Genomic DNA, 72,089 nt, shown 5'->3' on the forward strand with positions numbered 1-72,089 from the left:
AGAATGGTGACCTTAAAATCACCCGGTGGGGGTTTTACTTTGGAGGTTTTCCCTATTCGAAAACAAATCACCTTGTTAACTTTATTTTTCGCTACATTTTATTTTAGTTGGTGATTTGTTTGTCCTGCCACATATATTGCATATTAATTTGATTAATTAATAAACTTGGCTACTTAATCAATTAATTCATCACAAGGGGTCAATACATTCTTGGCCTATCATGTATTTACTGAACATTCATATGTCTAAAATAATCTTTATGAACTATTCCTCAGAAAACTCCATTCTAGCAATAAAAGTTTACTTAGTTGAGGTGACATGGACAACTAGTTTTTAGTTTTCCTATGGAACATATTTAATCGTCATATTCAAGCAAAATTGTGATAAAGAGTTTGATTATGTATAGGGTAGAGTGGCAAAGAAAAATACATGTGGTTGAACCCAATTGGTATTTTGAGAATCTATAGTCGTCCCCAAAAGTTGGGGATTAAGGTGCTTTTGTTCTATTCAAAAAAATTGATTTGTGATCATCCCTTGGACTGCATTGTGCACCTTAGAAGTTTAATCTTGCATGAAAGTCTCCATCAGATTTAACCTCCTTCACATATGTCTAACCATCTTGGAAAATATTTTTGGTAGTTGGGGCTCCAAACATGACCAATGTCCTTGTTTTTATTGAATGTTTTATGCATCTATATCTGCGAGTAAAATTCTTGAGGAAGAGATGTTTAAAATGACTGTCCAAACCAAAGAATGGTAATGCACAACATTTGCGAGTTGTTTCCGTTATGCCATTTAGAACAGGTTTTCAGCCTACAGTTGAGACATTAAGAATTATTTGGAAAACAAGTTGGTTATTAATTAATTTTTTTCGTTTATTATTCCTATCACTATGATAAAGTTTCTCGCTAAACTAGTTTGGAGAAAAATCATTGAAAATTTTCCTATATCTTTATATTAGATATGAATTTTAAAAATTTAACAGTTGGATACATGGTCTTTATGTTCTTTATTATATCTATCACCGGGATAAGGTTTCTCTCTAAACAATCTGGAGAGAATCCTTCAAAGATATTAGATGTGAGTTATAAAAATTTAACTGTTGGATTGAATATTTTTTATGTTCTGAACATGCAGTCAAATATTGTTTAAATCATATGTCATTCAAAACTTTCTTATATCTTTATATTAGATGTGAATTTAAAAAATTTAACTGTTGGATTGCATTTTCTTTATATTCTTAACACACAATTAAATATTGTTTGAATAGGATGTTATTTATTATACAATCAATAAATTTTTATTTTATGCATAATTTAATACCATAAAAACTTGAAATTTAAACATTTGATTGACAACATAACTATTGATCTTTGATCTTTTTGAAATTTTGGAAGCATGAAAGATATAATAAAAAATGCAACTGTTAGATTTTCAAAATTTATATCCAATATAATGATATAAGAAGAGCTTGTAGGGTTTCTCCCCAAATTAAACTAGTATGGAGAGAAACATTTCCCCTCTCACTAGGACTTCTATGTTACCTAAGGTTGAAGGATTCTTTCATTTCTTCTTATACTTGGGAGGACTGGTTTAGATGCCTTGTCTCAGTGTTAGAGGGATTTAAGAAAAACAAATGCTAAAAAAGAAGAAGCAAGATAACAAAGTTTCTCTCCAAACTTTTTTTGAGAGAAACTCTTTAAACTTCTCATATATCTTATTTTTGGGTATGAAATTTGAAACTCTAATTATTAAATTTCATGTTTCTTATATGCTTAACATGTATATCAAATTTCACTCAAATTGGATGTTATTTACTATTTGATTAATAAACTTATTTTTATACATAATTTTAGATCACAAAAATTTAAAATTTTAACATTTGTTTGATGAGCAATTGATCTTTGATCTTCTTGAAACTTTGTGAGCATGAATGATATAATAAAATCATATAATTTAACGGTTAGATTTTCAAAATTTACATTCAATATAAAAATATATGAAAAGTTTGAAAGGTTTTCTCCAACTAGTTTGGAGAGAAACTTTGTTCAAGCAAGATTTACTCGATGGCTATTTCTCACAGGATTCTAGACTGGGATTGTTGATGAGTTTGTAATCAAATTTATTTCTAATGTATGAGACCTCATCTTTGGGATGTAAATCATAACGAGATACAAATATATATGATAAAACTACAATTTTCTCTCCTCTAATGAAATCTAGTCTTTGTACAAATTAAAATCAAAGACCATAATTCATATTCAATTGAGAACTTGTAAAAATTGAGAACTTGCATTTTTTATAAGGCAAAAATGTCTTATTCTTTTTGTTCCTCCGATCTTATTATTGTGACCAATGTTTTGTGTTAATTTTCTGCATTTGTTTTAATTGTGTTAAATTTCTGGTTTTGTATTCTTTGGGTTTTGAAAATTTGGGTGCTTCTTGTTTCGGTTGCAAAGTTTTTTGTTCAAAATACCGATCTGGAATCAAGGGCTTTCTCTTGGCATTATCTATTATTTGTCTAATAATTTTGATCAATTGTGACTGAACTTCTGCTATAATGTTACAGACTCTCTGTGTCTTCCAATAACACCAGAATTTCCAAGCTTTTATTTTATAGCCACGTAATGATCTCACAAATCAATCAATCGTTCTTGTTGAGGATGACAGTTATCAATGTTGTGCAAACTGCGCCCATTATGTCATAACTCATAACTATGAAATATGAATACAACAGTATCTATAGCACAAATTAATGCATTATTTATAGTATATGATGATTAACGTGTGTATTAAAGATACTTAGTATTCTAAAAAAAATGCAAAATAATCTTTATGCTCCATTCTAGCAATAAAATGTTTTGAGGAGTTGAAAACAAAAACCTTGAAGTCACAGGACGACAAACATATCATGACTAGTCCTCCCCTGACACCATTCTTGAAATCCATAAATATAGGTACATGCTCAAAGAGAGTATGCCAGGTTCATTTTTTATTTTATAAATTTTATATGTAGTGTAAGGATTTTTATTAAGAAAAAAGCCAACCAAACACATTGGAAACGTGTTACAGTAGCATAAATCAAGAACCCAGATTACAACGATCAATAAGATCGGGTACAAGAACAAGAGGGCATAACTAAACTCTAATTAAGGAGAGAACAGAAAAAGAAAGACTTAGGGTAGGTTTGACATAAGCTTTTAGCTTTTATTTGTAACTTTTTAAAAACTTTATTTTTTCCCGCCATTTCTCACATTACTATCCTTTGCCTCAGACTTGGTTAATTTCCCTTTCATCCACCTTCTCAGCATCTGTAGTGAAACGTTAGGCTGATCCGCTGGAACCAAATGACCAGCATCATGGACCTATGTGTTGTGACATGGAACCAAGTTTGGCAAATCAGGACACAAAGTCAGAGAGAGAGAGAGAGAGAGAGAGAGAGAGAGACCTTGAGGAAATTGAGAGGCCCATGGCTCTTTAGCAATCCTGCTACTGCACCATCAACTACAAATGGAACAGTTGGGGATGCCCCATACTGTTTCTGTCCTGACCATTCCATGGCTTGAACCCACCTTGAATTCCCTGCCGAGAGAGAAAGGAATCAATAAGATATACTAAGAAAAAAAAACTCTAAATTCTTTGAGGTGTTTAATTCAAGTTCCAACTTCTGTTGAGCCAAAGAGGCTTACCCAGCCAATTGCATATGGGGTCATACTCCCCAGCATACACAAGCACCTTGATTCCATCCTCCAGAAGAGCAGGAATACCTACTTCAAGATTCCTCATCCAGTCATTCTGCGTGGCATCATATACCTCACTACTACATGAAACGAATTCTCTGTCCCCAACCCCTAGCGCATCCCTAACTGACTCCTTGTTCAGGAATGTCTCAATGTTCGATAAATCATAACACAGGTCTCCAATGCATTTCTTTCTAATGTCATAGTACCGCAAATCAAATTTATAACAAGTTTTTCATCAAAGTCGAAACTACCATTTTTCTTCATAATGTAATGCCTTCATAATAACTACAAAATGATAGTTGTTTTAATTTCTTACATTTATACCAGGGTTCAGTGTTACAATCTGATCGAGTATCGCTGTGCAAGTGTAAAATGAAGTATTACAAGCATTTCCGCCGTTAGTGCCTGACAATGCAGTTCCGTATGATTGATCAATTGGATAATGATAGAGTAGTTGCAAACTAATTAATCTGCTTCTAGATCTTAAAAGTTGCAGAAATCAGTAATCTTTGAGAATCATATGATTGTATCTATAAGGCAATAAGAATGAAAAGTAATTTGAAATTAAGAATTAGAAAAATTACCACACTTTTTTGCTTCCTGTTCACATTGTGTAACGTTCAAGTTAAGATTATTGTAATCAGTATAATTAATTAAATTCATTTCCAGAGCATAGTCAGTGTATGCATTGTACTGGATTTCAGGATTGGTTAGCCCATTTCCAATAGCAAATCCCTGTTGAGGCATATGAGTTAATTAAATATCTGATAAAGTGGGACTAAAGCAAATAACTCTGATTAAATCTAAGAGCTACCTTCAATTTTATATGAATGCCTTCCTTTGCTTTGTTTCCTTGGTTAATGCGGGTAGCAAATGCGGGAATGTGGTGCCCAGCATACGATTCCCCTGTTATGTAGAAGTCATTTATAGCAAATTGAGGATGCTCCTTGAAAAATGCCTGAAATAATTTAGAAAAGTTTGTGAATCTTAACCTCAGAATCCTATCCTGACAAATTCCAATCACATGTAACCAAGCAAGAATGCATGATTCCTATTTCTTTTTTCATGGAAACACACAAATGCACATGGGAAAGAAAGCATACCTGCAAAAAGTCATACAAGTCATTGCTAACACCTTCTTCATCATGGCAAATATCACTCTCATCAGTAGTGTAGCTGAATCCCGTTCCAACAGGCTGGTCCACGTACAGAAGGTTTGATGCCTGACAAAAGACAGTAAAGGTTTTATTGATTAGTAGGTGGTAAAAAGATATCGTGTAGCTTGAAAAGTTTGTAAATCAGGAAAGGTTTAACACAACGTTCTGCCATGTACAAAGTTGACTGTATAGATGTTCAGCATGTTCATTATTTTTATCATAGTTCTGCTATTAACATGTAGTATCAACTAGCAATTGCTAATGGCCTCTACCTAGGCTAATTTGCATGTGATCCTCTCTCTTTAATCTATACTATTATTTAAGGGGCTTCCCTTGTTTGGATTCTTAATTTTCATAGTTCTAAAATACCCCTATATCATATACTTACAAGTTTTTAACTAACAAAGATAAATATGTAAAATATAATTTTTTTACTTTAATAACCCACAAACTCACGTACACTTTGGCAGTTTACAACCCAATAACATCTACTCTTATTCTTCAAATTAAACAAATTCAATCTCAATGGTAAGTCCTCTTCTTTCTTCTTCTTCTATTTTCAGATTTGGGTTCTAAACAATTCAACATAATTTACACAATTTAAATGGCTTTTCAAGTTCTATCTTCTGCATCTCTAATCTAAATTGCAAGTTGTTCTTTCTTTTCTTCATCATTGACTATTGTTTGAGTTCTTACCTTCCATGGCTACCAATGATTTAGAATTTGAGTTGTACTTACTTGTGGGTGAATGAGATTTTTATAGGGATTCAATGGTATTTGACTATTGCTTATTACCGTGATTGACTTCAATATCACATGCCTCAAAATCTTTTTTTTTCCCCTTATATTTTCCTTCTTCATTTTTGTTCCTTTGCACCAACGTGCATCTGTTTTTCTTTTTCTTTTCTTTTTTCCTTATCTTTTCCTTCTTCTTTTTTTTTTTTTTTTTTTGTGTGGATATTTTCAAACTTTTCAATTTTAAGTTTTAATTGACACAAACTCTTTTTTTTTTTTTTTGAAGTTGTCTATACGTATAATAAAGCCCAAAAGGAATCACTTTGGCATAAAACTCTATTTGAGTGTTTGTTGTATACCTTTGTCATTTGTATCTACGTGTATTAGTTTTTTTTTTTTTTTGCTTATCTTTTCCTTTTGTATGTGGATATTTTCAAACTTTTCAGTCAAACACAAACTCTTTTTAAAGATTTTGAATCTAGAAGTTTATCAATAACGAATTGATGTTTATCACTTTGTTTTAAATTCAATTATTTTTGTTTGCTTGCAAAAAAAATTTTCAATTGTTTTTGTTTGAGATTTTTTTTTTATTTAAAAATCGTGATTTTGAGAGGAGAATTTTTTCTTTCTTTCTTTTCTTCAAAGTAACCCAACATACTTATCTAAATTTTTTTTTAAAAAAAAAGAGTAATCGAACAATTAAGAGTATTTGAGTTTAAAAATAAATAAATAAATAAATAAATAAAGAAGGACCAAGAAGTAACCGAATTCAAATAGAAAATATACTTATCTATGTGTATCAGATTTTTTTTTTTTTTTTGACTTATATTTTCCTTTTGTGTGTGGATATTTTCAAACTTTTCACTCAAACACAAACTCTTTTTAAAGGATTTGAATTTGAGAAGTTTATCAATAACAAATTGATGTTTATCACTTTGTTTAAATTCAATTATTTTTGTTTGAGATTTAAAAAAATCGAGATTTTGAGAGGAGAATTTTTTTTTGACATTTTTTTCTTTCTTTTCTTTAAAGTAACCCAACATACTTCCCTAAATGGTTCAAAAAAAAAAAAACGTACTTCCCCAAAAAAAAAGTAACCAAACAATTAAGAGTATTTGAGTTTAACAAAATAAAAAACAAAATAAAATGAAAAATAAAAGAAAGGAAGGACCAAGAAGTAACCGAATTCAAATAGAAAATATACTTTTCAAATAGGGAAGAAGAGATTTAGAAGAAGAAAAAAAATGTGAGAATTGAAATTTTAAAGGAATAGCAATTTCAAAAAAAAACAGCAATTTTTAAAAAAATAGAGGGAGAGATAAAAGAGGTTGAAATTTAGGATTTGATGAAAAAAAGAATAGTTTAGTTTTATGTGGGAGTTAATGATATATTTTTACTGAATTATTCTCAAGTTTTGTTTGTGTTTGAATTTCTATATAAAAATAAAAAGGGAAAACTTTTGAAAATATGTTAGTGAGAGTTTGTGTTTGAATTGCTATTAGAAAAAGCACAAAATTTAAGTATCAAATTTTGTGATGGGAAAATATAGTAATCCAAAATTATAATGGATGCAAATTATTAACATATTTCCAAAAAAATAGAAGAGCCTCTGAGCACGCGCGTGAGCGCGTGCTTAGAGGCAAGTATATATATATAAAAAAATTCTTGTGGAGGCCAAGGAGATTTAGAGCAAGTTGGGCCTAGGCCGGAATTTAAAAGGGTCCACCCAGATGTTCAAATGGATTATGTGGGCTCAAATAGATAGAGGGAAAAGGTCATCTGAAGACGCATTTGGTTTGAGGAGGAAATCGAGGAAAGAATAGACCAACGCGGTTGAAGAGCAGTTATACCAAGTCTAACGTGTTGGTCCAAGAAAGGTAACAATAATTAGCCCGAACAAGAATTAGAGGAAGCTTCCTGATGAAGCAACTGTCCCTTCCATATTAAATCCTTTGCAACAACTAAGCATGTTGCATTAATGGCTGAATGACACCTGAACAGTGCCACAAAAACCTATTACCTGGTTATGACAATCTCAAAAGAATGAGAGGAAAGGGATGGGACAAGTATCTTGCATGAAGAATCATCCACCCCAAGGTGGACGGCCATGGTTGACTCATTAGAACTGTCAATAGGAAGAGATCTCCCTTGTACAGGGATCAGGAAAAAAAAAAGAACACTTTTAGTATTGAGAATGAGAATATCCTAATCCTATATTTTCATCTAAGTGTAAACATTCCATGGGGTAATTCCGAGGAAGAAGTAATAAGATCCAAGTCTTAACATATTTTACAAATTTTACTTATGGTACTATATCTTCAATTCTCTGTGGGGAAATACTGACTTAGACTCAACTATTGGCTCTATAAACCTATCTCTACAAATTAATTGTTTCGGATATAAACCCAACCCATCAACCAAGGTCTTCGGATTTTAGCCCCCCCGACCCCCAACACACACATATATAATTGGCCTATAATTTCTTTTTTAAAAGAGGAACAATTCAATTTTTTTTAGAATAATCCTTTTGGGATAGTTTTTCTTCACCATAGTACATGTTGACTTATAAAACTATTCACGTATATTATTTAAATAAGTCATATGACTCATTAATTAAGTCATGTGACAAAAAGTACACATGTATGATTTTATCAATTATCATACTTTCACCTGATTTGTTGGGAGGTAAACTTTTTTTCTATCCTTTTGCTGCTTGGAATTTGTTTTAACTAAAATAATAGTGTTAGGTACTTAATACTTTAGAGTTAGAGATCATTTCTTTCTTTTTTCCTCCCACTATGGCCTGAATTCTTAAAAAACATTTCAATAATATTGTAGTTTACTTCCGAAAAATCTATCAAGGAACATTTCAGGGTATGAGTCTAAGAGATTTTTGTAACTTGTAAGGAGATTATGCAAAATGCAGATACTATTTTACGCTGCAATAGAAAATACTAGCTGCTTTTCTAGCTTAATGAATTATATGGTCAATGTATACCATGTCCCAGCCATAGTCATTCCATACTAGAGACAAGTTGCTTGCAATGTGGAAAGGACCATTTTCATAGAACAGTGCCAATTCACTGCTACACCCTGGCCCTCCAGTCAACCATATGACAACAGGGTCTTTCTTGTTGTTCCTTGATTCGAAGAACAAATAAAACAACCTACATATATTAAACACGTAAATAACTCTACGAAATCATTAAAAAAATTACAAATCGCAGTATAATAACAATCAAACCACTTAAAAGCCAAGGAATTGATTTATATGGTCAACATTTTGAGGCCTACCTTGCTGCTTTGGAATGTGGAAGACTACAATAACCAGCATGGTGACCAAGATCTTCAACAGAAAGGCCAGAATAATTCAGAGAAGGAAAACTAAACGATTTTTCTACAATCTTTGGGGCAACAAATGAAGGGTCATGTGTGGCAATGTTAATGGAGTCTTTAGGGAATAAGTTGAGGCTTTTTATGAGCTTTTCTGCTTGCTGTCTTGGAGAGAAGTGAAGGTGGCTGTTTGCATATGTTGCACATGAGAATGGTGAAGTGAGAAGAAGCAAGAGAAAAGAGAGAGAGATTTGAATGAAAGTTGGTGCCATTGTATTTTGTAATGTATCAAAAGAAAGAAAGGTGGGGATTTATAGTGTTTAATATGAACAAACGTGGCGGAGAAGGCCATGTTAAGCAAATCATAATAAATGTTTAATACTATATATAGTGTACAACCAGCAACAGATGTATCTTAGTGAGAACCTCATGGAGTGTCTTTTCCTATGGGCAAAGATAATAAATTTATACTAGAGTAGAATATATATATATATATATATATATATATATATATATATATATAGGGTTGAGTTCAAATTATACTTGGTGTAACTTTAAGCAATGTTACACCATCCAATAACTTGTTAATGAATTTATATTTTAAAAATTCCACTGTTAGATTTCATATTCTATATGTTCTAAACATGCACGACAATTTTCATACCAATTAGATATTATTTATCATTCGATTCATAAACTCATATTTTCTACATTATTTTAAACTACGAAAACTCGAATTTATGCAATTGATAGATGGCATGACTATTGATTTTTGATCACCTTAAAATTTTGCAAGCATGGAGAATATACAAAGATAATGTAATCTAACGGTAGATTTATCAAAATTTGCATCCAATTAAAAAATATTGAATGGTGTAACGTTACTTAAAGTTACACTAAGTGTAACTTGAACCCAACTCTCTCTCTCTCTCTCTCTCTCTCTCTCTCTCTCTCTCTCTCTATATATATATATATATATACACAATATTATTGTGAGCAAATGCCATAGGTTGAAACTTTCTAAAGAAAGTTCTACGTACAAACTTAATAATAATAAATTTAACCACCACGCAACCTTGGTGCAATAGTTATTCCACAAGTATAAATGCTTCTGGGGTGTGGTGGTCAAAAGCCGGATTTCAAGTTTTCAAAAGGGAGGCTAGAGTAGAAATTCTATCTTGTATAATAATAATAATAATAATAATAATAATAATAATAAATTTATATATATCTAAAAACTGAAGCGAAGTATTTATTGTTTCTATGCTCATATTGCGCTACCTCATTCACCATATCATTGCCTGTAGAATCAATATTCTTTTTCTTATTTAAATTTTATTCCTAAATTTTGTTGACAATATTAGAATATATAAATATTTTTTTGAAAATATATTAAATATATAAATAGATTGACTTTACACATTCATCTTGAACAGTTTTAACTTTATATATAACTTTGCATTTATAAATTCATCTACTTTAAAGATGTTTATAACTAAGCAATAAAGTCAATGAAGAGTTTAAAACCAAAAACAATGTCTATACATATCTATCCCTACAATTATGGTGGCCACTATCCTCATATGAGTAAGACTCACTATGGGGAGTTCTTGACCTTCGCCTATAGCTATCCTCCTCATTCTCATTCTCACCAAAAGAAGAGTCAGAGATGGACTAAATCTGCCTTCGTCGTTCGTGACGTAACTGTCTCCTCAAATTGTCAAATTCCAGCTACATGGCCCTAGCATTCTCTTCATGGGAGATTCTGCTTCCACCTCGTGATTGACTCTTGGTCGTTTGGGTGGTATGTGCACTTCCCTCCCGATATCCACATTGTTCAATAGTATGAACATCATCCTGACGCTGAGACCCCTCTAGACTCTACTTAGTGTGGACCTGAATTTGCCATAAACAGACTTTAGACTCACTAAAAATCCAAAACTTCCCACAGACGGCGCCAATTGTAAGGACGTAATTCGAGTCTCTGCCCAACAAGAAGAAGGACGTTGGCCCAAGGAACCCAATGCAATGAATTTATAGAGTGTGGGCTAATAATCTTGATTCTAATGAGCTTAAACGGTAATGGCAATGGCCCAAGATCACAAAATAATATACATGAACAAGTTTATAAGATGAAATTTATCATCGGACTCAAGCCGAGAATCAAGTGTTTATATTTCTTCTTTCTTAAAGATCTTTTACCAAAATTCCCTCCCTTTTGTTACAGGCTCTCTCTCTCTCTTATAGTCCCTTCTCCTTTCCTCTAGATTCAGATTGCTCCCCTTGATACTTGTCCCATATGCCTCTTTTGGAAGTCCTTAGGTAATAGCTGTAAGGCTAAAAATCACTGTTCATGTATCACTTCTTCATAAATGCGGCCAAAAACTTAAGTATAGAACATTCAATGCAGTGGTAGCAGCTTTCTCTAAGATCTTTTCTTTACCCCTCTTGCCCTCTGTGCCCCTTTTAAACATATGTCTATACCCAAGGCCTTCTAAAATATAATTCTAGTTAACATGACATACCACTTGATCCTCACTGCACCCAGCCGAGGAGGTAGTCTTCCTCGGATTATTTACATTCACCTCATTTGCCACATTTGCTTCTGGGGCTGTAAGTTTGATATCGTTATTACCATTAACCCGTCCTCGAACAAGCAAACGTCCTTGGCTCAAGCCTATGGCCCAAAAACGTATCTTGGGCCTTTTGTCCCTACAATATATATATATATATATATATATATATATATATATATATATATATATATATATATCTGTGTGTGTATTATTTATATAGTCAAATTCAAATCACAATCTATATATGTTTAAACTCTCAATAAGATTTGTTTCCTAAACATTAGATTAGAAAAATCAAAAATATTTTTGCTACAATTAATATAAAAGACCATTAAAAAGTACCATAATTACCTATTAAAAACTATCATATTAAATTTCATAAAGAAAAAAATTACCTACCATAATTTTCAAATTTCATACGTAGAAAACTAAAAAAAATAAAAACAAATTTTTTTAAATTTTGGCGTGGTTAACCACAAGCTTACTTAAAAGGTGAGATAAAAAAAGTGACTATAATCAAGTAATCTAATTTGGGAAAAAAAAAAAAAAAAGAAGTCAGCTTGTTTGATTAAAGTCACTTTCTATCTCCCTTAAGGAAATAAGCTAGAAAATACAATAAATTACACATTGTTAAAGAAAGATTCCAATTGATAAAGGATAATACTGTTTGCTTCAAACTCGTAGGAAGTCAAAATCCAAAATATACACATTGTATCTGTTTCAAACTCTCACGAGTCACCACCGCACACCCTTGGTGCGATGGTCACTCCACAAATATAAGTGCTTGTGGGGTGTAGGGGGCAAAAGCCAGGGTTCAAGTCTTCAGGAGGAAGTTTCAAACACATATACACTTAGATTATGCTAGAGTAGAATTCTATCTTGTATAAAAAAAATATAAAAAAAAAAAAAAATTTCTCACGAGTCTTGATTCCACTGTGTGATAATTAAGTTTAGATTATATCCTATATTTAAATGCCCTATTAGATTATTTCCACAATTAAAATAATAGACCATTAATTACTACCACAATTTCCTATTAATTTACTACCATTTTAAATTTAATATTAGACAAAATATAAAATATTATTAATAACTATCATAATTATTGAATTCAATATTTGAATATATTTAAAACTAAATACATTTTACTTTTGGTTGATTTTATAATATTTTTCCCCATAAACATGTTCTCACAATATTGTGTCATTATTATATATATATATATATATATATATATATATATATATATATATATATATATATATATATATATATATATATATATATATTATTTATATAGTCAAATTCAAATCACATTCTATGTTTAAACTCTCCATAAGATTTGTTTGCTAAAAATTAGATTAAAAAAACTCAAAAATATTCTTGCCACAGTTAACATAAAAGACCATTAAAAAGTACCATATATAATTACCTATTAAAAATTATCATATTAAATTTCATATAAAAAAATATTTATAACTACCATAATTATCTTTTTTATATATATAATAACTACCATAATTATCACATTTCATATGTAGAAATCCGAAAAAAAAAATCATATTTTTTAAAACTTTGTCAAGGTCAACTACTAGTGTATTTAAAAGGTGATATAAAAAAGGTAACTTTAATCAAGTAATCTAATTTAAAAATAATAATAATAATAAGTCAACTTGTTTGATTAAATTCACTTTCTATCTCCCTTAAGGAAATAAGCTAGCAAATACAATAAATTACAAATTTTTAAATAAAGATTTCAATTGATAAAGGATAACACTGTTTGCTTCAAACTTTTTTTTTTTTTTTTTTTTGAGAAACTTGTTTGCTTCAAACTAATTAATAGGGAAGTCAACATCTAAAATATACACACTGTATCCGCTTCAAACTCTCATGAGTCATGATTCGACCATGTGATAATTTTGTTTAAATTATATGCTATGTTTAAACACTATTAGATTATTACCACAATTAAAATAATAAACTGTTAATAACTACCATAATTACCTATTAATGACTAGCGTATCGAATTTAATATTAGACAAAAAAAAATTATTATTGACTATGGCAATAATAGAATTCAATATTTGGGTATATATAAAACCAAAGACATTTGACTTTTGGTTAATCTTAAAATATTTTGCCACATAAATTTTCAGGTCTCCCAATATAAGTGATGATACAGTCACAAATGTAAGATCGCAATTTGTACATAAGCCCAACAAGAGAAAGGGTATAGGCTCAAAGAGTCCAATACAATAAATTTATAGAGAGTGGGTTAGAAATCTTGTTTCTAATGAGCTTACACGGTAATAACAATGGCCCAAGATAATAAAATGACAAGGATGAATGAATTTATATGATGAAACTTATCCTCGAACTCAAGCCGAGGACTAGGTTCTTATCTTTCTCCTCTCTTAAAGATTAATTACAAATATCTAGTCTACAGTGTTTTCTCTTTCTATCTTTCGATCCCTCCCTTCTCCGGGACCTCCCTCCTTCTTATACTTCCTCTTTTCCTCATTTCTTACTCTCCACGTGTAGATTTAGATTGCTTCCCTTGATACTTGTCCCATCAACCTCTTCGTAAAGTCTTTAGATAATAGTTGTAAGAGTGAAAATCACTATTTAGGTATCACTTCCTCATTAATGCGGCCAGAGACTTAGGCGTAGAGCATTCAATGCGGCGGTAACAGCTTTCTCTGAGATATTTCCCAACTGTCCCTGCTCTCTGTGCCCCCATGAAACATATCTTCACCCACAAGACCTCCTAAAAGATCCTTCTAGTCAATATGACGTACCACCTGACCCTTACCCGACTTATCCGAGGAGATACCCCTCCTCGGATTACTTCCATTAACCTCTTTTGCAACAGCTTGCTCATGGGCCTTTAAGTTTAACGTCACTATTACTATCAATCCGTCCTCGGACAGGTTAACATCCTCGAACACAACCCATGGCCCAAAAACGTAAATTGGGCCTTTTATCTCCCCAATAGCCCCTCAAAACTCCATTTTTCTCTCCCATCCGAGGAGAGAATTTGGGTTTTGATCTAACGTAACAACTTCCACACACGTCTCCAATTTCTACACGTGAGAATGTCGTTTTCCCCTATAACTGTTTTTGACGCTTTGAAGCCTGTGATAGCCCATTAAATGCTCCAGGCAACACCTGTCCTCCATGTTCAACGGTGTGATACAAATCAAACGGTCAGAATTTCTCCTTGAATTTTGAGCGGGATAACTCCCACTCAATCCCACCTCTCATATAAAACGTCTAGGAGATCACAATTCTCCCATTATTTCACAAACCAACTAGCCCTTAAGAATCCCTAACTTTCCTAAATCTCAAGAAGTTTCTGAAGAGTCATCTGTTCTTTCTCTCGTAAGTTTTCACGCTACTAGGTTCTTTTTCTCCTCGACCTCTTAATCTTTTCCCCCTTTTTCAAAATCTTCATTTTTATTTTGTTTAAATGGGTAAATTTAAAGACCTAGTAGACACTCCTATTGGTATGGAGGGCTTTCGAGCCAAATACTACATCCCCTCGGGAGATGGCTTGAGGTATTGTGCCCCAGATCAGATACTTACCCATAGAAAGGAAGGGGAAGTCGTCATTCCCATAATCACATTCATAGAGGGAGGAATGATGTTTCCCATGGGAAGCGTAACCCAAGACTACTTGTATAACCATAGGTTGTGTCTGCACCAATGTGCACCTAATGTATTTAGAATCTTAGGTAGTGTCGACGCTCTAAATGAGCAGATGGGTTTGAGACTCACATGGCACGATATTGTCCATATGTATGAGTGTCACTCACTTGCTGACTCGGGGTATTACCTCAAGTTTAGGTCTAGCGTCGTTAGGCTTGTATCATGTCTTCCCAAATCTAACAAAGGCATGAAGGACAACTGCCTAATCACCTCAGGGGAGTGGCACGACAGTCTTCACTGCTCAGTCAAGGAGGGAGCACCAAGTGTGACTCCATAGGGTTAAGCCCCTTGGCACGGGGTTTAGTTCTTTTAGCTTTATCATTCATACTTTTGTTGTATATTAGTTTCCTTTTGGTGGAGGATTTTATTAGTCTGACCATGATTTGCTTCTCGGATGTTTTTGCAAACAAGCAACATGTAGCACCCCGCTTAAGCTTAACCAACATCCAAGACCTCAACAGAGTTCTAAGGTCCGAGGTGTTTGTAAGTGAAAACGGGCAGCTGAAGGCAATCCATCTCATCTTGGGCTTTGAACCATTATCAACCACCTTCCAAGTCGTAGGCAATGCAATCATAGCGGGTGACCATTAGCGCTGAAGAATAGACATCTCTAAAGCAGGATTTCTTGCCTCATAAGATTTGTCTAAAGAACCTCCTCTCCTCCTTCTCACACGCCCAATAACAGCAGTCCCCCCTCTTGTACATCCCGAAGTAGCAGCTTCCAGGGAGGAATCTACCTCCTTACGCTTGTCTCTCTAGGAAGAAATAGACCAATTCCAACTCGAGAAAGAAAAAGAGGAGCAAATCAATCCAATCGACCTCTCAAACTCCAAAAATGAACCAAATAGATCAAGAGCCCATTTTCCTCCTTTGATAATCATCGAGGTAGATAATGAGACTGAGGAAGAATAAATGGCTTTGAATCCAAGGAAGGGTTTGAAGGATTTGATGGCTGCTAGGCAGAAAGGGTCATCATCCAAAGAGGCCCATAAATCCCAATTGTCCCCCACTCTTCCTCCTCACCCTTCTCCTCCTACAACCACCACTAGCCGACTTCCCATGGTAGATTTAAAGAAGAATAGGAAGGAGCAAGGCGTAGAGGAAAGTGAGCTGGTCCTTCAAAAAGGGGCCAAGCAACAAAAGATAGCCAAGGACAAGCAGGTTGTTCCTGCAAATAATAGGGAAGAGACAATTGCACCCGAGGGACGTCAACAACACATTTAGGCCCCCCAGCTGGAATTGGATGGGGCTACTATCCCATTGAATGCATCAATAAGGGAATTCCAGAGAGGGCATTCGGCCTACCTCGTCGAAGCTCTAGAGCAACCCCTCCTCTTACCTAAAGACATGGACGCCCTGAAGCGTATGAGGCAGTCAGACCTCTTCATGTCGCTGAAGAGGGACCTTGCTATGGATAGTTTGTTCCATCATATTAAGTATATAAATGCTAAGACACACACACACACACACACACACACACATATATATGGAAGCTCTACTATTCTTATGCAGGTCGTTTAGGAAGTTTTTATTACTGAGGAGTGGATCAAGGACGCTAGGAAAGAGACCAATGCTCAGATCTAAGCCCACATTGAGACCGTCAAAGCCCTGAGGGCCGCGAAGGAAGAAAAACAAGAATTGGCTGATAAACTTGTTGCCGAGGAGAGGGCACGAAAGAGCGCTGAATCTGGTATAGAGGGTGCTCAGAGACATACTAAAGATCAACGTAAATAGCTGCATCTTAAAGAGATAGATCTGGCCACTCAAAAGCAGCTAGTTCTGGACCTCCAAGCCAATCTAAAGAAGGCCAAAGCCACCGCTCAGGTAGCTGAGGAAGCTACTGAGGCCGCTCAGCAAGCATCCTACAACCGCAAAGTAGAAGAAACCGAGGTTCAGTTAGCTAAGGAGCTGGCCGAGGTATGCAAAGATTACTGCAAGGAAACTTGGGAGAAAGCCCTTGACCTTGCAGGGGTCCCTGCTTCTTCGGAGTGGAGGTAGCCTAGGAGTGTATACGACCCTCCCAACATCCGTGAAATCCCAATTGTCTCTACAATTTCCCCTGCACTTACTCAAGAATCCTCTAAACAACTTTCTGTTGCACAAGGCCTTCCTCCTCCCCCTAAGCTTTCCAAAGAATCTAGCCAAGCTGGCATTCAAGGCCAAAAGGAGGGAGAGGATAATGATAAGAGTAAGGGCAAGGGGGTCAAGCCTCCCTTAAAAACCAAGGAGGCTACCAAGGCCAAAGATGCAGCGGCCAAAGTGAAGGAGGTAGAGGCCAAATCCAAAGAGGTTGGGTCCCAGGGCAAGGATGTTGTTACCTCTCAGCCAAGCAAAAAAGAAGACCTTCCTCCTCCAACCAAAGCCTAGCTCCTAGGGTTTTATTTCTTTCGCGGCCATTTTTCCCTTTCTTTTGTAATTTTATCTTTATACCTTTTCCTTGAGGATGGCATTTTGCCCCTGTATGTAATGGGATTTTTTGTAAGCAAATTGCTCCTCCACGAGGCTTAAATTAATGAGAATTGCAAGTACTTTGTTCATGGTGTTTGTTTATGCTTGTACTATTCCCTTGTGTAATTTTTGTTTTCCTTAGCATTCATTTAGTAGGATAGTGAGACACGCCCCATGTTAATATCTACATAAAAAAATAATAGTAAAACAAACATCTCTAAATCCATAATTTCAATAAAACACACTTTCAACTCAATGATCCATACATCATCCACATCATTTCCTCTAAGCCTAAAGACTTTGAGGATGTAATCAAATATTGACTAGACAACATATATATATATATATATATATATATATATATATATATATATATATATATATATATATAAAGTGCTTACAAATGCTTTAAATGATGCTCATGAACTCCAGATTACCCAAATCAGTATGGTCCGAGAAGCAAAATGTAACCAAAATCAATTTCCACACTTAGAAAAATAATAGAATATATCAATTTTTCTCAAGGCATGTATTTTTAGGATCCAGGAAAAGCCAAAGTTCTGTTTGATTCTTAGATATATAATTAAAGATATCAATTTTTCAAGGTATGTGGTCTGAGGAGCCAGGCATAGCCAAGGTTCTGTTTGATTCTTAGAGAAATAATGGAAGATATCAATTTTCCCAAGGTATGTGGTCTGAGGAGTCAGGCATAACCAAGGTTCTGTTTGATTCTTAGAGAAATAGTGGAAGATATCAATTTTTCCAAGATATGTGGTCCGAGGAGCTAGGCATAGCTAAGGTTTTGTTTGATTCTTAAAGAAAATAAATATAACGCGTAAAGTAATAGGCTATATATAACTGGAAAAACTTTCATTAATAATAATACCTTCGTAGGTTATTTACATTCCAAGGATGTGGTACAATAATTTCATCCAGATCTTCAAGATAATAAGCCCATATTCTAGCTACTAAGGTGATGCAATATGACCCTTTCCAGTTTGGCCCTAATTTTCCCCAAGCTGGATTTTTTGCAGTACCCAAAACTTTTCTCAACACCAAATCCCCTGGCGCCAGTGGTCTTCGCTTCACGTTCGAGTCATAACCCTGTGTAAGCTTGTGCTGATAGTATGCTAGCTGAATCATAGCATTTTCCCTTTATTCTTCAACCAAGTCTAGACTTTTCTCTAACAATTCGTCATTGTTGCTCAGACTAAAGAGCTCGTCCTCAACGTTGGGAAACCTGTCTCGAGAGAAATTACTGCCTCGGCCCCATAAGTCATTGAAAAAGGGGTCTCTCTTATGGACCTATGTGGTGTAGTCCTATAGGTCCAAAAGACATATAGCAGCTCTTCCACCCATCTCCCTTAGCATCATCCAACCTCTTCGTAAGCCCATTAACTATTACCTTATTAACAGCCTTGACCTGTCCATTCCCTTGCAGATAAGCCGGAGTGGAATATCTGTTTGTAATACGCAAATCGTAGCAATATCTTCTAAAGGCCTTACTATCAAACTGAACGCCATTATTTGAGATAAGGGTATAAGGAATTCCGAATTGGGTGACAACATTTTTCTAAACAAATCTTCTTGCGTCTAGATCCCTGATATTTTTTAATGGCTCGGCTTCAACCCATTTAGTAAAGTAATCTGTGCCGACCAACATAAATCTCCTTTTCCTTGCTGCCTTGGGGAAGGGTCCTACAATGTCCAAGCCCCATTAAGCGAAAGGCCAAGGACTGGATAGAGGATCAAGAACTCCTCCTAGTTGATGAATGTTAGGAGCAAACCTCTGATATTGGTCACACTTTTTTACATACTCTAGTGCTTCCTTCTATATATTAGGCCACCAATATCCTTGAGTAAGGGCTCTATAAAACAAGGATCTTCCCCCTATATGACTTCCACAAATCCCCTCATGCAATTCTTCTAGAAGCAGCTTTGTTGCTCCAAGATGCATACACAGCAGGTATGGTCCAGAAAAAGAGCGCTTGTACAACTTTTGATCCCCTGATAGCCAAAACCGAGGAGCCTTCTTACGTATTTTGTTAGCCTCAAATTTTTCCTCAGGTAAGATATTCTCTTCAAGATACAGCACAACAGGGTCCATCCAACTAGGTCCCACTTTGATCTGATGAACACAAACTACATCTACATTCATGTTAGTAGGCGTATGCAAATCTTCCACTAAAATAACCCAAGGTAAATCTATGTCGAGGATGTTGCTAGGGTGGCTAGAGAGTCGGCATAAGTGTTCCTGTTTCTTGAGATTTGCACTAAAGTGAAAGATTCAAAATTTGATTGCAAATGTCTAACCTAACTTAAATATTCCTGCATCCTCGGATCTCTAGCTTCTAGCTCCCCTTCCACCTGGCCTATAACCAACCTTAAGTCTTAGAACATTTCCACGTTCTTCCCTCCCATTTTTTGAACCATGGTCATCCCTATTAGCAAAGCTTTATACTCGGCTTCATTATTTGCGGCCAAAAAACCCATTCTCAAGGACTTTTCAATGATGATCTTATCTGGAGATATTATAACTAGCCCCACTCTAGATCCTCTTTGATTTACTGCACCATCCATGTACACCTTCCACAATAAAGATTCCTTCAAGGAGATCATGCCAACTAATTTTTCATCCATGTTTGATCTCTTCGTATGTTCTTCTAATGAGGGCTCAGCCAACTCAGCCACCAAGTCAGCAAGGACCTGGCCTTTCACAGAGGTGCATGGCATGTACTTTATATCAAAAGCCCCCAGAATTGTTCTCCACTTGGCAATCCTTCCCGTATAATTAGCGCTCCGAAGTAGAGACCTAAGCGGGAGTTGGGTTAGGACCACAACTGTGTGAGACTGGAAGTAATGGGGAAGCTTTCACATGGCATGTACCACTGCCAAAATAGCTTTTCCCAGTGGTAAGTAGTGGATCTCAACTTTGTGCAATGACTTACTTACATAATAGACTGGCCTCTGAACACCGTTGTCAACCCTTATTAGTACCAAACTGACAGCATGGGAAACTACAATGATATCAGCAAATAATACCTCATCTACCTCAGGTCTAGACATAATAGGTGGCCAAGAAAGATATTCTTTAAGCTATTGAAAAGCCAAAGCACACTCCTCAGTCCATTCAAATCCCTTCCATTTATTCAGCAACTGGAAGAAAGGTCTGCATCTGTGCGTGGACCGAGAAATAAATTGATTCAAAGCAGCCATCAATCTTGTTAATCTCTGAACTTCTTTAGGATTACAAGGTGGCTACAAGCTGTTAATTGCTTTAACTTGATCAGGATTAACTTCAATTCCACAATGTGTAACCATGAAGCCCAGAAACTTATCGGATCCCATGCCAAAATAGCATTTGGAAGCATTTAGGCGCAACTTATACTTCCTTAGTGTCTCAAAGATGTTTTCAAGATTCCCAATATGCTCGGACTCCACCTTACTCTTTACCACCATGTGATCTACATAAACTTTAATGCTTTTTCCTAACTACAACTTGAACATCTTGATCATCATCCTCTAGTAAGTAGCCCCTGCATTCTTCAAACCGAAAGGCATTACCTTATAATGATAGTTTCCTGTAGGAGTGACAAAGGTTGTTTTCTCTTGATCATCCAAAGCCAAAGGTATTTGGTAATAACCTTGAAAAGCATCTAAAAAACTCATCCGAAGATGCCCAACCGTGGCATCCACCAACTGATCAATGCAAGGCATGGGGAAAGGATCTTTGGGACACACTTTATTTAAATCAATAAAGTCTACACATACCCGGCACTTGCCATTCTTCTTTTTAACCACCACCGTATTGGCCAACCAATCAGGATAAAATACCTATTTGATAGCTCCTGCATGCTTGAGCTTAATTACTTCTTCTTTAACAGCTTCAGAATGTTCCTTAGATGATCGCTGAGGTGATTGTTTCCTTGGTACCACAGTGGGGTTAACATTCAAATGATGACAAATGAAGCTTGGGTTAACCCCAGGGGCCTTATAAGCAATCCAAGCAAAAAAGTCAAGGTTTCCTTTAAGGAACTTCATCAATTCCTCCTTTTCCTGAGGAGGCAACTAAGCGCCAACTTGAAAATACTTCTTTTTATCCTTACCTATAGAAACTCGTTCTAAAGCTTCACATTCCACTTCTACGAATAGACCCCCTGACAACATCGGCTCCTTTAATTACTACAAACCATGCTCATTTGATATCGAGGACCCACCCTCAGCCTGATGTCTAACTGCAGCCACCATACACTGCCTTGTTGTAGACTAGCTTCTGATAAACTCTCCAACCTGGTCCCCAGATGGATATTTCACCTTTAAATGCAAAGTGGAAGGGATAGCCCCCATGGCATGAAGCTAGGGTCTCACCACAATGGTTGTGTATGGAGAATACGCATCCACCACTATGAAGTTAACCTCTACAACTTCTGACCCCGTTTGTACTGGTAACCTGACTTGCCCCATTGGTATAACCATCTTCCTATCGAAACCTACTAGAGGTGAATCATAACTAGTCAAATCCTCCGGTTTAAACCCTAACCCTTTATACAAATCAGGGTACATAATTTCCGCCCCACTACCCTGATCCACCATCACATGCCTCACGCCGTATCCCTTATTCTGAGTGTGACCACCAGAGCATCATCGTGTGGTTGTATAGTTCCAAACTTATCCTTCTCTAAGAAGCTCAATGCCAGTTGTAGTGCAACCCTCGCTCTCTTTGGCTCATGATTAGAGTTCTCGGGTAGTGGCCGAGCTGCAGTCATTATACGAGAGGGGCACAAATCTGTCCTCCCAATAGCTACAAAAATGACATTAATGGTACCCAATGGAGGCCTTGAAGAGGTATTCCCATAAGAAAATCATAATAACATTCTATTAAAAAAAAATCATAATAAATGTCTAATATTAATTACCAAAACCTACAAAGTATTTACAATTCTTAAATTAATAAAGCAAAACTCCCAAAAGTTTTATATATACACACACTTACAACTAATATAAACTACAAAGATATAATTAAACAAAGACCATGATATGAGGAAGAAACATCACGCTTCAAATTCGAGTAGCAATATGACTTTCTCAATCTTACTTAGTCATAGTAATAACAATATTGATAATTTAAAACAATATCAAAATTATAACACCTAATTCTATTATCTTTTATGTTGAATCCAAACAAATAATTAATTGAAATTAATCCAAAGAAATAATTAATCAACCAAAAATTATAGCTTTAATTAAGAAAATAAAAAGTCACATGAACCCAAATAAAAATTCTCAATAAAGCAAAAGCATATAAGGTGAAGAATTAAGATCAACCTACTAAGACGCAAATACCAAAAACCCCAAGACTTAAAACTTCCAAATTTTATAGAATCCCCAAATTCAACTTCAAAACCAAACAAAACCCTTCAAATTCAAAAAAATTATATATAATATACAAAATAAAAATTTACCATTCATTGGGCTAGCTAGAAGACATAGATTGCAGCTTTGATTTTTCTCCAAAAAAAAAAATAGAGATGCTTCATCTGCCATATACAATATAAAATAATTATTAGAAATTTTAACGCAAAAACCAAACTCACAAAAACAATGTCAATATAAATATGGGGATTAACCCAAATACTCAAGAAAATCAATTCTAAACATAACAAAAGAATAAGTTAGAAAGAAATCTCAAGCACATATGAAAGCAAATAAAAAAGAAAGAACCTTACCTTGCCAAGTTAAGTTTAGGGTTTTGAGGTGGTAATTGCTAGGTTTTGAGGAAGGGAGATAGTCCTAGTCTTACTCTTTTTTTTCTCATCACTAACGTTTTTTTTTTTTTAACGTGAGTCTCTCTTCCTTTTTTTTTTTTTTTTTTTTATTTCTAAAGTGAAGTTAAGTTTAGGGTTTTAAGGTGGTAATTGCTAGGGTTCTGAGGAAGGAAGAGAGAGTCCTAATAGGAGTCTCTCTCTCTCTCTTTTTCTTAATTCTAAAGTTTTATTTTTTTTACGTGAGTCTTTTTTTTTTTTTTTTGAAATCTAAAATGAGTCCCTTTTTTTTTAAAAAAATTCTAACGTGAGGTCTAATTAAAAATATATATAATTATTTTTTTAATCCTAATTCTAATGTAGGTCTCTCAAAAAGTTAAAGACTTCGGTTTTATATTATATATAAATAATGATAATGATGTGCCAAGTTCTAGAGATGTCAACAAAAAGTTAAAAGTTTCGATTATATATATATATATATATATATATATATATATATATATATATATATATATATATATATATACAAGATATGTTGTAATATATATACCAAAAGGTGTCTATTGAAAGATCATAACCATTCAAATTAGATATACCAAAAGGTGCCTATTGAAAAGTCATAACCCTTCATATTGGATATATATCTTAAATGTGCATATTGAATAAACGAAAAATGTGTCTATTAAAAGTGTCTATTGACCGAAAATGTGCCTATTAAACGAAAATATGCATATTGAATGAAAATGTGTCTATTGACTGAAAATGAGTCTGTTAGAGCATCAACATTCATTTATCCCAATTCTATCCTATTTTACCATCCAAAAAGCTACTTTATCAATTATACAATACCATTTTTCAATACACCCAACATCCAAACTTCTATTTTTCTATTCTACTCATTAAAATAATATATCTTCTCAATAAAATATATTTTTTTCCCAATTTTATCGTCCACACTACCTTCTGGAATCCTCCATTGCTTCACTGTTCACCTTCTTCCAAAGTCCTCATCCATATCAACCCAACTCCTCCACACAACTCCTCCATCATCCATATCAACTGAGATCGGCGAAACTAAAAAGAAAAAAAAAACCATCATGCCGATCACATCGCCACAACAACCACAACGCCGATCACATATACCAGCAAACCCAAAAAAAAAAAAAAAACCATTGACACCCACACCACCCACCGATCTCTACCACTCCAATCTCGCCACCCATCGATCTCCACCACGTCAATCTCCACCGTTGTCAACACCTACGCTGATCTTGTCAAAACCCACACCGATATTCACAGTTCTCAGTCACACCACCCACCTCCGCTGAGCAAAATCCAGCCAAATCAAAATCAAAAATCAAAATCCAAAATGAAACCCATCCGTTCTCACCAAACCCAAACCCATCTATTCTCACCGACAGCTATGGCGAGAGAGAGAGCGTCGCCAAAAACCCATGAACAAACCCACGACCTCCACGCCTCCCCCACAGAAGTTGTCGAGCCTCCACGCCGTTGCCTCCATGCCGTTGAAGAGGAGAGAGCAGGAAGAAGAGAAAGTAGAAGAAGAGAGAGCAGGAAGAAGAAAGCGTAGAAAGAAAGAGAGAGCAAGAAAATGAAAATAATGATCTGAGAGAGGAGAGAGAAGACCTAAATCAATTAAAATATATTTTTTTTGTTTTTACCATTGAGCTACAGTGTGATTCTACATTTAGAATCACACTGTAGCTCAATTGTATTTTTTTTTGCCATAGTTGTATTTTACATCTTTCGTTGGAGTGGTCTTTTGGGCTCAAAATTGTAAAATGGGCTTACATTTGGGATATCCCCTCTTCACTGCGGATGCTCCTAAACGGTCATAATCTTTTGGTTATAATTAGTAATTCATATGTATTTGGTAACTTCTTCTCTTTCATTTTTTTTTAAAAACACAAAAAACTTGTGCAATTTTTCCAAAATTGCTATTTGTAAGTCTTTTTTTTTTCATTTTTTTTTTGGTTAAATGCTGAAAAGGTCCAAGAATCAAGACACACCAATAGTAATAACAATAATACTAAACAATTTCTTTACATTCCTTACGACTACTATTCTTCTTAGATTTCTCATTATCTTCCCTACTCTTGTCTTTCGCAACATTTTATTTGAAAATGACAGTAGGACCTGCAGAATAAGTAATTTGAAGTTATTAATATGAAAAGAAAATAATGTAGAATATCCAATATGACTCAACCTATTTTATAATTTTAAAAAAAAAAAAATCAGAGACACTGAAGAGTACATGAGGGTGGGTAAGTAGTTGGTTAAAAAAAGTTTTTGTTTTTTGTGAGATAAGAGATAGAACTTTATTGAAAATATACCCTGTTCAACCACAACCCAAACAGGGGAAAGACTACCAACATTATAAACAAAAGAACCCAGTCAAGCATAAGTTTTTTTTTTTTTTTTTTGAAAAAACTTAGTTTAGCTGAATTTTGGTGTTCTGTTGTGAAAAGGTTTCTAAATTCCTATACTTTTCAAATTTCCCAAGTTGATTCCATTTTTTCCTTCTTTTTTCTTCTTTTTTTTTTTTTTTTTTCCTTCTCCACAGTTTATTAATTCTCTAATCTTTATCTCTTTGTTTTTTTTTTTTTACTCCTATTTTGAATTGTTCCCATCCACACATTTAGTGTTTTTTTACTTTCCCAATGCCTTATCTTTTATTTTCCCAATCCAACACAACTACATCTTCTCCCTTCTCTCTCTTGCTCATTAATCTGCTTCTCTCCCTCTTCTCAGTCTCACTCACAGAAACAATAAAAATGACGTGCTTTTCACAACAACAACAACAACAACAACAAAAAAATCTTGCAGAAGCATTGGGCCGGTATTGTGCATCTATCTTTCCTTTTCTTTTTTTTTGTCAAAAGATTTTGCAAAAACAGTCATCTCAACGTTTGACAAATTTCATGGAATTTGAAGCTTTAGCAATGGTGATAAGGTGCTATAAGCCTGTAAAATACTTTTTTTTTAAAATATATATATATAAAATAAACTCCTCCCTTTTTTATTTTTTCTTGTGTAAATACACTTTTGGTCCCTACATTTTACATTTTTTCTATTTTAGTTCCTACATTTTATTTTATTTTATTTTTACTACTTTTAGTCCCCTAAACCAATTAACGCGTGACATTTAAGTCCTTACCGTCAGCTAACTAACGGAAAAAACTGAAGTGGAAGACAAAACACCTCATGTGACGTGGCGCTAATGTGGCATTGATGTGGCAATTAAAATATTACTAAAAAATATTATTTGGCATTTTTATATGCTAGGTCAACATTTTAATTTTTTTTTTATAAAAAGCCATGTTAGACAATTTAAACCAAAAAAGAAAATATATTAAAAAACAGAACTTAATTTTTTTTTTTCCTTTCATTATTTTTTCGTAAGAGCTGAAGTTGTTCTTCGTGTTCTTCCTAAGTCCATGAAATAAACCAATCTACAGCAACCAAATCTACTCCATCAAATCTAGAAAAACAAGAAATAAATCCAAGGAATCAAACCAAACCATAAGTAAATCGAAGAAATAAACCCATAAACTTAGTAACCAATTCAATCCCTAGCAAACCCATAAACCCAGAATTTTTCTTCAAAAACAAACACATTAAAAAAAAAAAAACCCTCCCCTGATGGTGACTCTCTTAGCATGAATAGTACAGAGATTGGTGTCCTCAAAGAGTCCCACAAGGTAAGCCTCAGCGGCCTTTTGTAGCATAGCCACGGCGAAGCTCTGGAATCGGAGATCAGTCTTGAAATCCTGAGTGATTTCACGAACCAAGCGCTGGAATGGGAGCTTTTGGATTAGGAGCTCGATACTCTTCTAGCACTTTCAGATCTCAAGGAGAGCAACGGTCCTTGGCCTAGACCTGTGGGGCTTCTTCGCTCCTCTAGTGGCCGAAGCGGACTTCTGAGCAACCTTGGTGGCCAACTACTTCCTCAATGCCTTACCACTAGTGGATTTGCAAGCGGTTTGCTTGGTACAAGCCATTGGAGTTGGAGAATTAAGGTTAGGGTTTCGGAGATTGAAACTATGAATTGGATTTCGATTTGAAATTTTGAGAATGTGTGAGAGAAATGGGATTGGAGGGAGAGGATTTATACGAAGAGATTGAAATTTTGGGAGGGAGAGGAGGTCAATCATGGATGTTGATTTACTAAGAATTTTGGGCGATTGTTGTGTACAGAGTAAGCATGATGTGGCTTTTGAAGCACGAACCAGCTGGGTTAGATTCTGTGTGTTTTTTTGTGTTTTGTTTTTTAATTTATTTTCTTTTTTGGTTTAAATTGTCTAACATGAATTTTTATAAAAAAAAATTAAAATGCTAAAGTGACGTATAAAAATGCTAAATAATATTTTTTTAATAATATTTTAATCGCTACATTAGTGCCGCATCAGCTCCACGTCAGCTAATAGGGTGTTCTGTCTGCCACCTTATCTTTTCCCGTTAGTTGGACGGTAAAGACTTAAATGTCATGCATTAATTGGTTTAAGGACTAAAAGTGATAAAAATAAAATGTAGGAAGCAAAATGAAAAAAATGCAAAATGTAGGAACTAAAAGTGCATTTACGCTTTTTTTTTTTTTTTTTTTTTCATAGAATGGCTTTTTCTTTTTCACTTTTCATTTCTCCCACCACCAAATCCTTTGTCATCCTTCTCTTATAGAACTACTCTTTTCTACAATGATTAAGTCTCAACATAGTAGACATTTCAGGGGCAGAAACAATCTTTCAGGTCTTTAAAAAAAATGTCAATGTATTTATTGTTTTGGGTTTAAGATGGCATAATTTGACTATTTCTTTTGGTTGAGTTTTTACTCACTCTAGAAAATAGAATCAATTGATTTTTGTAAGTAATTTTTACTCACTCCTTTGAGTTTATGATACAAATTTTCTGCTACGTTAATCTATACTCCACTTTTTATTTACCATACATTTGAGGAGAGGTATCTGACCTTTAAACTCGTTTTGGAACTTTGCTGGCTGGTTTTATAAAAAAGAAGTCCTATTGCAAATACTAAATTTCGGATAGAGGGAGAGAGAAGTGAAAGAAGAATGTTCAATGAGAAAGATATAAAAATGAAGTGATGTTTTATTTATAACTACTGCCCCAAGAGTTGTGTCTCTTGTTTGTAATAATAGGCAGTTTTTTTCTTTTTTTTTTTTAAAGGTGGAAGTTTAACTGAAAAGATACAATTGTTTGTGATTTTAATCATAGATGCGTCAGTAATTTATGTAGCCACGTGGTGAAATAAGACACGATCAACAAAAAGTCAAACGTTTCGACTATTTGTTATTATATATATATATATATATATATTAGTCTTTCCTGCACTTTCTATGGTTAAGCTTTGAGAAATTGAGAATACCTAGGGGGTGTGATGAGATGAAAATTTTATTTCACCCATTAACGCATAACACTCATCGCACCCTTAGGTAATTTTGTGATTGAAAAATGTAGTAATCCTGAATTATAATAAATGAAAATTATTAACATTTTCAACAAAAAAAAAAAAAAAAGAAGAGCTTTTGACCATGCACTTACACGCCTGCTCAAAAGCTAGTAATATACAGAGATTAAAAGGTGAGGGTAACTAACTTTTCGAATCCTCTTAATATATAAATTGATATATAGATAGATAACTACCATAATTCTCAAATGTCATATGTAGACAACCAAAAAAAAAAGCATATATTACTTTGAACTTTGTCGTGATTAACCACTAGTATAGTTAAGAGATAAGATCAAAAAATAGAGTTCAAATTTGGTAAGGATGGGTTGTAAAATCCATGTTTTACATCATCTAATAAGAGGTTGTCACATCAACTTTTTACTTAAAACTCAATACATCCTAACATGTAAAATAACATCTCAATAAACTCACAATTAAGTTAGATATTCAATTGGGTATTAGATTTGATTGAGTGTGCTTGTGTCTATTCTTTAATATGTAATATAATGATGTGGTGTGTTGGGATTAGAAGGGTAAAACTTGAGTTTTACACCACATCCTTATTAAATTTAATCTCCAAAAAAAAAATTAACTTGTTTGATTAAAGTCACTTTTTATCTCACTTAAAAAAAAAAAAAAACTAAATTACCCATTGTTAAAGAAATATTCCAATTGACAAAGGATAACATTTTTTGCTTCAAACTTGTAGGGAAGTCAAAATCCAAAAAAATATGCAAACTATATCCGCTTCAAACTCTCATGGAAAAATTATTAGGTACTTTTGGAGTACCATAAATGCGTACTCTCTCTTCTCACATGAATGGTAGGTCTCACCATGAATTTAATTAATGGGTCATACCATTCATGTGAGAGAAGGGAGTACACATTTATGGTACTCTGGGAGTACACAATAATTTCCCACTCTCATGAGTCAAGATTTCACCATGTGATAATTAAGTTCAAATTATATCCTATATTTAAGAGAGGTGCTACGTCCACAACATTTTTACAACAAATCATAGGTGGTTAGTTGTTATTGGTTCAAATTTGAACCTAACACTAAGATTACTTTTTTGCCCCAACAATAACAACCAGTAACATCCTGCCATTTAAGATTTGTTGTAAAAATGTTGTAAAAATGTTGTGGACATATCATTTCTCTATATTTAAACACCCAATGAGATTATTGCCACAATTAAAATAATAAACCATTAATTACTACCATAATTACATATTAATGACTACCATATTAAATTTAATATAAGACAAAATATATAATATTATTAATAAATATCATAATTATCGAATTCAATATTTGTGTGTGTATATATATATATATATATATATATATATATATATATATATATAAATGAAGACATTTGACTTTTGGTTGATCTCATAATTTTTTGCCCCATAAACTTTTGAAGTCTCACAATATTATGTCATTATTATTGACCCGTTTTGTAGCCCATTATGAATCATGTGCGCTAGATATAGAAAATGCTATTTTGGTGATTAGGGTTTTTGTTATTGTTGTTTTTGATAGAGTGAAAAAAAACTCTATGGCTGCACTTTGTATTTTTTCTTGATAATAGTAAAATCCCTTCAACTCCATGAACGTAAACAAATTGTCGAACCACGTAAATACTGTTTTGTGCGTATGATTATTTTTTTCTTTGGCGTATATTTTCTCTATTTTTGTTTCTCATAGGTTTGGGAATTTCATGCTAATTTCCTTCAATTACTCCATATCGTAATAAGAAAAAGTTGTTTAGTGTTCTTTTATCCTTAATCAAAGTTATCAAACAGGTTGGGGGGACACAACTAGTGCACAAGTAAATATGATTTTGATTCTTTAATAGTTTAATTGCTTTATTAATTAAAAAGTACCCATAAACGCTTTACCTACCAGATTTTAAAAAAATTTAAAGTGTACAAAACAGAGCACTACTCAAAAAAAAAAAAAAAAACAAGAAAATTTCATTGTCCAGGCCACTACACATTACTTTGTATAAAAAATGTCATTAACTAAGTCCAGCTATAGGTCATAACAGATTACTATGTTCGAGAAAACTTGGATTGTATCCATGTAGTGTCCTCATATATTAAAAAAAATTTACCAATTTCAATCAATTTTGTTAAAAAGTGCACACTTTCTTCCTACCAAAACTGGGTCTCCAACACCATATGAGGTTATTGCTTGTAGGCCTCTTAAAGGAATCTGAACCGGTGGTCTGAGCTTAATTTTCTGTTAAAGCATTTAGCTAACCAGGAAATTCATAGTATATAACAACACAATAGGTGATTTAGTTGCCAAGGCTTGGGTCAACAAGACTTTAATTTTTTGGTTTAAGTCCCTTGATCCCCAACACCATGTGAGGTTATTGCTTGTAGGCACAATTATTAATATTAGAAAAAATATTAGAAGTTAATATTAGAAAAAATATAAAATATTATTAATAATTATCACAATTATTGAATTCAATATTTGATATATATATATATATATATATATATATATATATAGACACACACACATACACAATTGAAGACATTTGACTTTTCGTTGATCTTATAATATTTTGCCCCCCTAAACTTTCGAGGTCTCACAATATTGTGTCATTATTTAATATATATATATATATATATATATATATATATATATATGTGTGTGTGTGTGTGTGTGTGTGTAAGGACGTAATTCGAGCCTCTGCCCAACAAGAAGGAGGACGTCGGCCCAAAGAACCCAATACAATGAATTTATAGTGTGGGCTAGTAATCTTGATTCTAATGAGCTTAAACGGTAATGGCAATGGCCCAAAATCACAAAACAATATACATGAACAAGTTTATAAGATGAAATTTATCCTCGGACTCAAGCCGAGAATCAAGTGTTTATATTTCTTCTTACTTAAAGATCTTTTACCAAAATTCCCTCCCTTTTGTTACAGGCTCTCTCTCTCTCTTATAGTCCCTTCTCCTTTCCTCTAGATTCAGATTGATCCCCTTGATACTTGTCCCATCTTCCCTTTTTGGAAGTCCCTAGGTAATAGTTGTAAGGCTGAAAATCACTGTTTAGGTATCACTTCCTCATAAATGCGGCCAGAGACTTAGGTTCAAAGCATTCAATGCGGTGGTATCAGCTTTCTCTAAGATCTTTTCTTTACCTCTCTTGCCCTTTGTGTCCCTTTTAAACATATCTCCATACCTAAGACCTTCAAAAATATCATTCTAGTTAACATGACGTACCACTTGATCCTCGCTGCAACCAGTCGAGGAGGTAGTCTTCTTCGAATTATTTACATTCACCTCATTTGCCATATTTGCTTCCAGGGTTGTAAGTTTGATATCGTTATTACCATTAACCCGTCATCAAAAAAGCAAACATCATCGGCTCAAGCCCATGGCCCAAAAACGTATCTTGAGCCTTTTGTCCCCACAATAGCCCCTCAAAACTTCATTTTTCTCCCCCATCTGAGAATAAAATTGGGGTTTTAACCCAACGCAACAACTTCTACACATTTTCCAAATTTTCACACGTGAGAATGTCATTTCCTCCTTTGGAAACTGTTTCTGACGCTTTGAAACTCACGATGCCCACATTAAATGCTCCAGGCAGCGCCTATCCTCCACGTTTAACAGTGGGATGTAAATCCAACGGCCAGAATCTTTCCCCCAAATTTTTAGCGGGATAACTCTTGTTGTATCACACCTTTCATATAAAACATTTGGAAGGGTGTAATTTTCTCATTACTTTGTAAATCAATCATCCCTTAAGAATCCTTTGCTCTCTTAACTTCCAAGAAGTTCCTGAAGAGTCCTTTGTTCTTTCCTTCGTAAGTTTTCACCCTCCTAGATTCTTTTTCTCCTCGGCCATCCTTCTCGGCCATTAATTTTTCCCCTTTTCTTTTCTAAATATTCATTTTTATTTCGTCCAAATGGGTAGATTCAAATGTTTAGTAGACATTCCTGCTAGTATGGAGGGCTTCCAAGCTAAATACCACATTCCCTAGGGAGAGGGTTTGAGGTACTGTGCCCCAGATGAAATATATACCGCTAGGTAAGAAGGGGAAGTTGTCATTCCCATAATCGCATTTTTAGAAGGAGGAATGCCACTTCCCATGAGGAATGTAACCCGAGATTACCTGTATAATCATAAATTATGCCCAGACCAATGTGCACCTAGCGTATTTAGAATCTTAGGTAGTGTCGATGCTCTCAACGTGTAGATGGGTTTGAGACTCACATGGCACGATGTTGTCCATATATATGAGTGCCGCTCACTTAAGGTCGCGGGGTATTACCTCAAGTCTAGGTCTAACATCGTTAGGCTCATATCGTGTCTTCCCAAATCTAACAAAGGCATGAAGGACGACTACTAATTGCCTCTAGGGAGTGGTACGACGGTCCTCATTGTCCAATCGAGGAGGGAACACCAAGTGTGATTTCATAGGATTAGGTCCCTTGGCATGGGGTTTAGATCTTCTACTTTCATCATTCATATTTATATTGCACTTTAGTTACTCTTTGGGTGGCGGTTGTTATTGGTCTAACCCTTTTTGGCTTCTCGAATGTTTTTGCAGATAAGCAACACATAGCACCTCGTTTGAGTCTATCCAACGTCAAGGACCTTAACAAAGTTTTAAGATCCAAGGTGTTTGTGAGTGAAGACGAGCAGTTGAGGGCAGCGTATCTCATCCTGGGCTTTGAACCCCTATTGACTACCTTCCAAGACATTGGTAATGCAATCATTGTGGGTGACCATAGATGTAGAAGAATAGACGTCTCAAAAGCAGGATTCCTTACCTCACGGGAACTGCCTGACGAACCTTCTGTCATCATTTTTGCACGCCCAATAGCCGCAATTCCCCCTCTTGTACAACCTGAAGCAGCAGCCTTCCGAGAAAAGTCTACATCTTCACGCTTGTCCCTTGAGGAGGAAATAGACCAATTCCGACTCGAAAAAGTAGAGAAAACACCAAAAGGCCCCGTTGTTGACCTCTCAGAGGAAGAAAGCAAATCCAACAAAAGCTCAGGTATTAGAGGTTTCATAGTTGCACGTGTGGATAGCAGCATCGAGGAAGAAAAAATGTCTCTGCAAAAAGGAAGAGGCTTGAAGGCTATCCTTACTGATAGGGGTAAGCAAGCCACCAAGGGCGCTTCGGGGTCTCAGCCCTTTGCCAATCCCCCACCCCCTCCTCCTCCTCCTTCTAGTACTTTGCTTCCCATACCAATCCTTAAAAAGAAAATACAAGATGAAGTTGAGGAGGGGGAGCTGGCTCAACGGAAGGGGCCTTAACAAAAAATAAAAAATAAATAACCAAAGGCCAGACGCGAGCCTTTTCTGTGGAAAGCAAGGAGGGCCGTAAAGTGGCCGAGGTATGCCAAACTCAGTCTAATTGGGCCCCTCGGTTGGAGTTGGATAGAGCCGCTATTCCCTGAAGTTCTACAATAAGAAAACTTCAAAAAGGGCACGCCCATTATCTGGCGGAGGCCTTAGAGCAGCCTATACTTCTGCCTAAGGATATGGCCGCCCTAAGAAAATTGAGGCAGCAAGAGCTATTCTTATCCCTCAAAAGGGACTTAGCTTTGGTAAGATTAGTTGTTAGCGTCAATATCTTCTATTGCATTAGTTTGTTATTATTTATTTTCTATTAGTATTATTTTGTTATAACGCACTGGTTTGTTGCTCTTGTGCAGACTATCCAAGAGGTATTTGTTGCCGAGGAATGGGTAAATGATGCTCAAAACAAAGCTAAAGCCGAGGCCAACCTTAGGGCCGAGACTTAAAAAGCCTTGGGTTTAGCTGAGCAGGAGAAAAAAGAGCTTACTAAAAAGTTGGTAGAAGAGGGGAAAGGAAGGAGGAGTGCAGAGGCTGGGCTTAAGACTGCCGAGACTCAGGTGGAGGAGCAACGCAAACAGCTCTATTACAATGGAATAGAGCTAGCCGCTACCCAACAAGAAATTCTGGGCTTGAAGACTGAGTTAGCCCAGGCTAAGGAAGCGGCTTACACCATCAAGGAGACCTTGGAGGCCACGTCGTTGACTTCCTACAATCGGGGGTTGAAAAAACATAAATCTGCCTGGTTGAGGAGCTTGCTGAGATATGTAGAGATTACTGCCAATAGGTATGGGCAGAGGCCCTCAATGTGGCAGGAGCTCCTGCTACCTCGAAGTGGAGGAAGGCCGAAAACATATGGTATCCCCAAGATATCCGTGTGATTGCAGCCATCCCTCCTCCTCCAACTGCCCCCGAGTCAGCTTTCCCTATACAACCCTCTAACCACCTAAGGCTCTCTTCCACCTCCTAAAGTATCTACAGGTCCTGATCAAGCTGTGGACCAAGGTGAGAAGACTGATAAGGTTTTGAGTGGGAAGGTTAGTCATGGTGATCCTTAGCCAGGAGAGAAAGACAAGGGAAAAGAAGTTGTGACCCTGTCTGAGGCCAAAGCTCCAAATGCTCCCCTCACTATCAAAGAAGTGGCTCCCCAACCTAAGGAGACTGAGGCCAAATCAAAAGGGACTGAGGAAAAAACAAAGGAAACTGCAGCTAAATCCAAAGAAGATGTTCCGCTAAAGACTAAGGCATAGCCTAGGATTCCCTTTTCTCTCTACCCAATTTTATGATACCTCCAACTTACTATATGCTTATTTTTGTGATTCTACCTATATTTTTATCTACAATGTAATTACGCACAGTTATAATGACAAGTTCAAGATTTTTTATCTTTTATTCCATACAGATTTTTTTTTATTTGGGATGTTTACCTCTTTGTTTTAATGGGACTCATATACACAATATGAACGATTTGGTGTTCAATTGAATAGGATAGGTCTTAGTGCACAATTTGGTAACATATGTAATTTGACAAGGAAATAATTTCATTTCAAGAATGAATGAATGAACCCTTAAAACATTTGTATCATTAATCTGGATATACCCACGTTTTCATTTGATAACTTGTATATTGGGATTATATTCTTTCCAAGATTAACAAGCAGTAGCAAACAAATGAACATCAAAAAGTGTTCACACACCCAAGGCATATGATTTGAAGATCCAAACGTGACCTAGGATCTATGTAATAATTAGGCAAATCATGAAAGATATCAATTTTTTCAAGGCATGTGGTCCGAGGATCCAGGCATGGTTAAGGATCTGTTTGATACTCATAGAAAGTGTTAGATACCAATTTCCCCGAGGCATGTGATCCGAGAATCCAAGCATAGCCAAGGTTCTATTTGATTCTTAGAGAAATAATGGAAGATATCAATTTTCTCAAGGTATGTGGTCCGAGGAGCCAGGCATAGCCAAGGTTCTATTTGATTCTTAGAGAAACAATGGAAGATATCAATTTTCTCAAGGTATGTGGTTCAAGGAGCCAGGCATAGCCAAGGTTCTTTTTGACTCTTAGAGAAACAATGGAAGATATCAATTTTCTCAAGGTATATGGTCCGAGGAGTCAGGTATAGCCAAAGTTCTGTTTGATTCTTAGAGAAACAATGGAAGATATCAATTTTTCCAAGGTATGTGGTCCGAGGAGCCAGGCATAGCCAAGGTTCTGTTTGATTCTTAAAGAAATAATGGAAGATATCAATTTTCCCAAGATGTGGTCCGAGGAGCCAGACATAGCCAAGGTTCTGTTTACCTCTTAGAGAAACAATAAAAGTATCACATGAAACAATGAGCTATATGGAACTAGAAAATACTTCATGAATAATAATAATACCTTTGCAGTTTATTTACATTCCAGGGACGTGGTACAACCTTTTCATCTAAGTCTTCCAAATAATAAGCCCCTATTCCAGCTACTGAAGTGATACGGTACGGCCCTTCCCAGGCTAGATTTTTGCAGTACCTAAAACCTTTCTTAACACCAAATCTCTTGGCGCCAGTGGCCTTAACTTCACGTTTGAGTCATAACCCTATTTAAGCTTGTGTTGATAGTAGGCTAACTGCACCATTGTATTTTCTCTCCGTTCCTCAACTAAGTCCAAACTCTTTTCTAACAATCCATCATTGCTGCTTAGATTAAAAGAGCTCATCTTCAACATTGGGAAACCTGTCTCAAGAGGAATTACCTCCTCAGCTCCATAGGTCATTGAAAAAGGAGTTTCTCTTGTGGACCTACGAGGTGTAGTCTTGTATGTCCAAAGGACATGTGGCAACTCTTCCACCTATATTCCCTTAGCATCATCCAACCTCTTCTTAAGCCCATTGACTATTACCTTATTAACAACCTTGGCCTATCCACTCCCTTGTGAATAAGCCGGAATGGAATATCTGTTTGTAATACCCAGATCACAACAATATCTTTTGAAGTTCTTACTATCAAATTGAATACCATTATCTGAGATAAAAGTATGAGGAATTCCGAACTGGGTAACTATGTTTTTCCAAACAAACCTTCTTGCATCCAGATCCCTGATGTTTGACAATGGCTCGGCTTCAACCCATTTAGTGAAGTAGTCCGTGTCGACCAGCAAAAATTTCTTATTTGTTGCTGCCTCGGGGAAGGGTCCTACAATATCCAAGCCCCACTAAGCGAAAGGCCAAGGACTGGATAGGGGATTAAGGACTCCCCCTGGTTGATGAATGTTCGGAGCAAACCTCTGGCGTTGTTCACATTTCTTCACGTATTTTAGTGCTTCCTTCTACATATTAGGCCACCAATTACCTTGAGTAAGAGCTCTATGGGACAAGGATCTCCCCCCTATATGACTTCCACAAATCCCCTCATGCAATTCTTCTAGCAGCAACTTCGTTGCCTCAGGGTGTATACACAGCAAATATGGTCCAGAAAAAGAGTGCCTTTACAGCTTTTGATCCTCGGATAACCAAAACCGAGAAGGCTTCCTACGTACTTTGTCAGCATTAGATCTTTCTTCAGGTAAGACATTCTCTTTAAGATACAACACTACAGGGTCCATCCAGCTGGGTCCCATTTTGATTTGATGAACATGGACTACGTTTACATTTATCTTAGTAGACGTACACCAGTCTTCCACTAAAATAACCCAAGGTAAACTCTGTCCCAAAGACGTTGCCAAGGTGGCTAGAGAGTCGGCATGTGTGTTCCTGTTTCTGGAAATTTGCACCAAAGTAAAAGATTCAAAATTTAATTGTAATTGTCTAACCTGACTTAAATACTCCTGCATTCTCGAGTCTCTGGCTTCTAGCTCCCATTCCACCTGGCCTACAATCAACCTTGAGCCCGAGAACATCTCCACATTCTTCCCTCCCATTTTCTGAACCATATTCATCCCTATTAGCAAAGCTTCATACTCGGCTTCATTATAAATAGCTGAAAAACCCATTCTTAAAGACTTTTCAATGACGATCTTATTTGGAGATATTATAACTAGCCCCACTCCAGATCCTCTTTGATTTGCTGTCCCATCTACGAACACCTTCCATGATAAAGATTCCTTCAGGGAGATCATGCCAACTAATTTTTTATACATGTCCGACCTCTTCATATGTTCTTCTAATGATAGCTCAGTAAACTCGGCCACTAAATCAGCAAGGACCTGACTCTTCACAGAGGTGAGTGGCATATAGTTTATATCAAAAGCCCCCAGAATTGTTCCTCACTTTATATCAACGCTCCGAAGTAGAGACCTGAGCGGGAGTTGGGTTAAAACCACAACTGTGTGAGACTGGAAGTAATAGGGAAGCTTCCGCATGGCATGCGCCACTACCAAAATGGCTTTTTCCAATGGTAAGTAGCGAATCTCAGCTTCGTGCAATGAATTACTTACGTAATAAACCGGTCTCTGAACACCGTTGTCAACCCTTAACAATACTAAACTAATAGCATGGGAAACTACAACGATATAGGCAAACAATACCTCATCTACCTCTGGCCAAGACATAATGGGTGGCCGAGAAAGATACTCTTTGAGCTGTTGAAAAGCCAAAGCACATTCCTCAATCCATTCAAATTCTTTCCATTTATTCAGCAGCTGGAAGAATGGCCTACACCTGTCTGCAGACCGAGAAATAAATCGATTTAAAGCAGCCATCATTCCTGTCAATCTTTGAACTTCCTTAGGATTACGAGGTGGCTACAAACTGTTAATAGCCTTAACCTGATCAAGATTAACTTCGATTTCACAATGTGTAACCATGAAGCCTAGAAATTTACCAGATCCCACGCCAAAAGAGCATTTGGAAGCATTTAGGTGCAACTGATACTTTCTTAGTGTCTCGGAGACGTTTCAAGATTCCTAACATGCTCAGACACTATTTTACTCTTTACCACCATGTCATCCACATAAACTTCAATTCTTTTCCCCAACTGCAACTCAAACATCCTAGTCATCATCCTTTGGTAGGTAGCCCCTGCATTTTTCAAACCAAAAGGCATTACCTTATAATGATAATTTCTTGTAGGAGTAACGAAGGTTGTTTTCTCTTGATCATCCAAAACCAAAGGTATTTGGTGAGAACCTTGAAAAACATCTAGGAAACTCATCCAAAGATGCCCAACCGTGGCATCCACCAATTGATCAATGCGAGGCATAGGGAAAGGATCCTTGGGACACACTTTATTCAAGTCAGTAAAGTCTACGCAGACCCGCCATTTTCCATTCTTCTTCTTAACTACCACAATATTGGCCAACCAATCAAGATAAAATACCTCCTTGATAGCTCCTGCTTTCTTGAGCTTAATTACTTCTTCTTTAACAGCATCAAAATGCTCTTTAGATGATTGCCGAGGAAGCTGCTTCCTTGGTACCACAACGGGATTGACCTTCAAGTGATGACAAATGAAGCTCGAATCGATCCTCGAGGCCTCATAAGCGTCCTAAGCAAAGACATCAAGGTTTCCTCTAACGAACTTCACCAATTCCTCCTTCTCCTAAGGAGGCAGCCGGGTGCCTATCTGAAAATCATTTTCTTTATCATCACCTATAGCAACTCGCTCTAAAGCTTCACACTCTGCTTCCTCCGCTAGATCCCTAGATAACCCCGACTCCTTTAATTGCTATAAATCATGATCATCTGATGTCGATGACCCAACTCTAGACTGATGTATAATTGCAGCCACCATACACTTCCTCACCGTAGATTAGCTCCCGATCAGCTCTTCAACCCGGTCCCCAAATGGATGTTTCACCTTCAAATGCAAAGTGGAAGGGACAGCCCCCATGGCATGAAGCCAGGGTCCCACCACAATAGTCGTGTATGGAGAATATGCATCCACCACTATGAAGTTAACCTCTACAACTTCTGACCCTGTATGTACCTGCAACTTGACTTGTCCCATTGGTATAACCATTTTCCTATCGAAACGTACCAGAGGTGAATTATAACTAGTCAAATCTTCTAGGTTTAATCCTAAGCCTCTATACAAGTCAGGATACATAATCTTCACCCCACTACCCCAATCCACCATCACATGCCTCACGTCATACTCCCTATCCTGAGTGTGACCACTAGAGCATCATCATGTGGCTGTATATTTCCAAACTTATCCTTCTCCAAGAAACTCAATGCCAACTGCAGTGCAATTTTTGCTCTCTTCAGCCCATGATTAGAGTTCTTGGATAGTGGTCGAGCCACAGTCATTACCCAGGAGGGACACGAATCCGCCCTTCCAGGGGTTGCAAAGATGACATTAACGGTGCCCAACGAAGGCCTCGAAGAGGTGTTCCCTTGAGTACCTTAACCCATGTGACTGACTTGCCCATTAGGCCTATATAGGAACTGTTGCAACCTTTCCTCCTTAACCAATTGCTCCAAACGATACCACATATTTCTGTAATTCTCTGTGGTATGTCCGCGCTCCTAGTGGTACTGACAATGGAGGTTCTGATTACGTCTTGTGGGGTCTCCATTCATCTTGTTAGGCCATCTGAAGTATGATTCATTCTTGATTTTCTCTAGAATTTGATGAACTGGCTCTCGGAATACCGTGTTAATGCCTTGTAGCACAATACCAGCCCCAGTATACCTGGTAAAGTCTCGCCAAGGACAATTTTCAGCGTATTTGTCCAACCTGAAGTCCCTTATATCCTGAGAGATTTCCTTCACCTTACCTTTACCTGACTGCTGGTCCTCCTCTACCTGCTTATACTTATCAATCTGGTTCATAAACTGGCGTACACAACTGACTGGTTTCCCAGTTAAAGACTTCCTTAACCCATGCTCTGCTGGTAAGCCGACCTTGAAAGTTCTAATGGCTACATCGTCAAAATCCCCATCAATCTCGTTGAACATCTCCCAATATCTATTTGTGTACGTTTTTAAGGTTTTACCCTCTCGCATGACCATGGACAACAAAGAATCCAGAGGCCAAAGGACTCTACTACATGTAATGAAGTGAGATCTAAACGTCTAAATGAGTTCCTTAAAGGAATTAATGGACCCTAATCCCAGGCCATCAAACCATCTCATCGCAACAGGCCCCAAGCTAGAAGGGAAAACCTTGCACATCAATGTTTCATTCTTGGAGTGCACAACCATCCTTTGGTTGATATGGCTTACGTGTTACACAGGGTCAATTCGACCATTATACATGGTGAATGTTGGTTGAATGAAATGCAAAGGAAGCTTTCCTTCTTCAATCTTACGTGTGAAGGGAGACTTAGAGATTTGATTCAGTGCCCTACCCAAAGCATCAGTTCCTAAACCCCTAGTGGATGAATTTCTATTCGTATGATTATGGTGGCCACTATCCTCATATGAGTAAGACTCACTATGGGGAGTTCTTAACCTTCGCCTATAGCTATCCCCCTCATTCTCATTCTCACCAGAAGAAGAGTCAGAGATGGACTGAATCCACCTCCGTCGTTCATGATGTAACTTTCTCCTCAAATTGTTAATTTCCAGCTACATGGCTCTAGCATTCTCTTCATCGGAGATTCTACTTCCACCTCATGATTGACTCCTGCTCGTATGGGTGGTATGTGCACTCCCCTCCTGATATCCACATTGTTCAATAGTATGAACATCATCCTGACGCTGAGACCCCCCTAGACTCTACTTGGTGTGGACCTGAATTTGCCATAAACTGACTTTAGACTCACTAAAAATCCAAAACTTCTTATAGACAACGCCAGTTGTAAGGACGTAATTCGAGCCTCTGCCCAACAAGAAGAAGGACGTCGGCCCAAGGAACCCAATACAATGAATTTATAGAGTGTGGGCTAATAATCTTGATTCTAATGAGCTTAAACGGTAATGACAATGGCCCAAGATCACAAAATAATATACATGAACAAGTTTATAAGATGAAATTTATCCACGGACTCAAGCCAAGAATCAAGTGTTTATATTTCTTCTTACTTAAAGATCTTTTACCAAAATTCCCTCCCTTTTGTTACAGGCTCTCTCTCTCTCATAGTCCCTTCTCCTTTCCTCTAGATTCACATTGCTCCCCTTGATACTTGTCCCATATGCCTCTTTTGGAAGTCCCTAGGTAATAGCTGTAAGGCTAAAAATCACTGTTCAGGTATCACTTCCTCATAAATGCGGCCAGAGACTTAAGTATAGAGCATTCAATGTGGTGGTAGCAGCTTTCTCTAAGATCTTTTCTTTACCCCTCTTGCCCTCTGTGCCCCTTTTAAACATATGTCCATACCCAAGGCCTTCTAAAATATCATTCTAGTTAACATGACATACCACTTGATCCTCGCTACACCCAGCCGAGGAGGTAGTCTTCCTCGGATTATTTACATTCACCTCATTTGCCACATTTGCTTCTGGGGCTGTAAGTTTGATATCGTTATTACCATTAACCCGTTCTCGAACAAGCAAACGTCCTCGGCTCAAGCCCATGGCCCAAAAACGTATATTGGGCCTTTTGTCCCCACAATATATATATATATATAAATATATATATATATATATATATATATATATATATATCTGTGTGTGTATTATTTATATGGTCAAATTCAAATCACATTCTATATATGTTTAAACTCTCAATAAGATTTGTTTCCTAAACATTAGATTAGAAAAATCAAAAATATTTTTGCTACAATTAATATAAAAGACCATTAAAAAGTACCATAATTACCTATTAAAAGTTATCATATTAAATTTCATAAAGAAAAAAAATTACCTACCATAATTTTCAAATTTCATACGTAGAAAACTAAAAAAAATAAAAACATTTTTTTAAAAATTTTGGCACGGTTAACCACAAGCTTACTTAAAAGGTAAGATAAAAAAAAAAGTGACTATAATCAAGTAATTTAATTTGAAAAAAAAAAAAAAAAAAAAAAAAAAAAAAAAAAAAGTCAGCTTGTTTGATTAAAGTCTCTTTCTATCTCCCTTGAGGAAATAAGCTAGCAAATACAATAAATTACTCATTGTTAAAGAAAGATTCCAATTGATAAAGGATAATACTATTTGCTTCAAACTCGTAGGAAGTCAAAATCCAAAATATACACATTGTATTAGTTTCAAACTCTCACGAGTCACCACCGCACACCCTTGGTACGATGGTCACTCCATAAGTATAAGTGCTTATGGGGTGTGGGGGCCAAGGGCCGGGGTTCAAGTCTCCAGGAGGGAGCTTCACACACGTATACGCTTAGATTATGCTAGAGTAGAATTCTATCTTGTAACAAAAAAAAAAAAAAAAAACTCTCACGATTCTTGATTCCACTGCGTGATACTTAAGTTTAGATTATATCCTATATTTAAATGCCCTATTAGATTATTTCCACAATTAAAATAATAGACCATTAATTACTACCACAATTTCCTATTAATTTACTACCATATTAAATTTAATATTAGACAAAATATAAAATATTATTAATAACTATCATAATTATCAAATTCAATATTTGAATATATATAAAACTAAATACATTTGACTTTTGGTTGATTTTATAATATTTTTCCCCATAAACATGGTCTCACAATATTGTGTCATATATATATATATATATATATATATATATATATATATATATATATATATATATTATTTATATAGTCAAATTCAAATCACATTCTATGTTTAAACTCTCCATAAGATTTGTTTGCTAAAATTAGATTAAAAAAAAACTCAAAAATATTCTTGCCACAGTTAACATAAAAGACCATTAAAAAGTACCATATATAATTACCTATTAAAAATTATCATATTAAATTTCATATAAAAAAATATTTATAACTACCATAATTATCTTTTTTTTTTTTTATATATATATAATAACTACCATAATTATCACATTTCATATGTAGAAATCCAAGAAAAAAAAAATCATATTTTTTAAAACTTTGTCAAGGTCAACTACTAGTGTATTTAAAAGGTGATATAAAAAAGGTAACTTTAATCAAGTAATCTAATTTAAAAATAATAATAATAATAATAAGTCAACTTGTTTGATTAAATTCACTTTCTATCTCCCTTAAGGAAATAAGCTAGCAATACAATAAATTACAAATTTTTAAATAAAGATTTCAATTGATAAAGGATAACATTGTTTGCTTCAATTTTTTTTTTTTTTTTTTTTTTTGAGAAACTTGTTTGCTTCAAACTAATTAATAGGGAAGTCAAAATCTAAAATATACACACTGTATCCACTTCAAACTCTCATGAGTCATGATTCGACCATGTGATAATTTTGTTTAAATTATATGCTATGTTTAAACACTATTAGATTATTACCACAATTAAAATAATAAACTGTTAATAACTACCATAATTACCTATTAATGACTAGCGTATAGAATTTAATATTAGACAAAAAATATTATTGACTATCACAATAATAGAATTCAATATTTCGGTATATATAAAACCGAAGACATTTGACTTTTGGTTAATCTTATAATATTTTGCCACATAAATTTTCAGGTCTCCCAATATAAGTAATGATACAGTTATAAATGAAAGGTTGCAATTTGTACCTAAGCCCAACAAGAGAATGGGTATAGGCCCAAAAAGCCCAATACAATAAATTTATAGAGAGGGTCAGAAATCTTGTTTCTAATGAGCTTACATGGTAATAACAATAGCCCAAGATAATAAAATGACAAGGATGAATGAATTTATATGATGAAACTTATCCTCGAACTCAAGCCGAGGACTAGGTTCTTATCTTTCTCCTCTCTTAAAGATTAATTACAAATATCTAGTCTACAGTGTTTTCTCTTTCTATCTTTCGATCCCTCCCTTCTCCGGGACCTCCCTCCTTCTTATACTTCCTCTTTTCCTCATTTCTTACTCTCCACGTGTAGATTTAGATTGCTTCCCTTGATACTTGTCCCATCAACCTTTTCGTGAAGTCTTTAGATAATAGCTGTAAGGGTGAAAATCACTGTTTAGGTATCACTTCCTTATTAATGCGGCCAGAGACTTAAGTGCAGAGCATTCAATGCGGTGGTAACAGCTTTCTCTGAGATATTTCCCAACTGTCCCTGCTCTCTGTGCCCCCATGAAACATATCTTCACCCACAAGACCTCCTAAAAGATCCTTCTAGTCAATATGACGTACCACCTGACCCTTACCCGACTTATCCGAGGAGATACCCCTCCTCGGATTACTTCCATTAACCTCTTTTGCAAGCTTGCTCGTGGGCCTTTAAGTTTAACATCACTATTACTATCAATCTGTCCTCGGACAGGTTAACATCCTCAGACATAGCCCATGGCCCAAAAATGTATATTGGGCCTTTTATCCCCACAATAGCCCTTCAAAACTCCATTTTTCTCTCCCTTCCGAAGAGAGAATTGGGGTTTTGATCTAACGTAACAGCTTCCACACACTTCTCCAATTTCTACACGTGAGAATGTCGTTTCCCCCTATAACTGTTTTTTATGCTTCGAAGCCTGTGATACCCCATTAAATGCTCCAGGCAGCACCTGTCCTCCATGTTCAATGGTGTGATGCAAATCAAACGGTCAGAATTTCTCCTTGAATTTTGAGTGGGATAACTCCCACTCAATCCCACCTCTCATATAAAACGTCTAGGAGATCACAATTCTCCCATTATTTCACAAACCAGCTAGCCCTTAAGAATCCCTAACTTTCCCAAATCCCAAGAAGTTTCTGAAGTGTCATCTGTTCTTTCTCTCGTAAGTTTTCACGCTACTAGGTTCTTTTTCTCCTCGACCTCTTAATCTTTTCCCCCTTTTTCAAAATCTTCATTTGTATTTTGTTTAAATGGGTAGATTTAAAGACCTAGTAGACACTATTGCTGGTATAGAGGGCTTTTGAGCCAAATACTACATCCCCTCGAGAGCTGGCTTAAGGTATTGTGCCCCAGATCAAATACTTACCCATAGGAAAGAAGGGGAAGTCGTCATTCCCATAATCACATTCATAGAGGGAGGAATGATGCTTCCCATGGGGAGTATAACCCGAGACTACTTGTATAACCATAGGTTATGTCTGCACCAATGTGCACCTAATGTATTTAGAATCTTAGGTAGTGTCGACACTCTCAATGAGCAAATGGGTTTGAGACTCACATGGCACGACATTGTCCATATGTATGAGTGCCACTCACTTGCCGACTCGGGGTATTATCTTAAGTCTAGGTCTAGCGTCGTTAGGCTTGTATCATGTCTTCCCAAATCTAACAAAGGCATGAAGGACAACTGCCTAATCACCTCAGGGGAGTGGCACGACAGTCTTCACTGCTCAGTCAAGGAGGGAGCACCAAGTGTGACTCCATAGGGTTAAGCCCCTTGGCACGGGGTTTAGTTCTTTTAGCTTTATCATTCATATTTTTGTTGTATATTAGTTTCCCTTTGGTTTAGGATTTTATTAGTCTGACCATGATTTGCTTCTTGGATGTTTTTGCAAACAAGCAACATGTAGCGCCCCACTTAAGCTTAACCAACATCCAAGACCTCAACAGAATTCTAAGGTCCAAGGTGTTTGTAAGTGAAAATGGGCAGTTGAAGGCAGTCCATCTCATCTTGGGCTTTAAACCATTATCAACCACCTTCCAAGTCGTAGGCAATGCAATCATAGCGGGTGACCGTAAGCGCTGAAGAATAGACATCTCTAAAGTAGGATTTCTTACCTCATAAGATCTACCCAACGAACCTCCTCTCCCCCTTCTCGCACGCCCAATAACAGCAGTCCCCCCTCTTGTACATCCCGAAGTAGCAGCTTCCAGGGAGGAATCTACCTCCTCACGCTTGTCTCTCAAGGAAGAAATAGACCAATTCCAACTCGAGAAAGAAAAAGAGGAGCGAATCAATCCAATCGACCTCTCAAACTCCAAGAATGAACCAAATAGATCAACAGCCCATTTTCCTCCTTTGATAATCACCGCAGTAGATAGCGAGACCTCGAAAGAATAAATGGCTTTGAATCCAAGGATGGGTTTGATGGATCTGATGGCTACTAGGCAGAAAGGGCCATCATCCAAAGAGGCCCCTAAATCCCAATTGCCCCCCACTCTTCCTCCTCACCCTTCTCCTCCTACAACCACCACTAGTCAGCTTCCCATAATAGATTTAAAGAAGAAAAGGAAGGAGCAAGACGTAGAGGAAAGTAAGCTGGTCCCTCAAAAAGGGGCCAAGCAACAAAAGATAGCCAAGGACAAGCGGGTTGTTCTTGCAGATAATAGGGAAGAGACAATTGCTCTTGAGGGACGTCAACAACGCATTTGGGCCCCCTAGCTGGAATTGGATGGGACTGCTATCCCATTGAATGCCTCAATAAGGGAATTCCAAAGAGGGCATTTGGCCTACCTCGCCGAAGCTCTAGAGCAACCCCTCCTCTTACCTAAAGACATGGACGCCCTAAAGTGTATGAGGCAGTCGGACCTCTTCATGTCATTGAAGAGGGACCTTGCTATGGTGAGTTTTTTCCATCACATTAAGTACATAAATGCTAAGACACACACACACACACATGCACACACACATATATATATGGAAGCTCTACTATTCTTATGCAGGTCATTCAGGAAGTTTTTATTTCTAAGGAGTGGATCAAGGACGCTAGGAAAGAGACCAATGCCTAGATCCAAGCCCACACTGAGACCGTTAAAGCCCTGAGGGCCGTGAAGGAAGAAAAACAAGAATTGGCTGATAAACTGGTTGCCAAGGAGAGGGCACAGAAAAGCGCTGAATCTGGTATGGAGAGTGCTCAGAGACATACTGAAGATCAACGTAAACAGCTGCATCTTAAAGAGATAGATCTGGCCACTCAGAAGCAGCTAGTTCTGGACCTCCAAGCCGATCTGGAGAAGGCCAAAGCCGCCGCTTGAGTAGCTGGGGAAGCTACTGAGGCCGCTCGGCAAGCATCCTACAACCGCGGAGTAGAAGAAACCAAGGTTCGATTAGTTGAGGAGCTGGCCGAGGTATGCAAAGATTACTGCAAGGAAACTTGGGAGAAAGCCCTTGACCTTGCAGGGGTCCCTGCTTCTTCAGAGTGGAGGTAGCCTAGGAGTGTATACGACCCTCCCAACATCCGTGAAATCCCAATTGTCTCTACAATTTCCCCTGCCATTACTTAAGAATCCTCTAAACAGCCTCTGGCTGTGCAAGGCCTTCCTCCTCCCCCTAAGGCTTCAAAAGAATCCAACCAAGCTAGCATTTAAGGCCAAAATGAGGGAGAGAACAAGGATAAGAGTAAGGGCAAGGGGGTCAAGCATCCCTCAAAGACCAAGGAGGCTGCCAAGGCCAAAGATGCAGCGGCCAAGGTGAAGGAGGTAGAGCCAAATCCAAAGAGGTTGGGTCCAGGGCAAGGATGTTGTTACCTCTCAGCCAAGCAAAAAAGAAGACCTTCCTCCTCCGACCAAAGCCTAGCTCCTAGGGTTTTATTTCTTTCGCGGCCATTTTTCCCTTTCTTTTGTAATTTTATCTTTATACCTTTTCCTTGAGGATGGCATTTTGCCCCTGTATGTAATGGGATTTTTTGTAAGCAAATTGCTCCTCCACAAGGCTTAAATTAATGAGAATTGCAAGTACTTTGTTCATGGTGTTTGTTTATGCTTGTACTCTTCCCTTGTGTGATTTCTGTTTTTCTTTGCATTCATTTAGTAGGATAGTGAGACACGCCCCATGTTAATATCTACATAAAAAAATAATACTAAAGCAAACATCTATAAATCCATAATTTCAATAAAACACACTTTCAACTCAATGATCCATACATCATCCACATCATTTCCTCTAAGCCTAAAGACTTTGAGGATGTAATCAAATATTGACTAGACAACATATATATATATATAGTGCTAACAAATGCTTTAAATGATGCTCATGAACTCTAGTTTACCCAGATCAGTGTGGTCCGAGAAGCAAAATGTAACCAAAATCAATTTCCACACTAAGAAAAATAATAGAATATATCAATTTTTCTCAAGGCATATGATTTGAGGATCCAGGAAAAGCCAAAGTTCTGTTTGATTCTTAGATATATAATTAAAGATATCAATTTTTTAAGGTATGTGGTCTGAGGAGCTAGGCATAGCCAAGGTTCTGTTTGATTCTTATAGAAATAATGGAAGATATCAATTTTTCCAAGGTATGTGGTCCGAGGAGTCAGGAATAGCCAATGTTCTATTTGATTCTTAGAGAAATAATGGAAGATATCAATTTTTCCAAGATATGTGGTTTGAGGAGCTAGGCATAACCAAGGTTCTGTTCATTTCTTAGAGAAATAATGGAAAATATCAATTTTCCCAAAGTATGTGGTCCGAGAAACCAGGCATAGCCAAGGTTCTGTTTAATTCTTAGATAAATAATGGAAGATATCAATTTTCCCAAGGTATGTGGTCCGAGGAGCTAGACATAGTCAAGGTTCTATTTGGTTCTTAAAGACAATAAATGTAATGCGTAAAGTAATAGGCTATATATAACTGGAAAAACTTTCATTAATAATAATACCTTCATGGTTATTTACATTCCAAGGACGTGGTACAATAGTTTCATCTAGATCTTCAAGATAATAAGCCTATATTCCAGCTACTAAGGTGATGCGATATGACCTTTCCTAGTTTGGCCCTAATTTTCCCCAAGCTAGATTTTTTGCAGTACCCAAAACTTTCCTCAACACCAAATCCCCTGGCACCAGTGGTCTTAGCTTCACGTTTGAGTCATAACCCTGTTTAAGCTTGTGCTGATAATATGCTAGCTAAACCATAGCATTTTCCCTTTATTCTTCAACCAAGTCTAGACTTTTCTCTAACAATCCGTCATTGTTGCTTGGACTAAAAGAGCTCGTCCTCAGCGTTGGGAAACCTGTCTTGGAAGAAATTACTGCCTCGGCCCCATAAGTCATTGAAAAAGGGGTTTCTCCTATGGACCTATGTGGTGTAGTCTTGTAGATCCAAAAGACATATGGCAGCTCTTCCACCCATCTCCCCTTAGCATCATCCAACCTCTTCCTAAGCCCATTAACTATTACCTTATTAATAGCCTCGACCTGCCCATTCCCTTGCGGATAAGCCGGAGTGAAATATCTGTTTGTAATACCCAAATCGTAGCAACATCTTCCAAAGGCCTTACTACCAAACTGAACGCCATTATCTGAGATAAGGGTATGAGGAATTATGAATTGGGTGATAATATTTTTCTAAATAAATCTTCTTGCGTCTAGATCCCTGATATTTTATAGTCGCTCGGCTTCAACCCATTTAGTAAAGTAATCCGTGCCGACCAGCAGAAATCTCCTATTCCTTGCTACCTTGGGGAAGGGTCCTACAATGTCCAAACCCCATTAAGTGAAAGGCCAAGGACTAGATAGAGGATTAAGAACTCCTTCTAGTTGATGAATGTTGGGAGCAAACCTCTGACATTGGTCACACTTTTTTACATACTCTAGTATTTCCTTCTGTATATCAGGCCACCAATATCCTTGAGTAAGGGCTCTATGAGACAAGGATCTTCCCCCTGTATGACTTCCACAAATCCCCTCATGCAATTCTTCTAGAAGCAGCTCTGTTGCTCCAAAATGCATACACAGCAGGTATGGTCCAGAAAAAGAGCGCTTGTACAACTTTTAATCCTCGGACAGCCAAAACTGAGGAGCCTTCTTACGTATTTTGTTAGCCTCAGATTTTTCCTTAGGTAAGATATTCTCTTTAAGATACAGCACAACGGGGTCCATCCAGCTAGGTCCCACTTTGATCTGATGAACACAGACTACATCTACATTCATCTTAGTAGGCGTATGCAAATCTTCCACTAAAATAACACAAGGTAAACTCTATGTCGAGGACGTTGCCAGGGTGGCTAGAAAGTCGGCATAAGTGTTCCGGTTTCTTGAGATTTGCACTAAAGTGAAAGATTCAAAATTTGATTGCAATTGTCTAACCTAACTTAAATATTCCTGCATCCTCGGATCTCTGGCTTCTAGCTCCCCTTCCACCTGGCCTACAACCAATCTTAAGTCTGAGAACATTTCCACGTTCTTCCCTCCCATTTTTTGAACCATGGTCATCCCTATTAGCAAAGCTTTATACTCGGCTTCATTATTTGTGGCCGAAAAACCCATTCTCAAGGACTTTTCAATGACGATCTTATCTGGAGATATTATAACCCACTCCAGATCCTCTTTGATTTACTGCACCATCCACGTACACCTTCCAAGATAAAGATTCCTTCAAAGAGATCATGCCAACTAATTTTTCATCCATGTCTGATCTCTTCGTATGTTCTTCTAATGAGGGGTCAGCGAACTCGGCCACCAAATTAGCAAGGACCTGGCCTTTCACAGAGGTGCATGGCATGTACTTTATATCAAAAGCCCCTAGAATTTTTTTCCACATGGCAATCCTTCCCATATAATCAGCGCTCCGAAGTAGAGACCTAAGCGGGAGTTGGGTTAGGACCACAACTATGTGAGACTGGAAGTACTGGGGAAGCTTTCGCGTGGCATGTACCACTGCCAAAATAGCTTTTTCCAGTGGTAAGTAGCAGATCTCAGCTTCATGCAATGACTTACTTACATATTAGACTGGCCTCTAAACACCGTTGTCAACCCTTATTAGTACCAAACCGACAGCATGGGAAACTACAATGATATAAGCAAACAATACCTCATCTACCTCAGGCCTAGACATAATAGGTGGCAAAGAAAGATATTCTTTAAGCTGTTGAACAGCCAAAGCACACTCCTCAATCCATTCAAATCCCTTCCATTTATTCAGCAACTGGAAGAAAGGTCTGCATCTGTCCGTGGACTGAGAAATAAATTGATTCAAAGCAGCTATCAATCTTGTCAATCTCTGAACTTCTTTAGGATTACAAGGTGGCTACAAGCTGTTAATTGCTTTAACTTGATCAGGATTAACTTCAATTCCACAATGTGTAACCATGAAGCCCAGAAACTTATCGGATCCCATGCCAAAATAGCATTTGGAAGCATTTAGGCGCAACTTATACTTCCTTAGTGTCTCGAAGACGTTTTCAAGATTCCCAATATGCTCGGACTCCACCTTACTCTTTACCACTGTGTCATCTACATAAACTTTAATGCTTTTCCCCAACTACAACTCGAACATCCTGATCATCATCCTCTGGTAAGTAGCCCCTGCATTCTTCAAACCGAAAGGCATTACCTTATAATGATAGTTTCCTGTAGGAGTGACAAAGGTTGTTTTCTCTTGATCATCCAAAGCCAAAGGTATTTGGTAATAACCTTGAAAAGCATCTAAAAAACTCATCCGAAGATGCCCAGCCGTGGCATCCACCAACTAATCAATGCGAGGCATGGGGAAAGGATCTTTGGGACACACTTTATTCAAATCAATAAAGTCTACACATACCCTTCACTTGCCATTCTTCTTTTTAACCACCACCGTATTGGTCAACCAATCAGGATAAAATACCTATTTGATAGCTCCTTCCTACTTGAGCTTAATTACTTCTTCTTTGACAGCTTCAGAATGTTCCTTAGATGATCGCCGAGGTGATTGTTTCCTTGGTACCACAGTGGGGTTAACATTCAAATGATAAAAAATGAAGCTCGGGTTAACCCCAGGGGCCTTATAAGCATTCCAAGCAAAAAAGTCAAGGTTTCCCTTAAGGAACTTCATCAAGTCCTCCTTTTCCTAAGGAGGCAACTGAGAACCAACTTGAAAATACTTCTTTGTATCCTTACATATAGAAACTCGTTCTAAAGCTTCACATTTCGCTTCTACGAATAGACCCCCTGACAACACCGGCTCCTTTAATTGCTACAAACCAAGCTCATTTGATGTCGAGGACCCACCCTCAGCGTCATGTCTAACTGCAGCCACCATACACTGCCTCGCTATAGACTAGCTTTTGATCAACTCTCCAACCCGGTCCCTAGATAGATATTTCACCTTTAAATGCAAAGTGGAAGGGATAGCCCCCATGGCATGAAGCTAGGGTCTCACCATAATGGCTGTGTATGGAGAATACGCATCCACCACTATGAAGTTGACCTCTATAACTTCTGACCCCGTTTGTACTGGTAACTTGACTTGCCCCATTGGTATAACCATCTTCCCATCGAAACCTACTAGAGGTGAATCATGACTAGTCAAATCCTCTGGTTTTAACCCTAACCTTTTATACAAATCAGGGTACATAATTTCCACCCCACTACCCTGATCCACCATCACACGCCTCACGTCGTACCCCTTATCCTGAGTGTGACCACCAGAGCATCATTGTGTGGTTGTATAGTTCCAAACTTATCCTTCTCCGAGAAGCTCAATGCCAGTTATTGTGCAACCCTCACCCTCTTTGGCTCATGATTAAAGTTCTCGGGTAGTGGCCGAGTCATTATACGGGAGGGGCATGAATCTATCCTCCCAGGAGCTACAAAAATGACATTAATGGTACCTAATGGAGGCCTTGAAGAGGTATTCCCGTGAGTACCTGAGCCTGTATAATCGACTTGCCCATTGGGCCTATATAGGAACTGTTGCAACCTTCCATCTTTAACCAATTGCTCCAAATGATGCCACAAGTTTCTGCAATTCTCGGTGGTGTGTCCTCGTTCCTGATGATACTGACAATAAAGATTTTAATTAAGTCTGGTGGGGTCTCCACTCATATTGTTAGGCCATTTGAAGTATGGCTCATTCTTAATCTTCTCTAGAATTTGATGAACTGGCTCTCGGAACACAGTATTAACGGCTTATGGCACAATGGCAACCCCAATTTGTTTGATGAAATCTCACCGAGGACGATTATCGTTAAATTTTGTCCGACCTGAAGTCTCTCCTATCTTGAGAGATCATCTTCACTTTTTCTTTTCCTTTTCCTAACTGTTGGTCCTCCTCAACTCGTTTATACTTATCAATCTGAACCATGAGTTGGCGCATACTATTAACTGGTTTGCCATTTAATGACTTCCTCAAACCATGCTCGGTCGGCAAGTTTACCTTGAAAGTTCTGATGGCCAAATCATCGAAGTCCCCATCAATCTCATTGAACATCTCCCAGTACCTGTCTATATATGTTTTTAAAGTTTCACCCTCTCGCATAGTCATAGACAATAAAGAATCCAAAGGCCGAGGGACTCTACTACATGTAATAAAGTAAGATCCGAACGCCTGGGTGAGTTCTTTAAAGGAACCAATGGACCCGGATCTCAAGCTATCAAACCACCTCATTGCGACAGGTCCCAAGCTGGATGGGAAAACCTTGCACATCAAAGCCTCATTTTTAGAATGCACAGCCATTTTGGTTGAAATGGCTTACGTGCTCCACAAGGTCAGTTCGACCATTATACATGGTAAACGTTGGCTGAATGAAACATTGAGAAAATTTTCCCCCTTCGATCTTACGTGTAAAGGGCGATATAGAAGTTTGATTGAACGCTCGACTCATAGCATCAGTTCCTAGACCCTTGCTGGCTGAATTCCTATTCCTGCGATTATAGGGGTTACTCTTTTCATACGAGTAAGACTTACTAAAGGGAGTTCTTGATCTAGGTCTATAGTTGCCTTCCTCATTCTTACTAGGAGAAGAGTTAGAAATGGACGGTTCTCGCCACCGTCGCTCTTGACATAATTGTCTCCTCAAACGATCAATTTCCAACTACATGGCCCTAGCATTCTCTTCATAGGAGACTCTGCTTCCACCTCGTAACTGACTCCTACTAATATGGGTGGTATTTACACTTCCCTCTCGGTCTCCACCTCGTTCAAGATTGTGGAAGTCATCTTGATGCTGGGACCCCCTAGACTCCACATAGTGTGGACTTAGACTCACTAAAAACCAAAGATTCCCACAGACGGCACCAATTGTGAGGTTGCAATTTGTACCTAAGCCCAACAAGAGAAAGGGTATAGGCCCAAAGAGTCCAATACAATAAATTTATAGATAGTGGGTCAGAAATTTTGTTTCTAATAAACTTACACAGTAATAACAATGGCCCAAGATTATAAAATGACAAGGATAGATAAATTTATATGATGAAACTTATCCTCAAACTCAAGCCGAGGACCAGATTCTTATCTTTCTCCTCTCTTAAAGATTAATTACAAATATCTAGTCTACAGTATTTTCTCTTTCTATCTCTCGATCCCTCCCTTCTCCGGGACCTCCCTCCTTCTTATACTTCATCTTTTCCCCATTTTTTGCTCTTCATGTGTAGATTTAGATTTCTTCCCTTGATACTTGTCCCATCAGCCTCTTCGTGAAGTCTTTAGATAATAGTTGTAAGGCTGAAAATCACTGTTTAGGTATCACTTCCTCATTAATGCGGCCAGAGACTTAGGTACAGAGCATTCAATGCGGTGGTAGAAGCTTTCTCTAAGATATTTCCCAACTTTCCCTGCTCTTTATGCCCCCATGAAACATATCTTCACCCACAAGACCTCTTAAAAGATCATTCTAGTCAACATGACGTACCACCTGACCCTTACTCGACTTATCCGAGGAGATACCCCTACTCGGATTACTTCCATTAACCTCTTTTGCAATAGCTTGCTCATAGGCCTTTAAGTTTAACATCACTATTACTATCGATCCGTCCTCAGACAGGTAAACATCCTCGGACACAGCCCATGGCCCAAAAATGCATCTTGGGCCTTTTATCCCTACAATAGCCCCTCAAAACTCAATTTTTCTCTTCCATCCGAGGAGAAAATTAAGTTTTTGATCCAACGTAACAGCTTCCACATGCTTCTCCAATTTATACACGTGAGAATGTCGTTTCCCCCCTCTTATAACTGCTTCTAACGCTTCGAAGCCCGTGATGCCCCATTAAATGCTCCAGGCGGCGCCTGTCCTCCATGTTCAACGATGTGATGCAAATCAAACAGTCAGAATTTCTCCTTAAATTTTGAGAGGGATAACTCCCACTTAATCCCGCCTCTCATATAAAATGTCTAGGAGATCACAATTCTCCCATTATTTCACAAACCAGTTAGCCCTTAAGAATCCCTAACTTTCCTAAATCTCAAGAAGTTTCTAAAGAGTCATCTATTCTTTCTCTCGTACATTTTCACGCTACTAGGTTCTTTTTCTCCGCTGCCAATCTCCTCGACCTCTTAATATTTTCCCAGTCCTGCTGGTATGGAGGGCTTTAGAACCAAATACCACATCCCCCCAGGAGTTGGTTTGAGGTATTGTGCCCCAGATTAGATACTTACCCATAAGAAAGAAGGGGAAGTCGTCATTCCCACAATTTATTGATGACATATCTATAGATATTTGAATTCCTTGAAATTTTGCAAGTATGGAAGATATTTAAAGAAGATGTAATCCAATGGTGGATTTGTGAAAATTCATCTCTAGTAAAAATATAGGGTAAAATGCAAAACTGACCCTCTAAGTTTTTGCAATTTTCATTTCAGTCCACTAACTTTGTTTTTGTTTATTTCAGTCCTCTAATTTTCATGTTTATTCAATTAAGGCTTTTCTATCAACTTTTGTTATATGCTGTGGTCAATTTTTCAATTTTATAAATTTTTCTTCAAAATTTTTAAATTAAAAAAATTGAATTAGTGATTGAAAAATATTTTCCAGATTTTTTTTTCAAAAATTTTTAACAAAAGTTAAAGAAAAGGCCTTAATTGAATAAATCTAAAACTTAGAGGACTAAAATGAACGAAAGCAAAGTTAGGGGACTAAAATGAAATCTGAGGAAAGTTAGAGGGTCAGTTTTGTATTTTAGCCAAAAATATATTAAGTAAAGTTGTAGCCTTATGTTTTAACCAATTTTTTAGCTAAACTTTATCCTTAATTATATTATCTTCTTTTTAAAATTAAGGTTACTGACTTTTTAATACTAATTTTTGTCATCATGAGCATTTTTTCTATTGTAACAATTAAAGAGAAAATAAAGAATAATAATCGTTTACAATAATGATCAACCCAATTTGGCCAAAGAACTCGATGTGTGACATGACAATTTTTTTTTTTACAACTCAATGGAATTGTAAGATTATTTCAATAGAGCAAAATAATTCGAAAGCTTTTAACTCAAAATTTTGTTGTATTAATAGTATATGATTCTTAATAATAGTTTCGTATTAACAATATATGGTTCTTGATAATTTTATTTATTGCAAAAGCTAATATGAGAGCAAGATTTAAGAACATAAATTGTTGAAATATCTGTAAAACAAAAGGTTCATAGTTTTTAGGTCAAATTAGAGTTCAAACAAAATGATGTCAAAATTAATTAACATTAACTAAATAAATAATAATAATTTTGTAAAATGTAGTAACCTTAATTAAAAAAAGTATCAACAAAAATTTGAATATTTTACAAACATATTACATGAATTAAAAAAGAAGATAGTATAGTTACTATTTTATAAATTTAAGATAAATTTCGTTATTTATTCTATATTATTTTAATATTATATAATAGGAATTGTTTTAGTAATCAAAGTTAGGCAGCACAAGTTATGCTTGCATGATGTGTCTTGACTTGTACAACATAATTTTTCCATGACTTTTTCTTTTTCTTTTTCTTTTGAAAATTCATACCACTCATTATAAGCAGATTAAAATTGTTAATATAATTTAAGATTTTTAAAATAATATTTTATTTTTAGAGTAGACTAATTACAAAAAAGCTTATTAACATATTATTATAATTATAATAACAATTAAAAAATAAGTATTTTTTTTTATTATATTGAGTTATGTCAATTGACACTTTTGATGTCTCTACAGATATTCAATGTTTGAATCCACTATCCTCATTGGGGAAATTATTATGTACTCCTAAAATATCATAAATGCGTACTTCCCTCTCTCACATAAATAGTGGGTCCCACTAATTAAATTCATGGTGGGACCCATCATTCATGTGAGAGGGGGAACTACGCATTTATGGTACTCTAGGAGTACCTAATAATTTTCCTCCTCATTGTCATGAGTTCATAACTATCAATTTTTGGAAATTGTAGAAAATGTTTTTTTTTTTTTGAAAACTTGAAATATCTACTAGTTATAGAATAAATAGATTGAGTTTTCATTTATAATAACAAACATGTTGTGCAGCGGTTTACTGTTTGTTTCTTAAGGTGAATAGCTCTCCATTAAGGCCTTGTTTGGAAGGAGAGAATGGAATAAAATGGAAAAGAATATTTTTAGAATATTTTTCCCTTCCCTTGTTTGGGAGTTTTAATGGAGGAAATGAAAAGTCTATTCCCTTGTTTGGGAGTTTAAGTGGAAGGAAATGGAATGGGTAAGAGGGAACACTCAGTCCTCCCTATTCCTTTAAAACCTCAAATTTTTATTTCCCCCGAAATTGAGAGGAATGAGAGGGAATAAAATTAGATTTAATGAATTTTTTACTAAAACTCCCAAAATACCCCTATATATTTAACTCTTTATTTTAAAATAGAGGTTTAATAGTAATATTGTCATAAAATGATTCCATTCTATTCCCTCCATGTTACTCCCAAACAAGAATACTTACATTCCATTTATTTTCATTCATTTCCATTCCTTTATTTTAAAATATCCAATCAAGGTTACTTAATTCCATTCTATTCTCTTATCATCATTCCATTCCATTCCCTTATGAACTCTCAAACAAAGCCTAAGGGTGCGATCCCTAGTTACCTTCTTTTTATAAAATAAAAAGAATTACTATTGAAGAAACTAACTTACTTTTTATTTTAAAATAAAAATGAAAAGAAACTAACAGTAAATTACTAATGAAGAAACCAAGTATAAACGGAATGGAATTTGCGGGCTAGGGGAAAAGAATTTCGGCAATCCAATTAACAAAATTGATAAAAAAAATTTGTCAATTTCTCTTTCCTCCTTTTTTCTTGAATTTCAACAACATCAATATCGAAATACCAAAAATGATGTCAGACTTGTCAATTTCTCTCTCTTCTTTTTCTTGTATTTCGCCAAGACTAATACTGAATTTTGCATCTCTCCTCATTTAGCTAAAAAACTTTACACAGTACACATAAAGTCTATAAACTCTAATTTTAACAATATTTAGCCAAAAGACTCAGCTTTCTAGGGTTTTAATTGTTTTGGAGAGAATATAGGTTCTAAAGAAAATGAGATTAGAGAAAATAAGATTTTGGCCAAGAGAGGGTTTGGGAGAACTAGAGAGAGAGCCACGGTGGGTACTAATTGGTCTGATCAAAGAGAGCAGAGTGTATTGTTGAGGATTAATTATGTGTTGCACTCCTCATTCACTGAATTGTAAAATGCTGATATGACATGTTTGAATTAGAGGGTGTAGAACATAAGTTTTACATCACATCCTTATTGAATTTAGACACTTATGTCATTATTTAATATATATTGTAGCGGCCAAGCCCTAAAAACTCTGTGAATTGGGCTTGGGCCCTCAATCTATTTGTTTTCTTTAGGGGATGCTTTTAGCCTACGATAGGAGGTCCCAAGAGCAGATTTGGCTATGTTGGGTTAGGCCTCCAAGATGGTTCACCAAATATGATTTAAAGCCTTGGCCAAGGACATGACCCTTTGACCGAGTTTCCCTTTTAGTTCCCTATAGTATACCTCTCATTCCTCTCATGTTTTCACTCCCCAATTTTTCCATCCCCCAACTATCCTCCCTCCTTTTTCTTTTATACTCTCTTGTTAGTGGGTCCTTCATCATGACGGAATCTTCCACACGTGTGTGGGACTTACTAAATCAAAGGTCCAAGTGTTTCCCTGAGTCTATGGCACTAATCCCCTTTATTAAATTTAGAATCTGCAACAAGTCCCATCAATTTAATTATGTCAAACTACTTCGTAACTTGTGCCCGATACCAATTCAGGTCCTCGGAAGCATGTTGGGGCCTGGTCGGGAATTATGGGTTTTAGACACTAGGCCTTCCATGACTTGTCCGTTTTCGAGCCGAGCTCTCTCCTTTAGCGTGGACAGCTCAATGTCCTCGGCCCACCTCAAAATTAGGCCGAACGCATGTTGCCCCCACATATATTATTTATATAGTCAAATTCAAATTACATTTTATGTTTAAACTCTCCATAAGATTCATTTCATAAAAATTAAATAACTCAAAAACTCAAAAAATTTCTTGTCATAGTTAATATAAATGACCATTAATAATTACCATAATTACCTATTAAAAATATCATATTAAATTTCATATAAAGAAAAAAATTATTTAAAACTACCAGAATTATCAAATTTCATATTTAAACAACCAAAAAATAACATATTTTATTAAACTTTGTCAAGGTTAACCCTTAGCTTATTTAAAAGCTAAGATCAAAAAAGTGACTTTAAGGACACAATGAACCCTCCAAGCCCAAGCTCCTACATGTACTTGAGCCCTCCAAACTCTAGCTAACAACTGACTTCACCAAGCCCTTTCTCTTCCTAGCTTACCGAAGACCCTCCATTGAAGCTCCAATGGAATCACCACCAATGAAGATTGGATTTAAGTTGTGGCTTCTCAAGTTTCTTTAGCTATTCACTCACTCACAGGTATATGTTTATGGATGAAGAATGTGTTTACAGAATATCTATCAATGGAATGAAAGAGATGGAATAGGGAGATGAAGAACTTGGTTTTTCTCTAAGGAAAAAACTCTATATTTTCATACAACGGAATGGCTTCACTCTCTTGTCACCCTTAGGGTTTCTAGGGTTTGGTCAATACATACCTGAAGCATCTTGCCATGCCTCACAATTGTATGTGTATGCTACCAAATTGGCAATGGTAGGTGCAATTGTAGAGCATAGAGATCATGCAACTCGCTACCTGTTTGCCCCCTAAGGTCACAAGATAGTCGTGAGATGCACGATTGCACTCTCAGACAAACACCTACCATGTGGACTTCATGGGTAGCTTAGGTCGCAAGTAAGTCGTGTAATGCCCTAGCTCAATAAAAAAAATTTATAAAAATACCAAATTTTTTTTGGAGACCCTATGCCTCCACCCACCCCATTTGTTCCCCACCACTAATTCTCACAAAATATCTCTCCCTCTCCCTTGGCCGACCATACCCTTCTCTTTCTCTTCTTTGTTCTTTCTTTTTACACAAACACAAACACACTCATATCTCCCTTTCTCACACTCCCACTAGTGCATACTCCACCACCTCCACAATTATTTTTCCAGTGAGTTTTACTGGAAAAACTCCATGAGAACCTCTTATGGTCCTACAACTCATCTTATTTAAGGTAAGAGCTCTTATATTTTGGTGGGTTTTCATATTTTGCTAGAGGTTTTTCTAATCTAAGTTTTGGAAGTGATATTCATGTAATTTATATATATGGGTTTTGACTTGGTGGATTTATTTGATGAGTGGATTTTATGGTTTTTACAAATGGTAGTGATCTAAGGTTTGTTATGGTGAAGATTTGGGGGTTTTGGATTTCAAATGTGAAATAGTCGGTATATATAATTTTTATTGTTTATTTGGAGTTAGTTAAAGATTTAAATTGTTTATCTTGGAGGATATTGTGATTTTGTTTTCATGGGTCTCTTGATGATGTTGTGTATTGCTTGTGGGAATTACTTTTAAAGTGTTGAGGTCTTGATGTTAGAGAGATACCTTGAATGAGTTAATTTTACAAATTGGAGTCTATGCCTTGTAAATTAAATTGTTGAGAAATTTTGGAAGTGGAATTCATTATTTGTGAGGTTAAATACTTAGGCTTGCCTAATTAATTGCTTATTTGGCAATTCCTGATTCATAGCTAGATGCAATGTTAAGCTTTATGCTTTTCATGATAGGTTTGCTTGGTATTGTTTAGGTTCTAACTAATCTCCTTTGGAGCTTGGAGAATTAGATTTTTTGTGAGTTGCAAGGTAACTAGCTTTTTTAATGGGATTTTTGGAAAATAACCATGTTATATAAACGTTGTTTTTTGGGTTAAACACGTTTTGGAAAACTGCTTATGCAAAACTCTATTTTTCCTTATAAGTGTCATGTTGTAACCTTAATGTATATGATTATTTATGAAAAGTGCATCATATTTGTTATTACATATGGGGAAATGCATGATTTTTCAGCATGGAAAAGACAAGCGTCTTTAATTAATTCTTTGTAATGGATTTTATGAATTTATTGCATTGTTTGCAAAATTTAAAGATGTTTTATCTTGACTTATGGTATTTGGGAAAATTGATACAAAATATTCTTGACAAGAAATGAGTTTGAAAGCTTTGAGATCCTTGTGAATATATTGGGTATTTTAAAGGTTTTTGTGAAATTACTTGGAATTGAACTGTGTTTTGATTTCATATAAACTGTGAGCTTTTTATGTTTTTACCTTGAGTTGTGACATGTGATTACCCGGTGATTACTTAGTTGGACAGTTTGTGTGACATTGGTATCTTAGCACCCTTTTTTGTGATGGTTATTGAGTTCTAGCTTTGTGTCGATGAATTAGTTCCAACTTTGTGTCGGTAGATTAGTTCTAGCTTTGTATTAGCAATTGAGTTCTAGTTTTGTGTCAGTAGATTGAGTTCCAGCTTTGTGTTAGCATAGTCATGTGGCCTTGGGTTGAAGTTCTTAGTTTTGGAATGATGTTTTTGTTGCTCAAAGTAAATATATATTATGTAGTTTCATGGTGATTATTTTGACAAGCCTTATGCTAGTTGTTTAATCATAAATTGTATTTTATAAGCTATGTGCTACATTGTATAATCATTCTTGTCATGTTTTTATTGAAAATGATTTTGTAGATTTCTATAAAAAAATTACTAATCTATAACATACTTTGTAAACTATTCATCATCATGAAATTCGCATCTCTCCCACCTCTATTAAATATGTTACTTACTAGGCACTATTTCATCCCATTTTTTCACAAACTTTTCAGAGTAGGCAATGATCATTTTAAGAAAGGTTTTTTTTTTTTTTTTTGGTGGCTAGCAATAGCTAGACAAACTATTGATGGAGGCTGGACTTTATGATGGTGATCTATAAGTGTGGTTCATCCTAGAGGAAGCTTGATACAATCTTTTGTAGCTAATAGTGGTGATGACTTTTTTCCCACCGATGGGACAAGTTGATAATGTGTAATTATATTTATCTAGACCTCCATTTTTTTGTGGCCAATGGTCCTTATAATTATTGCAAAGAGCTCTCATTTACTTTGTGAGTATCTTTGATGAAATTATTATGAAAATTTTTTATGTTGGTACTTAGTATGAATTATTTGAATTGAATTGTCAAAAAAGAAAAATCTACAGGTACCTTTGGTTTGTATTTATCATGCTTTGGATTCTTTTGGGGTTTGAGGCGTAACAGGTCTCCTCCAGGCCATGAGATCTCCAGTTGATGTAGCTTTTAGTCTTCAAGGAGAGACTCAAGTACATCACTTCAACTTACATGAAATCCCAGAAACCAATATATCACCAATAAAATGCATTACAAATAAAGTTTCATCACTGAATAAAGCCAACATAAAATATGCCTTCTCATAGGAAAATTGACTTAATACGAGGTAGTCATGCTTCATATAGAGAAATATTAAGAGAGAGAGAGAGAGAGAGGAAATGCATTAAGCAATGAGTTGGTTTATTCTTCAATTATGGAAATGCGATTACAAGTAGGTATTTATAAAACCATAAAACTATTCTATTGGCCCACATATCCTTATCCTAATGTTACTATTCCTCATATGCATTAATAATTCCAACATGTGTTAAATGTAATTAACATGCTTAGAATTGTAACTAACTAACCAACTAACTTACTAAATGTAACATTACAACAATTATTATCTATATACCTATAGGGTTCCTAATAGCCCAAGAGATTAGTTGTGCCTTTTTTAAGACCCAAGAATTTCACCACTTACATCATATTCAAGTAGTTTTAGGAGTTAATTTCTTATTTACTCCTTAGCAGTTTTGTGTAAATGATTGCATTACGTAAAACTCCTTAAAGCACTAGCATCAAGTGTGTCAAATGCTAAATTTTTAGCATTGAACACTCCAAAGACCAAAATGTGCCAAATGCAAAAGGAAATAGCATGATGCTACAGTGACATTCTAATATTGTCACTGTACAGAGACAAATGCTAACAATATTTAGCCATACCTTTCTCGGCCTTTTGGCTAAGATAAAAAATAAAAATAAAAAATTATTTATCTCTCTCCCCCGTTTGTCTTTTCTTTCGGTCTTCCTCTCTTCTCTCACAACTTTGTGGCCATGGCTATGGCCAAAGCTTCTTGGCTGGAGCTGCATGGCCGAAACCTCAAATGGTTGCTGCTCTTCATCACAGTGACCTACAATTCCTCAATCTCCATCAATCTTGCTTTCTCTCTCTCTAACCCTCTGAACTCAAAGCATCTCTCTCAAATAGTCTCTCACCTTCTCTTCAAACCTGGATCCCCATGGCTGGATATGAGCATCATCGCCAAACCACCATGGCCGAAAAGCTTCAAGCCATGCGTCTTTTTTTCTCTTGAAACCCACAATTCCTCACTGACATTGCCACACCTCCATAGCCGAAAGCTTCAAGGCCTGCACCACCACTGAGGTGGTCCATCTCTTTGCTTCTATATTTTGTTTTATCCTTCTATTCTCTTTTTTTTTTTTTTTCTTGTCTCTAACCCATGGCCAAAAGTTCACTTTTCATCTAGGTATATGGTTGCGGTTGTGGTGGTGGTGGGGCTTCCGATATGGTGTTGGTGGGCTGTGACTCTATGAGTAATGGTGCTGTGGTGAATGAGTTTTGGATTAGAGATTCTGGATTTTTTTTCCAAATAACATTAAATATCAAAAAATTTAGTTAGTTGTCACATTTCAAAAAAATGATAGAAAATAGCATCTCGAGTGTCTAAAACTCGAGTTCCAAGATAAAACTCGAGTTTTTAAGTCTCGATTTGTAAGCGGTGGGAGCTGATGTGGACAAAAAATCCACATGGAAGCTTCTAAGACTCAAGTTTTAAAAACTCGAGTTTCACCATTTTAATTCTCCTACCGTTCTTCGTCTGGGTTTCTTCATCTGCTAGGTTTCTTCAACATTCTACTGGGTTTCTTCTCCTTCTTCTTCCTTGCGTTTTATTTTTTCCTTCTTCTTCGTTCTTCAACGGAAAATCTGAAGACCAGATCATGCCTCTATCAAATTGTCTCTTCGTTCTTCCTCTTCAGATTGGATCGTGCCTCTTCAAATTATCTCTTCATTCTTCCTCTTCAGATCAGATCATGCCTCTTCAAATTCAAATCGTCTATGTTCTTCTTTAGATATGATGCTCTTCAAGTACAAAATTGAGTCTTAGAGACTCGGTTTTGCTTTTTGGAACTCGTCTCTCTAAGACTCGAGATCTATGTGGCATTGTACTGCCAACTCACCAAGTGGAAATCGAGTCTTTAACCCTCGAGTTTTAGATTGAAATCGAGTCTGTGAAACTCGAGATGCTAGTTTGCTGCATTCTTTCAAACCCACCATAGCTTACGATATGCTTCCTCCTCACACTGCTAGTCTGAAAATATCCCCGAAATTTAGAGCAGAGAGAACTCAGAGAAGAGTGGGGTTCTGGGGTTAGAAATTAAAATGATTTTTTTATTGAATGTTTATATTATTTTAAATAATTTTTTTATCAGTTTTATTTGCAATAAAAAAGATTGAAGAATGGATCATAAAATATTGTGACAAAATAGATAAAATAATGTGTTAAAATGGAATTTGGGATATCACAGTGCTCTTAGAAAGGAGAAGATGTTCTAAGTTCAGGCCCATCCTAAAAAACACGTGGATTCCTTATTTTGGCTCAAAGTTATGGTCACACAAACACTTGCAAAACGACATTTATCAAACACCAATTTGAAAATAAAATAAAACTTGGTAAGAGTAGAATGAAAATTTCTTGTCTCATAAAAAAATGAAAATTTTTTTAAAATTTAAGAGTCCATTTAGTTGGAGATTTTTATTGTTGTTCAATTTTCAATATTGTGGATATATGTGTTTGAGTGTTATAAAAATTCGTATCAGAAGTATTATTGTTATTTAAATACTGAAAATTGCTATTTAAACACATGTACCAAACAGGCCCTAAGGGTGCGTTTGTTTGGAAGTGAAATAGGATAGATGGAAAACTTTAGAGAGAAAATGGGAAGGAAAATTTTTTTGTGGTGTGCTTGGTTGGGTGCACAGGAAGGAAAATAAATGGTGAGACCCATGTATTTTCTCTCCAAGCCCACCAAAATGTCTTCTTCTTAAAATAGAGAAAAAAATGAAAGGAGAAATTGGACATCATTTTTTGACGAAAATGCTCATATGCATCTTCACATGGCTTATCTTATGTACTTTTTTTTTTTCTTCCTCCTGCTAAATGTTGTTTCTTCTACTTTTTCCTCTCTCTTTTTCTTTTTTCTTTTTTTACTAGGTAGGCTTGTCCAGTGCTCATATTCTTTTCTTTTCTTTTCTTTTTTTTTCTTTTGCTTTCTTGTGTGTGTGTGTGTGTGTGTTTTAGATGTGATTTTTTTTATATGATTTTTATTTTTATATAAATTTAGGTGATTTTTTTATCATTTTTTTGGTTTTAATTGAGCATCATTTTTTAACAAGGGTATATGCATAAATTTATATAAATTTACTTTTTTCATCCCTCCATTTTTTCACTTCCAACCAAACAAAAATTAGAGAAATTAAAATTTTTTCTATTCTCTCACTTTTTCATCCTCCCACTACTTTCTATCTTCCTACTTTTTTACATCTCCAATGAAGGGACCTAAATGACAAACTATTGTTTATTTGGCATAAAAGAGGAGAGGGGGGGGGGGGGGGGGGAAGGGAATTGGGTCATTTTTATGGCCAAGACAAGAGCCTCAAACCCAGTACCTGTCCATGCCACTTTTTATCGAGAGGGACTGCCGGACTGCACGCTGAGAAGTGAGAATTTCAAGTTTCGACAAACAGTTCAAGAGTTGAGGGGAGGATTCAAAAAGCAGTGGAAGGTGAGAATCTAATAACGCTCGTATGCACAATGTTGGCCATAAACAACACCAACTTATGCTACAGGATCTACTCTCTTTGTGAGAGGACTCTCCCTGACAATGATCCCACTTCTCTCTGCAACTTCAATGCCTTCATCTCCGTCCTCTGCTTCCAAACGCCTCTTCTGAGTCTTTGTAAGTCATACCCAACCCCACCAAGCAATTCCTGTTTTGTTTGTTTCCGTAGAATATACCTTATCAATATAATGCTTTCTTGGAAAAATTTCTCGTATTTGGAAATGGGGTTGCAGGAGAATTGTGTTTGTTTTTAGAGAATAAAATATCTCTATGTATTGACTTCTATTAACAACTGTATCAATTTCAGTTTCTCAGGTGCGCGAGGGTTAGGGTTTCTTTTCCGTAGCCGCCTGTAGAATTTTGTCCCTAACCTAGTTTAGGTTTATGTTCTGTTCCCTTCTACCTCTCTTGGGTTGATAGGACGGAGAGTTTGGTGTTGTAGCGGTTCTGTTTAAGCTGTGTTTTCCTTGGTTTTCTCTGTTCGTTATTCCCATGGCATCCTTGGAGGATATGTGGGCACGGTTTTCTCTTACGGAGGAGGAAGAGGGGGGTGCTGAGGTTCCCAAAGAGGAGGAGGAGATTCTCCATCGTCTAGCAGGGAAGTTTTATACGAAGAGGGTCCTAAACGTGGAGGCAGTAGCTCGTACGTTTAAACCTTTATGGAGAACAGTCGGTGAACTTAAGATTAGGTATGTTGGAGATCATATTTTGCTGTTCGAATTTGAGGACGTCCTTGACCTTGAGCGTGTGTTGGAGTTCTAACCATGGTCTTATGATAAGGATCTGGTGGCGTTTGAATGTGTGGTCGACATTGAATCGGTGCCTTTCCTGGCTTTTTCACGTGCTACTTTTTGGGTTCAAATGCACAATATCCCGGAGAGGAGCTTGAAGATTGAAGTTGGGGAGATGATTGGGAAGACTATTGGGAGGGTTACTCAAGTCGCTGATCCAGAGGATGATAGGGCCGATAGTGAATTTTTGAGAGTTAGAATTAATATTGATATATCAAAACCCCTTTTACGGTGCTCTAAACTACGTTCAGAGGGGAAGCAGTTGGGCTGGGTTGGTCTCAAGTATGAAAGGCTACCTAAGTTCTGTTATTGGTGTGGAAGAGTTACTCATGGGGAGAGGGAATGTGAAGTTTGGCTTCGGGTCAAAGGGTCATTAAGGAGGGACGATCAACAGTACGGAGAGTGGCTTCGAGCGGAGCCGTTGAGAGTCGCTCGCAAAACTGTGGTGGTAATATCTGGTAGGTCTCGCAACCAAGCGCCATGGTGGAGGAAAAAAGATATTTACAAGAGTCCCTCAAGCAACCCAAACAACAGTAGCAGCAAGGATGCATTCTCTTCTGCTCATGCGGAGGCAAATTTGTACATGGAATTTGTGGATGTTTCTAAGTCGAATGGAGGCAGTGGGGAAAACAATAATCCGGTGGAGGAGTGTGAGCCTCATTCGCAAAGGAAGCATCACGGTTTGCATGCAAAGAATCAGATTAGTAGGCTAGAAAAGGTAGTGGTAGGCTTATCATTACAAGACAATTCGGTGGAGTGTGTGGGTGAGACACATGGTGCGTGTTTAATGTAGCCCGTGGGTCCTGGTAGTGACTCAAGGAAGGTGAGTATTTTTCCCTTGCAAGATTGTACCAACCAATTGTCAAATTCTACTTCTGTAGGGTCCACGAGAAAATGGAAGAAACTTGCTAGGGAGGTGGGTCCGTGTGTGGTGTCACCTTCACCAATGATTGTGGGTAGGAGGCCTGGGTTGGATAACGTTGAAAGTAGCGCTGGTAAAAGATCGTGCTTAAGTGGCAGCAGCTATTTGAATAAAGAAAATTGTGAGGTGGCAGCTGGGTCCTAGCGCCACCAAGTGTTATGAGTTGCCTGAGCTGAAACTGTCGTGGGCTTGAGAACCCACAAACAGAAAATAAGCTGGTTGCGTTGGTACGTAACAAAGATCCCAAATTGGTTTTTTTGATAGAAACAAAGGTAGAAAAAGGGGTTTTAGAATGAATTGGTCGTAAGGTTCAATTTAATAATTTGTTTGTGGTTCCTCGAAACAACACAGGGGGAGGATTGGCATTATATTGGCCAGCTGATATGAATGTGGATGTCCAGTCTTATTCAGCCTACCATATTGATGCTATTGTTAACCTTGGAGCAAATGATGCCTGGCGGTTCATAGGTTTTTGCAGAGACCCTGATACCGCCAGCCGGGAAAGCTCCCGGTCACTGCTAAGACAACTAAGCCACCGATTCAATTTGCCTTGGATTTGCATGGGGGATTTTAATGAGATTTTGTTAGCTAAGGAAAAACAAGGATGGCTGAATAGATCGGAAAAACAGATGCAGGGATTCAGGGATGCTCTTGACTATTGCAGACTGAGGGATTTGGGGTTTTCTGGGTGTCCGTTTACTTGGTGTAATAGGAGGCCTGATGGCCAAAATGTATGGATTCGTCTGGATAGAGAAGTGGCTTCGGTGGAGTGGATTTTGATGTTCCCATCCTCTCGAATTCATCACTTGGATGCTTTTCACTCTAACCATAAACCTTTGTTGCTTTGTTCGGACTCTGAGTATTAAAGGTTTTATAGAAAGGGTAGGCAGTTCTGTTTCAAAGCTATGTGGTTGAAGGATAATTCTTGTGAGGATGTAATCCGGGAGTCTTGGGATTTAAGGCACGAACCTGGTTCAGTATGGGGATTTACAAGGAAAATAATGGCTTGCCAAGAAAACCTCAAAGTTTGGAACTGGAATACATTTGGCCATGTTCGATCTGCTGTCAAAAGGAAGTTGGCTGAATTGAGGAAGCTGAAGAAGGGGGTTGTTACAGAACTTGTCCAAGCCGAATCCAATTGCTTAGAAAGGAAATTGGTAGCCTTCAAGCTAGGGAAGAATGTATGTGGAAACAGAGGGTTCAAAATTCTTGGCTTAAAGAAGGTGATAGAAATACTACTTACTTTCACTGTAGAGCTAATCAAAGAAATAGGAGGAATCTAATATTAGGTTTGGAAGATGATAATGGGATGTGGGTTGAGGATGAAACCAAGATGGGAGGAATGGTGGATAGGTATTTTAAGAATATCTTCTCTAGTTCAAACCCATCTGGATTTGATAGCATTTTAAATGGAATTCAGTGCCCTGTTGATGTTGAGCAGGATCTGAGTGTGTGGGGTGATTTTCAAGCTTTTGAGGTGAAGCAAGTTGTCAACCAAATGGCACCCAACACTGCCCCTAGCCCTGATGGTATGTCACCCATTTTTTATAAATCCTTTTGGCACATTATGGGTGAGGATGTAACTGTAGTTGTACTCCAAGCATTGAATTTAGGTATTGTCTCGAAATCCCTTAATACCACTTTTATTACATTGATTCCCAAAGTTGAAAATCCTAAGAAAGTTTTAGATTTTAGGCCCACAAGTTTATGCAATGTTATTTATAAGTTAATTGCTAAAGTGGTGGCTAATCGGTTGAAAAAATTGTTAGCTAAACTAATACCAGATTCCCAAAGTGCCTTCCTATCAGGTCGGTTGATCACTAACAATATACTGATGGCTTTTGAAACCCCTCATTTTCTAAAAAGGAAGACAAAAGGGAAATTGGGATATATGGCACTTAAGTTGGATATGAGTAAAGCGTATGACCGGGTGGAATGGGTCTTTTTGGAGAGGTTAATGTGCCATTTGGGTACTCAGGAAAGGATGATCAAAATTATTATGGCTTATGTGCAATCTGTATCTTATTCGGTTCTCCTTAATGGGCAGCCGGTGGGTAACATTAAACCCTTGAGGGGTATTTGCCAGGGAGATCCCTTGTCTCCACACCTGTTTCTGTTGTGTGCCATAGGGTTGCAGAGCTTGATTCACCAAGCTAAAGTGGATGGGCATATTAGGGGGGTGGCTATTTGTAGGAACGGTCCTAAAGTTTCTCATTTATCCTTCACAGATGATAATGTGCTATTTTGCAGAGCAACAGAGACTAAATGTAATAAGATTTTGGAAATTTTGGAGGTTTATGAGAAGGGGTCTGATCAAAAGATAAACAGAGAGAAAACGAATATTTTCTTTAGCTCAAATACCCCTTTGCCATTGCAGGATCAGATTCAGCATCTCCTAGGTGTCCCAGCAATTCGCCAGTATGAGAAATATTTAGGGTTACCAGCTCTAGTGGGTCGAGCAAAAAAACAAAGTTTCGTGTTCCTTAAAGAGAGGGTGTGGAAGAAATTACAATGGTGGAAAGAGAAATTATTGTCTCAAGCAGGTAGGGAAGTTCTCATCAAGTCTGTTATCCAAGCTATCCCTACATACACCATGAGTTGTTTCAAATTACCCAAGGGTTTAGTTAGGGAGTTAGAAAGCCTTATCCGTAAATTTTGGTGGGGCTATAGCGGTGATTCGAGGAAGGTGCATTGGGTTTGCTGGGAAAAGCTTTGTGAAGCGAATGAGGTAGGTGGCATGGGATTCAAAGAGATTAAGAAGTTCAATGAAGCGCTCTTAGCAAAACAGGTTTAGAGGATGATAAATAATCTGAATTCGCTATGCTTTCGCATGTTTAAAGCCAGGTTTTTCCCTAATTGTTCCATCTTAGAAGCTAAGGATTCCATTACTGGGTCCTATGCTTGGAAAAGCATTATTAGTGCTAGAGATGTTATTCGGAAGGGGATGGTATGAAGAATTGGGAATGGCCAATCAGTGCATGTTAAAGAAGATAAATGGCTCCCTAGGAAAGCTAGTAATTCCATCATATCCCCCCTGCCTTCTATCTTGCCTGAGACAAGAGTTAGTTCTCTTATTGATGCTGATCGGAGAGGCTGGAAAACTGAGGTGATTAATGAGATGTTTCTGCC

General features: G+C 36.6%; 2 protein-coding genes across 2 annotated transcripts; both read right to left on the bottom strand.

Moving 5' to 3' along the window:
• Nucleotides 1–3,230: 3,230 nt before the first annotated feature.
• Nucleotides 3,231–9,240, bottom strand: LOC142606355 (serine carboxypeptidase-like). Its single transcript, XM_075777720.1, has 9 exons — nt 8,930–9,240; nt 8,634–8,802; nt 4,847–4,966; nt 4,558–4,701; nt 4,328–4,478; nt 4,060–4,148; nt 3,690–3,948; nt 3,449–3,582; nt 3,231–3,365 (listed from the first exon to the last, which is right to left on the bottom strand). Exons 1-9 carry the CDS (start codon nt 9,238–9,240, stop codon nt 3,231–3,233), a joined length of 1,512 nt encoding a protein of 503 aa, XP_075633835.1.
• A 31,117-nt stretch (nt 9,241–40,357) lies between these two features.
• Nucleotides 40,358–41,227, bottom strand: LOC142606356 (uncharacterized). The gene is made up of 2 exons (XM_075777721.1): nt 40,756–41,227; nt 40,358–40,617 (listed from the first exon to the last, which is right to left on the bottom strand). Exons 1-2 carry the CDS (start codon nt 41,225–41,227, stop codon nt 40,358–40,360), a joined length of 732 nt encoding a protein of 243 aa, XP_075633836.1.
• Nucleotides 41,228–72,089: the final 30,862 nt, after the last annotated feature.

The sequence above is a fragment of the Castanea sativa genome, chromosome 8 (genome assembly GCF_040712315.1).
Source record: "Castanea sativa cultivar Marrone di Chiusa Pesio chromosome 8, ASM4071231v1".
In the NCBI taxonomy this organism is placed as follows: domain Eukaryota; kingdom Viridiplantae; phylum Streptophyta; class Magnoliopsida; order Fagales; family Fagaceae; genus Castanea; species Castanea sativa.

Bases quoted from the DNA above. Each gene is read 5' to 3' on its own strand.
- LOC142606356 (XM_075777721.1), bottom strand. From the start codon at position 41,227: ATGGTCATGCGAGAGGGTAAAACCTTAAAAACGTACACAAATAGATAT. The intron at 40,618-40,755 runs GTCAGTACCACT...ACATGGGTTAAG, and splicing joins ACGTAATCAGAACCTCCATT to GTACTCAAGGGAACACCTCT.
- LOC142606355 (XM_075777720.1), bottom strand. From the start codon at position 9,240: ATGGCACCAACTTTCATTCAAATCTCTCTCTCTTTTCTCTTGCTTCTT. The intron at 8,803-8,929 runs GTAGGCCTCAAA...TAATATATGTAG, and splicing joins CCACATTCCAAAGCAGCAAG to GTTGTTTTATTTGTTCTTCG. The intron at 4,702-4,846 runs GTATGCTTTCTT...AAATTATTTCAG, and splicing joins ACTTGTATGACTTTTTGCAG to GCATTTTTCAAGGAGCATCC.